This window comes from Castor canadensis, chromosome 8, assembly GCF_047511655.1.
Source record: "Castor canadensis chromosome 8, mCasCan1.hap1v2, whole genome shotgun sequence".
Classification (NCBI taxonomy): Eukaryota; Metazoa; Chordata; class Mammalia; order Rodentia; family Castoridae; genus Castor; species Castor canadensis.
The window spans coordinates 92,239,966-92,312,054 of NC_133393.1; the positions used below are offsets into that span (position 1 = coordinate 92,239,966).

General features: G+C 34.1%; 1 protein-coding gene, 1 non-coding gene and 2 pseudogenes across 2 annotated transcripts; 2 read left to right on the forward strand and 2 right to left on the reverse strand.

Annotated features, from left to right (window-relative positions):
* The first annotated feature begins 9,734 nt into the window (after positions 1–9,734).
* LOC109674369 (olfactory receptor 6C74-like) lies at positions 9,735–10,673 on the forward strand. The gene has a single exon (XM_020151351.2). It carries the CDS (start codon positions 9,735–9,737, stop codon positions 10,671–10,673), a length of 939 nt encoding a protein of 312 aa, XP_020006940.2.
* Positions 10,674–20,354: 9,681 nt separating this feature from the next.
* LOC109674368 (olfactory receptor 6C2-like) lies at positions 20,355–21,313 on the reverse strand (annotated as a pseudogene).
* A 14,235-nt stretch (positions 21,314–35,548) lies between these two features.
* Positions 35,549–35,655, forward strand: LOC141410519 (U6 spliceosomal RNA). Its single transcript, XR_012435379.1, has one exon. It is a non-coding gene; the product is annotated as a U6 spliceosomal RNA (small nuclear RNA).
* A 4,072-nt stretch (positions 35,656–39,727) lies between these two features.
* LOC109679746 (olfactory receptor 6C65-like) lies at positions 39,728–49,082 on the reverse strand (annotated as a pseudogene).
* Positions 49,083–72,089: the final 23,007 nt, after the last annotated feature.

Genomic DNA, 72,089 nt, shown 5'->3' on the forward strand with positions numbered 1-72,089 from the left:
TCACTTCCATGTTAAGTTTATTCTTAGGTATTTTTTTGAGGGTATGGTAAATGTAATTGTTTTCCTAAATTCTTTCTCAGTCTGTTCATTGTTGGTATATAGAGTGCCTACTGATTTTTGTAAATTGATTTGTATATTGCTACTTTGCTGAAGATGTTTACGATGTATAGGAGTTTTTTGATGGAGTTTTCCAACTCTTATAGGTATAAGATCATTTAATCAGCAAATAGGGATAGTTTGACTTCTTCCTTTCCTATTGTAATTCCTTATATTTCTTATTCCTGTCTAATTGCTCTGACTAGGAGCAATTTCTGCACTAGATCTTCCACATCAGGAGCCAAATCATTGGTTGGAGCTTTTAATTACCTATATTCATTCAGTTGAAGTATTCACAAGTTCAGGTGGAATGAGGTTGTGGCAAGGTTGAGGAATAGTTTCTCACCACTGATATTTGGGAATAGCTCAGTAGACATGCTTAAGGCGCTGGACCCATTCTCCAATGTGACTCAGAAAAGGGAACATTAACTGAAGAATCACCCACAACTCATAGAGAAATGGGCAATGAATATACATTAATTACCAATTGAAAACCACTACTACCACAACTCCAATAAATTTGAAGAATAAAGGAGCAATGATAATACTGCATCCACTAAGAATATAGTAGTTAATAAAGAAAGGAATCAAAGAAAACGGGAGGAATAATACTAGTGAATACTCTTAGAAAAATAGAAAAAATACAGACAGAGAAAATAGGAGGAAATGAAGAAGAAGACTGAAAGAGATAGGGAAGATACAACTAAAAGTAAAGTGAGAGGGGAAAACAAGCTAAAAAATGAATGTACAACCAAAAAAGCGATGAAAATAAAAATTGTACAAGGGAGAAAGGTAAGACAAAAGAGAAAAACCTGATTTAATTGAAGATGAATATTAAAAGAGAATTAAAAATGGAGGAAGGGAAAAGAGAGATAGAATAAGAAGAGAGAATTAAAAGTTGGTTATATGACTCATATCTATAATCTCAGCACTCCAGTGGCATAAACAGGGGGACTGCAATCCCCAGGGTAGCTTGTGCCTATCTTTTAAAAAAAATGGCAGTAGAAGAAAAAGAAATTAAATATTAAAAAGGAAGTAATACAAGAGATGATAAAACCAAAAGAAAAAAAGGTGTTGAAAATAGAATTTCAAAATTTACATATAAATAAGCATAACTGATTTAAAAAATCTCTATAGAAAACAAAACAAAAAACTAAATTAAAAAATATGTTTGTTATAAAAACAAACATAATACAGGTTTCTTATATTCTAAGGATGTCAGCCACATAAACAGCAGTGCAAAATCTGGATCTATGTAGACTAACTTTTCTTTCTGTGGACACTTTGGTTGCATACTACCTATAAGAGCTATTTGTCTTCCTCTGTTATCCAATGTGTTGGTCTTCTGAAAACAACAGACCATGTTTTATAGACAGAGCCAGTAGTAATGTTCTGCTTTCCAGGACTGGATAAAGTAGACTGCAAGGTTTCTGAAAGCAGACCCTATTCTCTGGCACCTTCAAGGTCCTGGTCTTGTATCAGGAAAACCCTGTGGGGATGCATTGATCTGGAAGAATGCTGAACAAAGCCTATGCCCACTAGGTATCTGATATTCTGAAACTTCATTCCTGTCCATAATCACTTACCACTATTCCTTCCCCCTCCCAGAGCTATGATAGCTATCTTCCCTACTTGATGGCCCAGGTTGGAAGTGACTTCCACTCCCTTCTGTGACTCCAACCAGTCTCTACAGCATGGGGATTGCCACAGTTCTGGCTCAGTCCTTCCTCTATAGCTAGACCAACACTTCATACCACACTCAATGGATAAGTACCTGAAGTATGCCGTGGGTTCTGAGAGACAGGATAATGTAAGAATAGACTCAGATAGGATCCTTTTGAAATGACTTTCTTTCACTGAACCATGACCAAATGACAGAGAGAAGAAATGTTTTTCATATTCATGTGTTAACATACACAAATGGACTCCAGAACCTCTGTAGCGTTTGACTGAAAAATCTGCTCACTATGAGTCCAGTGTAAATTGTGTTTATGATTCTTTCTTTCTTTCCTCCCTTGATTTTCGTCCTTTCTTTTTTTATCTCTGCCCACTCACTCTGCCACATGGTTTCTTCCCATCCACTCACTCAGGTTCTCTCACTCCCAGTTCTGCTTTCTAATTCTTTAAATAAAATTCTGTCCATTTGTAACTGAAACTATAGTGCTTGTTTTCTGATACTCTCACTCTTCCTTCCTTTTGCCTCACTCTACTCCCTCTGCAGTTATACTCATATTGTACCCCATGCTAAGCAATCCACCCATGGATGCAGCCTTTATCTCACTGTTCCACTTTCCCCATTTTTAATTTTTAATATAGTTCTGTACATTCATACTGAAGCTTTAATACCTTCCTACCATCACTCATTTCAAATGGTAGGTTCTCTCCAGCAGTCCAGTTTATTTCCCAGAGATTGTAGTAATTGGTATGCATACTTTATTTTTTTGTTTTTAAGCATTGCAAAACTACAGTTAAATCTCATTGTAATTATAATTTCACTTCTCCAATAGCTAAAGAAGTTGATCATTTTAATATTTATTTTCCATTTGCATATTTTCCTTGAAAAATTTAGTGTTTAAGTATCAGATCATTTTTCTTCTTACACAATTCTTATATTTTGACATTACTTATATATTCTAGATATAAGTCCTTTTACAGATATGTGATATTTCAAATACTTTTCCCTTTTTGTGAATGGTCTTTTTATTCATAAAACAATGTTTTTTGATGAGAAGAAGCTTGGAGTTTTATTCATTTCAATTTATCAATTTTTTTTTATTGATTAGGTATTTTCCTATCCCCAAATCACATATATTTCTTATTATGTTTTCATCTGGAAGTTTTATACCTTTATATTAATTTTATATGTATGACTTATTTGAGTTAAGTTTAGTATATTGTGTGAGATTAATTATGGTAAGTTAAGCAAATGAATAGCTAGTTTTTTAGTTATCATTTGTTGAAAGAAAACCATAGAACACATATTTTATCAGACCTGAAATCTTAGTATGATTCTAAGATTTTAAAACTAATTCAAATAAACTAGTTTTTGTATCTTACTGAACATGTTTTCCTATAACTTATTTTATTTATACTCTGTCTTACTGGACCAAAAAAATAGTAAAAGGATATAAATATTAATCGAAATAATAAAAAGATGCCTATTTTATTTCACTCTAAGAAAAATTCAGACTAAGGAAAATTATTAGCAATAAAAATGGGCATTCATAATGCTAAAGGAGTTAATACTCCAAAAAGTCCCAACAATATGAAATGTTTATGTACCTAATAGCAGAGCATAAGTATATATTGGGAAAACTGATGGAACCAAAAAAAATGTAAAACCTCTCTATTACATTTGAAGACTTCCACAACCCTTTCCCATAATTGATAGATTACGAAGGGAAAAAAAATCAGTAAACATATATTTGACCTGATTAGTGCTATCAACCAACCTATTCTAATACCCAAGTATTCGTTCATCTCAAACTCATATGGATTAGTTATCAACACATACTGAATTCTGTGCCATAAAACATACTTTAGCAAACCTAAAATAACAGAAAAAACACCAAATATGTTCTGAGACCTTAGTGGAATTAAACCAGAAATGGCAGCTGAGAGAACCAAAAGTATCTCAAAATATTTGGGATTTAAAACTCCTCAAACATTTGATTGATAAGAAGTCTCCAAAAAAAGGAAAACATTTCATATAAGCAAAGGTGAAAAGTAAATCTTACAGAATTATGAGATGTAGCAAAGCACTTGGAGAGAATATTCTATCACTAAGGGAATATATGCCCAAGAAGAATGATCTAAAATCAACATTCTAAGTATGTACCATGGGAAATAATAAAAATAATACTTGAAATCTAAAGCAATTAGAAGGAAATAAAAGCTAAATTTAAAATAGAAATGAATGAAATAAACATAGGAAAATTAAAAAATACAATCAATGAAACTAGAAACCAGATCTTTGAAAAGATAAATTGATAAACCTCTAACCAAGCAATCCAAAATAAGAGAAGACACAAATCCCTAATGCTATTGATTGAATAATAAATGTCCCCCTCAAGGTAATGTGTTGAAGGCTTGGTCCCCAGCTGGTGGCACTGTTTCTGGTGGTGCTGGAAACTTTAGGATGCGTGACTTACCTGGAAAAGGTAGATAATTGTGTGTGTGTGTGTGTGTGTGTGTGTGTGTGTGTGTCGGGGGGTGGGGAGTTGGCATGTGCTTGGCTCCTTCCTGTCTCTCCTTCTGCTTCCTGCTTGTCATGAGGTGAACAAATTTGCTCCATCACATGCTCTCCACAACAATGGAATCAGCTGATCATGAACAAAACCTCTGAAACTATGAGTAAAAATAAATCTTTCCTCCTTTAAGATGATATTTCTCAGGTATTCATCACAACAATGAAATGCTGACTAATACAGGAAATTGATACAAAGGAGTAGGATCCTTGTCGTGACTACCTGAGAATATATTTCTTAAGCCTTTCAAGCTGGTTTGAGGAAGGATTTTGGAAAAGTTTGAAAAGCAGGTTACAAAAAACTTACAGTACTATAAGCAGAACTTAATGCGTGATTCTGATAGAATCTCAGAAGACAAGAATATGGATAGAAGTATGAACAGTGATGAATAGACTCGTGAAGTTTTAGTGTAAATGAGGACTACGTTGGGAATTGGACTATAGGCCATTTTTGTTCTATTCTGGCAGAGAATTTGTCTACAATTTATCCATGCCCTGAGACTTTAAGCAAAGCTAAATGTAAGAGTAATAAATGAATTAATCTGGTGGAGGAAATTTCAAGGCAGTACAGCATTCAGGCTGTAGCATGAATATTACTGGCTGCTTTTAGTTATAGTTTCACTGATAATGATGAAGAAAAAGCAGAGTGGAAAGGGTTTTAAAGACTTGCGTTTTTCTCAGGGAAGGGACATATATAAAGTTGCATCCAAAGAGAAGTGCAGCTACCAAAGACTTGCCAAATGGCATTTTTAGTGCTGTTAACAAAGGAAGGCACAAGTCATTGCAACTGCAAGCCTGGGACCAGGAGTCTGCTTTCAAGCTACATGTTTAAAAAGTAAATATCAGTCTAGACGTCCAACAACTGTTGAATGGGTGAAGAAAATGTGATACATACATACAATGAAGTATTATTCAGCAATAAACAAGAATGAAATTATGTCATTTGCAGGAAAATGGATGAAACTAGAAATAATTATATTGAGCAATATAAACCAAGATCAGAAAGAAAAATGGCTCATGTTTCACTTACATGGAGAATCTAGACTCCCCCCAAATAATAATTATATGACATGATGTAAAAAGGGTAATGATGGGGAGAAAGCCAGCAAGAAAGGGAGGAGGAAAGGAAAGAAATATAAATATAAAATTAAATACATTTTATATATCTCATGAACATAGCATAATGAAACCCACTAAAAACTAGAAAAAGAAAGTCAGGGGAGGTGGATAGGAAGTTAAGATAGAGTAATAGATGGGGCAAAATTCATCAAAGTACATTATATACATTGTATGCATGTATGTAAATATCACAATGAAAACACTTTGTACTACTAATTTACACTACTGAGAAATAAATGAAAAAAGAAAAATTCAGTAACTTTGTAATAGGACAGTATGAAAGATGCCTTGAGGGCATCTGAGAAGTTGGTCAATCTCCACCTAGAACTGATGCAAGAATGTACAGCTTAGAACTCATTTGAGTTTACTTTGCTTTGACATGATATCTCCATGGTACCCTTCTTGCAGAGTGCTACTAATGAGGTGATTCTCCATGTTAAGCCATCCAGGCACCCAGAGGCCACAACAGCTATGGTTCAAGGTGGCTCAGCTACTGCTCAAGCTTGCTGCAGACCTTGGTATCATCTGTGTAATGCTTGTTTGACAGGTGTGCAGAATGTGAGTTATAGACGCTTCCACACAAATCGTAAAGCCTGGAAATGTAGGGCAATGTCAGACTACCCACAGGTAGTCCCTTAGAGAGGAATGCATGACATTGTGAGGGTAAAGTACAGTTGCACGGAAGACTCCAGGATTTTTTAAATGCCAGAAAAAGGGAAGGTCAGCAGAAGAAAGCTGCAAGGCAGTGAGTAGACATATGACTGACATATGACTGGCAAACAGCAAGGCCATGGTTGGGTACTGCCTACCGTCTCTGGGTCTCACATTATACCCACCACAATCTGTCTACACAATGGATATGGTGGCACAAGATTTAATGTTTGCCCTGATGTGTTTTAGTCTTTTTTTGGTCCCGTTGTTCTTCCTAAGACACCACTGATCCATTTTGGAATGGGAAGTTTACTCTGTAGCATTCATTGCATATTGAAAGTATGTAACATACTTTTAAAATTTTGTAGGTACTCACACCTAAGTTTGTCTTGAATCTCATAGTAAACTGGATGTGCACCTTTGAAGATGTTGAAACTATTGAGACTGTGGGGACTCTTTGAGATGGCCTGAATGCATTTTGCATTTTGAAGTGGACATGAGTGTTTGGGGCCCAAGGGCAGAATATCTCGTCTTTCATTTACCTGATTTTCAAGACGAACAGTCCATGTATAAGACATGAATCATGTGGGGAAAAACAGGAAACCTTAGCTATTGGACTGAACCCCCTGGATTAGTGGAAGTGCAGGTAGAAAACACTTTTGATCTCAAATGCATGGGGAAAAGTATCTATGAGATTTTTCTTAAGAAAAACCTCTGGAGGCTTCCTCCACAAGTAAACATCCTCTAAAGATCTCCCACACAAGGCAAACATTTATTAGGGCAATCTGTATACTGTATATTTTAGAGACATAGTTTAAAGTGACTTCTTTTTAGTGTACATCTTTTTTTTCAGTATATTGTGCCTGGGGAGAGCATTTGTAGAACATAACTGGTGTTCCCTTGGGAAATGGTGTTTGAGGATCTCAAATCCTGCTGAGACTTCTTCAGCAGCTTTAAATGTTTTCATTCAGGACACAGAGAGCATGAAAACTCTGGAGATCAGGACTGATTAATTTTATATGTAATACATAGAAAGTGATCAACACATGGATAAGTCAGTTACAGTAGGGGAGACTTAATATACTAGTTTACATGGAATAAATTAACTAATGAAATCCTTTTCAAGAGTTCCGTTTGTAGGTGAGAAAAAACATCCCAGATTGTGGATTAGAGTGAGAGTATTCAGAGAAGAATAGAGTGTTGTGAGCTCAATTCAGCACTATGGTAAAAGAGTTAAATTTTGAGGCTTGGGTGATTTTCTCTGACTAAATCTGTGTCTTTATCTCCTTAAGATACTGTTGGCGATTCAGATAAATATTTGTATTTTAAAATGTATTCCCACACCTCTTTTAGGATTTAGAAAGATTAAAATAATAACATTTACAAATGAAAAGTGAAAATTATTTCCTGTTATATACATCTCATATTTGCTCCTCTATTTTTAGCACTAAAGCCTTAAATTTTTCTCCAACATTTTAAATGATTTTCTTTCAGGGGCAAAAGAGACCATGGAATACCATGATAGTTTAGAATTGAAAAGGTTTTGCAGTTTAAAATTTATCTGATATTCATATTGGTGAACACAGTCAAGGGAAATTGCATTTATTATAGGCCTGACTTGTAACATGAATCTTACATTTTTAACAGTGGATACGGGGGGATAGTTGGTGTGTATGATCATTGAGATTGGAAAAAAGAATGATCTTACATGATAAGACTCTTATTTTGTGATATCTAAATCTATATCATCTGCCTATCTATCTATCTATAATTTATTGCCATCAGTGTAATTTGTGTAAATGAGGAAAATTTTCTAAGAGATTGGTTCATAATTATCTGAATGTGAAAAGAACTTCTAACAAAAACAACAGACAAACATCTGTAGATATGATTGTAAGCAAGTTTTATTTGTTTTTAAAAATACTTTTTTCTTTATGTTTGTGCTTTCTTAATAATGACATATGTTTAGTGGTTGTAAATAACTGTCTTTGTGTCCTTAACATAGAAAGCATTGATATATAATGTCACACTCATTATGAAAATACAGCTATTTTATGTGTTTGATGTTGAAGATATCTAGGAAAGAAATTTTCCCTAGAGATATCGTAATAGCAGCTTTCCAATTTACTAACTGTGCAGACCTAAACCATTTAGTTTCTTAATTTCACCATTTCACTTAATCCACCCTCGTTGTCAAACAATAATTATCTACTTGTGAATATCGCTTGATTTCATGTTAATATTCTTTTGATAGAGAATTGCATACAACCTAAAATTCATGTAAATGTCACTCTGTTATTCAGTATGCTTTTGAAATCTTGAAATACTCTTCTTATTTTGTTGGCCATGCTAGGTTCAAAATTGATAATGTTTCAATATTTATTTTAGACAAAGAATAAAAGTGTAAATATATGAACTAGAAGGAACACCAAGTGTGATGGCATATGTCTATAATCCCAAGACTCTGGAGACTGAGGTAGGAAGCCCCCAGTTCAAGGCCATCCTAGGTTGTCTATATAGCAAGAACTTCAAAAAACAAAGAATAAAAGGAAAAAGAATTAGAAACAGCTGAAGAGAAACTTTATTAGTGAACATTTAAATATTTCTCCCCTTATAAATTTTACTAATTTACATATACTTAATCTTCATTTAATGTTTTATTCAAGATCATTAAAAGGATCTCTAAAAATCCTTTTGTGTGTCTAGGTTTCCACAAACTTTATCTTTACTTCTCCCATGTCAAAAAACTTCTTAAATCCATGTTTGTGTATTCCCTTTGTATTATTCATTATTCACTATTATTTAGTTGACTCTCAGAACTATACCCTGAGAGGAAACCTGCATCAGCTTACTATACACACAAGTATTATCAGACCATTTCTGTAGACGTGGAATTAGAGTAAAGGGTAGGAAAAGAAGAATGGCAACAGACTTTGAAGCAATGGAAATACTAATAATAACAGTAAGTGAAATTATTCCTTATGCTTCAATTTTACTTATTTGAAGTTAGAGCTCAACCCTGAAAGTAAATATGACAAAAATCAGGTGTTTGAACATTGTCAGTTGAATAAAAGGGTAAAGGTGTACTAGCCTGATACATTGATGATGATGATGTGTGTGTGTATAAATGCAAACTGTAGACTGATATGTCTCAAATGACAGGTATCACATTGATGTTTTATGCAAGTTTCTTAGCTTTATTAATTACACTTCTTCATTTGAATAGATAAATGACATGCTATCTCAACTCTTGTGTATTCTGTCCTTAAGCTCCTTAATTTTCCTCTAATTTACTTTTATAAAAAGTGAATAATTATTACTATTGAATAGATTATTCTCTAGCAGAATTGTCAATTCATGTCTGAAAACATAAACTATTATTCTGATATGACCATCTTTAAAACATGAACAAGCATTACATTGCTCTATCTGAGCCATCACCTTTTTATTTCATTTTATTTATTTAACTTTTATGGTAATCTTGAGCCACTCCACTAGCCCAGATATCACTTTTTATTTTGGAGGTTATTTCAACACTAGTTTTCACTGCCACTGTGCTGAACAGATAAATAACTACTCTTTTTTTTTTCTATTTAGACATGGTAAGGGTCAGAAGGCCATAATGAGAAACCATACAAGAGTGACAGTGTTCATCTTGGCGGGTTTGACTGATGACCCACAATTGAAAGTTGTGCTCTTTATCTTCCTGATTCTCACCTACTTGCTAAGCATCACTGGCAATCTGATCATCATCACACTCACCCTGGTGGATTCTCACCTTAAGACCCCCATGTATTTTTTCCTCAGGAATTTTTCCTTCTTAGAAATTTCCTACACTACTACATGCACACCTAAATTGCTAGCTGTTATGGTAACTGGAGACCATACTATTTCCTATAATAATTGTGTCACTCAGGTGTTTTTTGCCTTCCTACTTGGAGCATCAGAATTTTACTTGCTGACAGCAATGTCCTATGACCGTTACGTGGCCATCTGTAAGCCCCTGCATTACACAACCATCATGAGCAACAGAATCTGCACACAGCTCGTTCTCAGCTCTTGGCTTGCTGGATTTTTTGTCATCTTTCCACCACTGGTAATAGGACTAAATATTGATTTCTGTGCCTCCAATGTTGTTGACCATTTCTACTGTGACACTACTCCCCTCCTGCAGATTTCTTGCACAGACACACAACTCCTGGAGATGATGGGATTTGCCTCAGCTTTGGTGACACTCTTGGTTACATTGATATTGGTGATAATATCTTACACTTTTATTGCTATGACAATTTTTAAAATCCCTTCAATTAGTCAGAGGAAAAAGGCTTTTTCCACATGTTCTTCTCACATGATTGTGTTATCCCTTTCTTATGGCAGCTGCTTCTTCATGTATCTTAAACCATCAGTCAAACAGAGAATATCTTTTACCAAGGGAATAGCAGTACTGAACACCTCAGCTGCTCCACTTTTGAATCCTTTTATCTATACTTTACGGAATGAGCAAGTGAAGAAAGCCTTCATTAATACAATACGCAGGATTTTCTCATTCTCAAAAAAATGAATATGCTCCTTGATTGTCTAAAGGATAAATAAAGGAGCCTCAAATAATACTAATAGCTTCTACAGTATAGGTTCTTCCTTTTTTGTCCTTTCAGTGCTTTGATAATCTCCTTAACTACTAAATATTTTTGAACTATTGTTTTCACAAAACTATTTTGTCTAAAGAACTTAATCTTCATCATCTTGGTTCCTTTACTGCGGACATCTGAAAAATTGAGATAAGTTTTTCAGTATGTCTCTTTTTCTTTTAACAATTCCAGTTAGTCGAAACTAAACTATTATTTCTTTTGATATTAAATTTGATGTATTATACAATTCAATGGTTATCTTACCCTATATTTGTGATCAAGCACAGCCAAGTTAAAACTAATATTGATTTTATTTGATCATATTGCCAAATTTTGGGATCTTTTCTATTCAAATATATGAAAAGAAAATTATATGAGTATATATAATGTACTCATCTTTGAAAATATATATATAAAAGTTTTATGTGTATACATATATTAATATAATTGTTGAAAATACATTCCACAGAAACTAGTCATTTAGTTTTTATGTAACAGAAACTCAGTTTACAAATAGTTTTAATATGGGCAAAAGAAGATGTGTTAATATTGCTGATCTATTTAGGAAACTAATAATGAAATGTAATAGTTAACTAATGCATTCAAACTTCTAAAACTCCCTTTAGATAACCTTTGATATTCATGAAGAAGTCTAGAATTAACTTAATGATTATTAAATAATAACAGTGTAATTCAATTATTTATTATTTTAAAGTGTTGACTATATCATATCTATGTGTACATAATGTACATATACAGATTAACATATATATATGTGTATATATATATATCCACTTGAGACACACTTCCAGCCTTCAAATTTTTCCCTTAAATAAATTTTCTAACTGTAGGTCAGAGCCTACAGGGGACTCTGATGTTGCTTTTTCTTTGTAAGGAACAGAATTTTACAAAACTCAAATCTAATAAATTATAATTTCACTGGTATGCATCATGTTATGATTTTTTTCCATGAATATGTGTGTTGGGCCATATTCTTTTTTAATTCATTTTATTTACACTATAAATTTTGATAGAAGAAAATATGTCTTAAGTAGTGCCTAAGCAGACAGAATAATATATACACAGGAAGAAAATTACATGTTATATGTAACTAGATAATTAAAGAGATTTCTTTAAAATTTGTGGAATGAATTGGATCTAACAAGCTGTTTGAGGTATAAATGTGATTTATGGTAAAAGCATTATCTAAACAATTGATAACATTTTCCATGTCATTTAAGTACACATTTCCTTCATTTTGGGAAAGTGAAAAAATAAAAAAGAAAGTCAGTAGGTCATGATATATTGATCAAGGGAATAATAAATCAAGAAGTTAGAACAATTAGAAATATATTTTCTCCAAACATATGAACATGCAGTTTTAAAAAGCAAAATCTAGTAGACACAAAAGAAGAAATATAACCCAATACAATAATAGCAGGCAACATCAACACCTGACTCTCACCAATAGCTAAATCAGACAGACAAAACATCAATAAAGAAACATTACAGTTAAATTACACTATAAATCAAATGGACTTAGACATCTACAGAATATTCCATTCAATATTGGTAGAACATACTTTTTATCACCACATGGAAATTATGCCAATAATATAGTTCATAGATTAGGCCACAAAGCAGCACTTAAAATATTCAAAAATACTGAAATAATTTCTTCCATCTTATTTGATTACAATGAAATGAAAGTAAGAACCAACAGTAAGAGAAGCTGTGGAAATTATACAAACAAAAAGAGATTGAATGACGCACCATCGAATGAACAGTGGGTGATTGAAGATGTCATAGGGGATATTCAGTAATTCCTTTAATGAAGTGAAATGGAAACATAACAAGCCATGAATCTGTGGGATACAGAGACTTACTATCAGGATAAATGTATATAGCAATGAGTACCTACAAAGACAAAGAGAGAGAAAAAACCTCAAATAAACAAGTTAACGCTGCATCTCAAAGTATTAGAATAAACAAGAACAAACCAAACCAAACTGTAAGTAGAAAGAAAGAAATTATTATAAAAACTGTAGCAGAAATGAAATCAACTAAAAGAATAACATAAAGGATAGTGAAATCTTTGAAAATCACAAATGTACATACCATATTGGCAAAACCATAGCTACAGTACCTCAAAGAAATAAAGTACACAAATGAATAATATTAGAGATGAAAAAGGAAGCATTAGAACATATAACACTGAGGTTTAAAGGATATTAACAAATATTTTGAAATACAACACTTGAGGAATCACAATACCTGACTTCAAACAATACTATTGTGATATAACAAAAACAACAACATGATACTGGCACAAAAACAGACATGAAAACCAATGGACCAGAATAGAAAAACCAGATGGCTGAAAAATACACAAAGAAATGTTCAGTATCTTTGGCCACATTAAGATTCCACCTCACTCCTGATAGAATGGCTACCATTAAGAACACAAACACCAAATGTTGGCAAGGATGTGGGGAAAAGGAACCCTCATACACTGTTGGTGGGAATGTAAGCTAGTACAACCACTATGGAAAGCAGTATGGAGGCTTCTCAAAAAAACTAAAAATAGATCTGCCATGTGATCTAGCAATACCACTCCAGGGGTATACCTGAAGTAATGTAAATCAGGTTATAATAAAGACACCTGCACACCTATGGTTACTGCAGCATTATTCTCAATAGCCAAACTGTAGAATCAGCCAAGATGCCCCACTACTGATGAACTGATTATGAAAATAAGGTATTTATATACAATGGAATTTTATTCTGCCACAAAGAATGGAATTTTGTCATTCATAGGTAAATGGATAGAACCAGAGAATATCATCTTAAGTTAGTCAGGTTCAGAAAGACAAAGGTAACATGTTTTCTCTCATATGTTAAAGATAGACACAATACAAATACAAGAATTTGGAGACATAAAACATGTCTCCAAAAGTGGTACTGTTGGGAGGAAGAAGAGAATGATAGAGTGAATAATAATGAAATACATCACATCTGTGTAGGTACAAGACACAACAAAACACACTGAAAATTGTAGAACATCAGTTCAATAAGGATAGGGAAGAGAGAGTATTGGATGGGGGTTTGACTGACTTAAGCACAATAAATTTCAGGTAAAATACCAAGGCAAAAATCTTGAACAACAGATACCCAAACAATGAAGGGGAGCAAGGTAAAATATATCATTGCTAAGGGGGAGTACTAGAGGGAGGGGGAGGGTACATGATGAAAGTAAAGACGGTCAATATGGATGATGTACTTTCTATACAAGTATGAATATGGAACATTGAAAAACTGTTGAAGTCACCAAAAGAAGGAGACTGAGGTAGATAGGTGAATAATGGAGGGAATGAACCAATTTGGGGCATAATACATGTATATGGAAATGTCACACCAAAGCCCCCTATATACCTATCATAAACTAACAAAAATGTATTTTTTAAAAAATAGAGGACAGGAAGGTAAAACAGGTCCTGTGGGGGGGGTACCAGTGGAAGGGGTAAAGACAAGGAAAGGGTGAAGGAAGATGAATGTGGTGGAAGTATTTTATGTTCCTGCATGAAAATATAATGATGAAACCTGTTGAAATTGTTCCAAGAAGTGGGGGAGGTGGGTAATGGAGAAAGATAGAGGGCTATATCTAATTATGATATATTATATACATTTGTGTAAATGTCACAATGTACCCTTGGCACAACTATAATATACTAGTACTATAAATATCAAAAAGAAAAATATTTTGAAATACTCTATCTCACTAAATTAGAACACCAGAAGAAATGAACAAATTTTGGACATATATGACCTACCAAAATAAAATCAAGAAGATCTTTTTAAAAATTCCAAACAGATCAACAGCAAACAATGAAATTGAAGCAGTAATTTTAAAAGTCTCCAGCAAAGAAAAGCTCAGGACTGGGTGGATTCACTGCTGGACTTTATAACACTTTTAAAGTAGAATAAATGCCAGTGATTCTCAAACTATGCCATGAATTAGGAGAGGAAGGAACGCTCCAAGCTCATTCTATAAGACCAGTTTTACCCTGCTTGCAAAATTTGACACAGAAACCACAAGATCAGAAACTGTAGAGCAATTACCTGGTGCAGACAGATACAAAAATCATCAACAAAATAATTCAAATTGAATTCAACACCACATTTAAAATATTATATTTGTTTCATTCTGCAGATTCAAAGGTGCTTCAACATACATAAGTAAACAAACATAATACACCAAATAGAGTCAAGACTAAAAATCACATGCTCATTGCAACAGATACAGAACAAATTCAATAAAATTAACATACCTTCTTGATTAAAGCCCTGAATAAATTAGGAATAGAAGTATACCTCAAAATAATAAAAGTTATGTGTAATAAACCCATAGCCAACATCAAAGTGAATGAGGATAAGCCGAAAGCATTTCATATAAGATCAGAAGCAAGACAAGGGTGTGTACTCTCACCACTTAGTATTATTAGAAATGCTAGTCAGGGAAATCAGGCAATAGGAAGCAAAAAAAAAAAAAAAAAAAGGAAATAAAGAAAGAGGAATTGAATTGAATTATCCTTGTTTGCAGAATGTAATTCTATACATATAAAACCTTAAAGAGTATAGCAAAAGACTTTAGAACTTATAAATGAATTTGCGAAGGATACAAAATTAGCATACAAAAATCAGTAGCTTTTCTACACACCAATAAGCAACTTACTGAGAAAATATAAGGAAGGAAATGCCATTTTTATAATAGCCACACACAAAAATAATAAGAAAAACAGTAATAAACATAACTAAGAAAGATCTCCACAATGAAAATCACAAAATACTGAAAAAAGGAATTGAAGAAAATACTAAAACATGAAAATGCATCCCATGTTCATGGATTGGGAGAATTAATACTGTGATAAGGGCCAAACTACCAAAGCAATCTACGTATCAATGAAATCACCATGACAATATCAATGGCATTCCTTGTGAAACTAGAAAGTATAATCCAAAATCAGAATTGATTTTTTTTTGAAAATCGATTGATTTTCTGAGGAAAATGTCCAATTCTGGAGGCCTCACTATGCCTCATGTCAAAACATTCTACAGAGCCATAATAACAAAAGAGTATATTATTAGCATAAAGCATGAAACTGAATAGAACACCCAGAAATAAAGCTATACAGTTCCAGCCAAGTGATTGTCAACAAAGCACAGAAACATACATTGGGAAAAAGACAACCTCTTTAATAAATTGTATTGGGAAAACTGAATATTTGCATGTAGAAGAGTTAAATGAGACCACTATATCTCTGTATAAAAAATCAATTCAAGTAGATCAAAGAATTTAATATAAAACCTGAATATTTAAACCTACTACAGAAATACATAGATGATATACTTCAAGATATTGGCACAGGTAATAATTTCCTGGATAGGAATCCAGTACCCAGGAACAAAAGTAAGGATTGATATATTGGACTGCATCATATTAAAAAATCTTCTAACAACAAAGGATTGTGTCAACACAGTGAAAAGACAACTGCTAAAATGGGATAAAATTTTGTCAGCTATTCATTAGCTAACTCAAATAATCCAAACAATAGATGGACAAATAATCTAAATAGTTGCTTTACAAAACAGGAAGCACGAATGCCAATATATACATGAAAATATGCTCAAAGTCTTTAGTCATCAGGGAAATGCAAATAAAAACTACAAACAGCAAACCCTGGTGAGGTTGCGGAGAAAAAGAAAAACTTACCCTGTGCACTCTCTTTGGAGTGAGGAGGCATTAACCCAGTCCACAAGCTCACCTGGCAAGGGGCAAGGTAGGTGGCTGTGACAATCCTCCCATTCCTAGGCATGCACAAAGAACCCACTAATGAGAGCAAAGCCCAGCTCGGGGCACTGTCTTAGCACAAGCTGTGGGACAGGGTGGCTCAACCCCACACTGTCTTTCTTGTTACATTTCTTTTGACTTGAACTGAGAAAGAAGACACTGAAGACCTGGAATCCACTACTCCTCTGCCCCCTACTTTCCCAATGGATGCCAAAATAACAAGTCTTAGAGAATAGTATCTCATTGCCTCCATTTCAAACATCTAAGCAAGAAGGAATGTTTGACTTCTTAAAATAGTTTGATTTTACTGTTTTCCCTTGCTATTTTCTTCATACCTTATCTAAATATATCTTTTATTAATTATTTAATTTAGATCTTTTCCTTCTCACTTTATTCCTTTTTCATATTAATTTTATTTTCACTAATGTATACTTTTTTTAAGTCTATTCTGTATTATCTTTTCCCTTCTCTGTGGTTAACAGGGTTATAAATGCTGTTATTTTAATATTTTTATTATCATTTATTATGTCTATATCTAGTTTGCTTTTAGATTGATGTTGCTGTTGGCTGGTTCCTCTGTCAAAACAGTGTCCAGCACTTTGAAATGTAGAGTGGATACTTTGCCACTGAGATACACTCCCAAACCATTTGAAGAAGGCTGTATCTCACTCCTTCCACAGCCTAATTTTTCCTCACACATACATAGATTCCTCAACATAAAGAATAGGCAAGAAGAGCTGGGTGCCATTTGCTCACACATATAATCCTAGCTACTCAGGAGGCAGAGGTCAGGAGGATTGCGGTTTGAAGCCAGTCAGGGAAAATAAGTTTCTGAGACCATATCTTGAAAATATCTAACACAAAAAGGGTCGGTGGAGTGGCTCAGGGTGTAGGCCCTGAGTTCAAGCCCTGGTACTACACAAAACAAAAAAATATACAGGCAAGATGGTAAGAGATCAAGATGGTAGATTAGTGGGACCCACCAATAGCTAGCATCACTAGAGAACAGCACCAGAACCGAAGGTAGGTGATGGCAGAAGGGCATTGAATATTCAGTAGCAAACAGACAGAACCTAATTTTTTACAGACACAGAGAATATGGAGAACAGAGTGGAGGGAGAGAAAGTCTGTGATAGTGTGTACAGTGTACAGTGGCTGTGTGGTAGAAAGTGAGGGTTGACATGAAAGGAAGAATGAGAAACAGAAAACACAATTAATATTGAGTTTGTATAGAGGTCAGGCTTGTTCTTCTTTCTTAGTTTCCTTTTCAATTTTCTTATTCCCACATTATGAAATACACACACTCTACTCACCCATCCTCAGTCTTGCTGTATCACTATAACACATAAACATGAGGTATGAAAACCAACTGGTATCAAAGAAATTATTCAAAATAGTTGTGTCTGTGTAAACTCCTTTATTCATGGTACCCTATCTCAAATCTTTGCAAAAATCTATATTTCCCGTCAATTTTACTTTTAATTTTCAATATTTTTCTTATAAGAAAGAAGTGCAAAGCTATAAACACATAAAACATAATTTGTGAACAAGCAGCATCTGTTCTATACATTATCTTTTACTAGCAGTATAAAGATACTGATAAGGGTGGCATGTAAGTTTGAACCAATAGAATATTAAACATATCAATAAAATATTTCCCATGTTGTGAACACTGTATTACAAACCTTTACCTTGCCCAAGATTAGAAACTATTTCTGGCATATGCATTCTGGCTCTAACTTTGCTGTTCAGTATGAAAATCTCTCTATGTTAAAAATGTAAAACTCAAAATTTATTTTCTTTAAAAGAATGTCATAATAAAATGAATGAGATGTTCCAGTAATCAGTATGGAAGTTCCTCAAAAAAGTTAAAAATAGAACTTACATATGATTCAGCCTTACCACCCAAAAGAATCAAAGTCAGCTTACTAGAGGGATACCTGTACAGCCATGTTTATCACAGCACTATTCACAATAGGCAAATTGTGGAATCAGCCTAGGTGCCCATCAATTAATGGATGAGTGGATAAAGAAAATGTGAGATATCATATATATATATATATATATATATATATATATATGATATATACCATATATATCATATATATATATATATGATATACACCATATATATCATATATATGTGTGTGTTGTGTGTGTATATAAAATACAGTTTTGTCAGCCATAAAGGAGAAGGAAATTATGTTGTTTGCAGGAAAATGAATGGAACTAGGGATCAGTATGTTAAATGAAATAAGCCAATCTCATGAATACAGGCATTGCATGTTTTCTCTCATTTGTTGTAGCTAGAGGGAAAAAATACAAGGTCATAAAAGTAAATGGAAGATTACTTGGGGTGGGGGGAGGGATGAAAGGGAAAGGAAAAAGGGGAGGGGAATAAGAAACAGTTATGGGGGTAAACATGATCAGAGTATATTATTTGCATGTGTGGAAATACATCACTCTACGGTGAATGATTTATGAGGTCATGATGATAATAAATATGCTTCCACATTGGCAGGTTGTTGAAAACCACAATTTTATTTCATCTTATCAAAACATAATGTGCTACATAAACTAGAGTATGAGAAATTATGCTTTATAAAATCTGTGAATTTTTAGACAGCTCATTTTTTATTTTAGGGTCAATGCAGCAACAGAAATGAACTTAGTGTATATTTTTTGGAGCGAGAGAGAAAGAGATCACTCTAAAGCATGTTTGCTCATCCTACCCTTACCAATATTATATGGGAGCCTGCATGGAAGAACAGTGGAGTGAATTGAACACGACTGAAAGTAAGAATCAGGGTTCACCATTTTGAACTGATGATACATTGCCCAATTTACTTAATCTTGTGTCTTCATTTTCCATAGGACTAAGCCATATAATCAGTTGAGGCTTGTTTTCTTCTTCTCCTTTACTGCTCGTTAATAAATATACTATTAATAGCTTCAAACCCTAAGATCTTTAATTCTTGATATTCTCTTGAGTTGTTCTCTTGATTCCAACACTTATTATCATTTGTGTTCCCTTATTTTTTTCCTATGCTACTCATTAGACTTCAAATATCTTTCAAATATCTCTTCGTTAATGTAATTGGTTGTCTTATTTCATCAGCATTTAAAATTTGGTGTTACAATTTTATTTTATTTATTTATTCTTATTTTGCAACCCATGATAAGTGACATTATGCTTACATGTGTTTCAAATTAAGTATATATCTGTTAATTGAAATTCCGCTCTTATATATGAAAAAGAAATAGCTAATACATGTTATTATTAGTACTGGTGAAGATGTCTACATTTGTTCAATTCTGATAAATACTATATTCCTATTGTTATCTCCTTTTCCAATTAGTTTAGTTGAGCTAGAATGCCTTATTTGGTTTAATTTATTTTTAATATGTCTCCACTAGTATCTGTTGTTTTGATTCTTGGTTTTGTGATATTGATTATGATAACTTCGATTTATAAAAGGAAGCTAGATTCTTACCACATACTTTAATTCATAAATAATTTATAAACTTCTAAATTTTATCACTGTTCTTCCTTTCCTAAATCAATGAAGAAAAAAATTGGAAAAAATTCTTGGAAATGCCTGTTCAGTTTCACAATGTGGGAAAACAGTATGAGTTTGGTTTGAAAAAAAAAAGTTTGATACGGTTGAAATCAGGATAAAATATTAGTTATTAAAAAGGTTGATCTGAAGGAATTGCAGAAAGGAAATAAGTTAGAACTTAAAGTAAAATGGTTGGGGAACTTCTTTCATTTTACTCTAATTCTGCAAAACTTCTTCTTTGACAGAAATGCAATCTTCATCATAGAGTTATTGAAAGCATGTTTCACTTGCTTGTTCCTCAGGGTATAAATGAAAGGGTTTAACAAAGGTGCAACAGAAGAAGTGAGAACTGAAACTCCTTTATTTATGGTCACCTCTTCCTTTGCTGATGGCTTGATGTAGATGAAAATACAGCTTCCATAGGTGAGGGAAACCACAATCATGTGGGACGAGCAGGTAGAAAAGGCCTTTTTTCTTTGTTGCACAGAAGGGAATCTCAGAATTGTCCTGATGATGTATGTGTAGGACAGAACCACACAGACCAGAGTAATGATGAGTGCAAACACAGCCATAAGTTGTACTATTTGTTCCATGTGTCTGAGCATGAGATCTTTAAAAGGGGACTTGCATCACAGCTAAAATGGTCAATGGCATTGGAGTCACAGAATTCAAGCTGCAGGCCCAAACTTAAGTGGTGGAACAATGATTATCAAGCCAGCTACCCAACAGGAGAGGACTATTAAGATACACATCTTGTGACTCATGATGGTCATGTAATGCAGGGGTTTACAGATGTCCACATAGCGATCATAAGACATGGCTGCAAAGAGAAAAAATTCTGTTGCTCCAAACAGAATAACAAAGAATATATTTGACTTGCACAAGCATTGTAGGTAATGGAATTGTCTCCACTTGATACACTGTACAGGAATCTAGGAATACAGACAGTGGTAAATAAAACTTCTAAGAGGGAAAAATTTCTGAGGAAAAGGTACATAGGTGTTTTAAGGTGGGGATCCACCAATGTGAGGGTGATAATAGTCAGGTTCCCTGTAACACTCAACATGTAAGTGAGAAATAGAAAGACAAAAACCAAAACTTGCAGTTGTGGGTCATCTGTCAGACCCAGGAGAATGAAGGTTGTTATAGTTGTGTGGTTTCTCATCACTGGCCTTCGAAAATAAAGGTTTTGTGAAGAAGTAGATGTCCAAGTTCAATAGCAAAAGGCTGTACATTTGGAAGCCAAGAAACCCAAGCTACATTTATTTTTTGCCTTTACATCATAATCAATATTGTCACTACCTACATTTTCCATCCATGAGCAGTATAAATTTCCTAAAGGCTTCATGTTACTGTAAAACAACACAAATTTTTGTTGCTTATTTGTTGTCTCTGAGAATTTTCATACGTAGTTAGTTTTAATTAATTACATAGTTAGGATTTGTAAGTGGGTTATAGAAAGGTGATGGCATTTCATGGGCAGTTAACAGTTCTTTGTCCAAGAGAAATTCTGGCTGTAGGGCACATCTAAGTAATTAAGAATGTGAATTCTCTTCAGTAGTACCTATCTGGAGACTTTTTTAAGAGTAAGATGCATTTCTCCTAGGAAAACAAAACAAAAAACAGAAAATGACAGCAACAAGGTTCCTTATATTCAAAACTGTAGTTCATAAGTATGGATAGTTTGACATACAGTTATTTTAAAATGTTATGTTCAAGATATTTACAAAGGAATATTCTTAAATGCTTTCAGTTATTTGATTTTGGTCTCTTTTCTCTCAAAGCAATTGGAGCTAGACTACATTTACTATTACTACATTTAGTCTCCTAGACTGTGTCTTCATTCATTATGTTTTAAATTTACTTCAAAAGACATTATATCTTCTTTTCAGCTCACCCCTGACCCCTCACCCCATCTTCAACTTAGGCTTTAAACATCTATGCTGTGACTTTCACTCTAACTCTGTAGCTGTCTTGTCACCTATAAAACCTTCATTTCTGTTGAAGCCAATGGCGTGTTTTACTTTTTATCCCGCCTTGCATTGCCACAGCCTTAGAAAAATAAAGTTCAATCATGTTTTATATGGACTGCATACGACCATTCTGATTTTCCTCCTAGCTTTAGATACCTATTTTTCTGTTCATCTTTTAAGACTTCTCTTTTCTCTATTCGTATGTGAAGTATTGGTGCTCCCCTGTATTCTATATTCAGACCTCTCACTTAATGGTTTTCTGTCTGTTTCTCTTCTTTCTCTATACTCTCCTGGGTCATTTTAGCTAGTCCAATTTATCATTTATATGATGTATTCCAAAGGCCAGATCTATTCCCCATAAAAAACATTGCTCAACATATGGGTCATTGCTTTCTGTCTGCTGAGGATGGTTTCCAGGACCCATTGCAGATACCAAAATCTGTGGGTGCTCAAAACATGACCAGGTGGATATTCTACAGATACCTCAATTACCACATGCTCTAAATGAAGTCATTCCTCTGCCAACACTTATCTTCTTCTGCTATTAACTATTTCTTGATGAAGATTAATCTCTTTTGTTTAACCTTCAAGACTCTTTATGAAAAGCATCTTCCTTTATTTTCCTATTACATCACTTGCCATTTTCTTACCTTTCTTCCATATGGCTTAAGTTCCATTGACCACTTGGAATTTTTCATGTTTTCTGTATAGTCTCTGCTCTATATAGGCTATTGAGTGACTAATGCCTATTAGTCCTTACACACTCTGAGAATGTGAAATTATGCCTCTGTATTTTTTGAAGCTACTATTTGCTTACACTGTCTTTGAAAATATTATATTATATTATGTTGTACACTGTAATAATCCTTGTGTATATTTCTGTACATTTCTCTAAGATAGAGAAAATATTTTATATGCCTTTAAATTCCCTTATTTCTAACATATATAGGTTGCTTAGTAAATTAGAGGGAAACAAAACAGAATTATCTGTATCCTGAGAGTGAGTCATATTCTTTAATGCCTATTCTAGTCAATTGGTTCAAAGTTCCTTCACCAGGAAGTAGGAGAGTGAGGTCAGATGTTAGTAGAGAAATTAGAAACTAGAATAATTATAGTATGATCAAATTTCATATACATATGAACAGTGAGAATCACCAAGGCAATTAAAGAAGTTTATTGCTCAGCCTCAACATCATCTACACACCCATCAGTGCTGTTTATTATACCATAAGCAGTCATCTAACATATATTTGTATTGTAATTTAGATGCAAATGAAGGATGACTATTAAATGGCATCTTTTACTTGTAATGCAAGTCTTATTTTGTTGATGTCATCTCTGAACATTATGGGTGTTCTTCAGCAAGAAGAAAAGAATGTTCTGTCTGTAAAGTAGTAACTACTTTTAGTCTCAGCCAGCATTGATTATTTATCACAGTAGCAATGAACATGTATATTTTCTGAAAACATAGTCTGTAGGACTCTTGGTATTTCTCTATCATTGAATAAAATGGTATTTCTCCCAGAAGATAACAATTACTTTGTTATATGAATGTTGTTTAACTCAGTTTGCTTTTTAAAAATTCCTGCAAATACCATGAGTCCTCTGGACCCGGGTAATTAAATTTTTTGTTTCTAGAGACATATGCCTTATAAAATTCCATGAAGTACATATAGTATAGCTCAGATTGCTTTCAAGGGGCCACCACAAGGAAAGAGAATTAAAGCAGAAAATTAAGAGAAATTGTGCAGACCTGGCCTGACTTGGATGAAGTAAAAAATAATGTACTAATAATGTACTATACCTTATGCTTTGAACTAATTCTCTCCCAACTACTTTAGAACCACAAAAGTGCAATGAGTTAAACAAGCTATGAAGTAACTTATCATCTTATTTTTCATAAATCCCCCTCTAAAGACATACCAGGCAAAAATACATCTTTTCAGCTTTGATAATTCTGTGTAGTGTATCATGAACAACTTTCTCTCAATAGGGAATGATTTGTCTCACTTAGATATGAAGGGAACAATTTCATTGACCTAATAGGAGAAATTGAATTACTTCTATTTAAAATTTTCATCATAAAGAAGTGTTTATGACATACATAATATTGAACTTTTAAACAATGTAATATTCTTTGGTATATGTTTCAAGGATTTTGAAAGCATACTTCTGTGTCTTTTGAATTGCATTGCATGGGTAACTACAAATTACTATGTATATGAATACACATGGACTCACAAATATTTTCTGGCTATGACTTCAGCATTGTCAAAGAGCTATTGAATAGTTTTAAAACATGTCAACTACAATTTTCCATATTAAATAGTTGAAACAAGTGTAAAAAAATTATGGAAGAAGGCACCAAATAGAAATTTTTCCCCTTATCTCTCAAAAGAGAAAGTGATTCTTCTATCTGTTTACATTACTTACACTTTTGATAATTTTTTGCAGTTTTGGCTGGCAGGTCCTTAGTGGGTTGAACTGTGCTGTGTTGTGAAGATGGAATTTGAACTGTTCTAATGCGATTGTCTAATTTTACCCTTAGGCATTTTTGGAAAGGCCTTGAGTTCTTCTAGTTTCCAAGTTTCACATCAGATGTTTGTATCTTTAGAGTTTTCTTATTTTAAACTTTGAAAACATTTTCTCTGTTCTCCATCATGACTGTAAAAAGTATATGATGTAAAGGAGGAAAACAAAAGTATCTGGGTTGAGAAGATTGGATAAAAGTATCTGGGTTGAGAAGATTGGATATTCTGATCTTACCCAGCAGGCACTTAACATTTCTACTCCAGAAATAATGATATTTATGTTTCCTGCTCTATCAATTGTAGATGCAGTGAGATTACCTGAATGAATAAAATGAAGTATCCTTAGTGACCAGGTTCAAACATCACTAATGGACACTCTGTGTAATTAGCTTTTAAAAAGCAACTGAAATAGATGACAACAGACACACTCTCCTTTGAGACACTAAGGTAGAAAGTAAATCAGCATCCTACAGAGGCCAGGGCCCATTCTAAAGGAAAAAAAGTGACGAAATCTGATCCAGTTCTTTACATACTTTCTGAGGATTTATGTATGTTTGTTTTTAATAAAATATTTTGATTACCTAATTCCCCTTGACATAGTATTTAGCAAAATATCTACCACATATGAAATTCATGTTGACAAAATGACTTATGTATACATGGATATTTTAAAAGCAATTTTGTTAATCACAGAAAACTTTATTTACATTTGAAAAACAGGAAGGGATGCATAAGTCAGACATTATTCTGTCTGCAGACAATGTTTTGTAAGACTGCTACTATTTGGACGATTTTCAAAAACAGTTCACATAATTAGCAACCACTGGTTTAATGGATTCGTGCCTGGAGATGTCTGCCTCTAAGACTTTTTAAATAAGTGTATTTAAAAGGATCATCTCAAAATGACTATGAATGATTAAAAATATACAAAATTAAGGTTTGGAGAACTGGTTAAAATTGTTCTTTTCATAAGTAACAAAGGAAAATTAAAATCATAGGTTCTGTGTCAATTTTTATGGATAATATTATTGTTTCCTATGTGTATATATTATGTTTCCTTCCTTGTATTCATTGTCAAGTATTTGTATAGTTTATGCATTTTTATGTTATATAACATGTACACATACCTGCATGAATGTATTTATATGTATATATAACATACTGATGCATATATTAATATATATCACTATCACAATATGTGTGGGTAAATGTGTACATAACATGTACATAGTACCTTCATGTTAATTCTACATGACATATTTTTATATCACAATATCATTTAAAAAATAAGTTTAAGTATACACATTATGGGGTGCAGTGCAATAATTTGATATATGCATGCAGTACATAATGATAAAATCAAGAGATTTAAAATCTTCATTTCCTTAACCTCTTCAAAAGTTTTGATTAGCCTGTATTTTTATTTTACACACTGTGCTACTTCAATACATGCATACAGCTTATGTTAGCCAATCAAGATAATTAGTGTTTCATCTTCTTGTCATTATTCTGTCTTTGGAACTTCTCTCTCTTCTGGTTATTCACAAATGGATAACAGATTGTTGTGAACTATAGTTCTCCCCACTGTTCTGTCAAACACTAGGACTTAATTTCTATGTGTGTTTGGGAACCAGTTGTCCAGCTACCCCACAATCTTCCCCTGCTTCCCAGCTTCTACTCATAACTATTGTACCATCCAGTGATTCTCTGTTTTTAACTTATATGTATGAAAGGGACACACAATATATGGCTTTCATCATCTGACTTAACAGGTTCTCTAGTTCTATCCATTTTGTGACATATGAAATATTATAAATTTGATGGGACTGAATGACATTCCACTATGTATACATGTCACATTTTCTTTTTCTGTTCATCTCTTGATGGGGTGGGTATCTAGATTGATTCCATATTTTAGTTATTGTGAATAGTGCCTAAGTAAATGTGAGAGTACAGGCATATCTTTGTTATGTTGATTTCATTTCCTCTGCATAGAATATCCGAAGCAATGTATCCTGATCATATGGTAATCTATCTTTAATTTCTTCTTTTTTCTGATTTTCTTTTTATTTTTCTTTCTTTCTTTCTTCTTTCTTTTTTTCCTTGAGACAGATTCTCTCTTTGTGGCCCAGGCAGGCCTGGAACTCTCAGGCTTTCTGTTATAGCCTCCCATGTGCTACAATTATGCCACCACACCCAGTTACCTTAGCTTCACCCCATCCCCTACTCCTAGCAGTTTGAGGATTTGAAGTCAGGGCTTCTCACTTCCTGGCAGGTGCTCTACCACTTGAATTATGCCCACAACCTTTTTCACTTTAGCTGTTTTTCAGTTAGGGTCTTGAGCTTTCTACCTATGGCCATTCTGGACCTCACTCCTCCTAACTGTGTAGCTGGGACCATAGTCATTGCCACCACTCCCAGCTTGTTTGTTAAAATAAGATTTTACTAACTTTTTGTTTAGGCTGACTTTGACCCACAATCCTCCTATCTCCATCTCCCAAGCAGCTGGGATTACAGACATGAGTTACCGCATTCTACCTGCTTTTGACTTCTTGAGGATCCTCCATACTATTGTCCATACCACTTATATTCACTCACATTTCCATCAGTAGAACATAAGGTATGTGCTTTCCTACATCCTTGCAGCATTTGTTATCTGTCTCTTTTGGATAATATCCTTTCTAACTGGGGTGAGGTTTTTATATGCATTTTCATGACAGTTAATGAAGTTGAGTATTTTTTAATAAATTTCTTAGACGTTTGAATTTCATCTTTTGAGAAGCATTTATTCATATCATTTGAGCATTTTCAAGTTGCAATATTATTTATGTAATTAGGTTTTAATTTTTTATACAGTCTTGACATTAATCTTTTGTCAACTGAATAGTTTTAAAAAACAACAGCTTCCCCTTCTATAGATTATCTCTTTACCTTGTCAATTCCTTTGCCATACAGAAGCTTCTTAGTTTGACATAATCTGATATGTCTATTTTGCTATTGTCTCTTGTGCTTTGGGGACTTATTTTAAAATTTTATTGTCTATATTGATGTCTTGGAGTGTTTCCCTTCTGTCTTCTTTGAATAATTTCATATTTTCAACTATTACATATAGGTCTTGATCTATTTGAAGCTTATTTTTGTACAAGGTATGATGTAGGGGACAAGTTTCAATCTTTAGCATGTGAATATTCAGTTTTCCCAGCAATATTGATAGACTGTCCTTTTCTCCAATGTATTTTTTGGCACCTGTATAGAGAACCATTGGCTGTGACTGCACGAGGTTATTCTGAATACTCTATTGTGCTCTGTCGGTCTGCATTTTTCTTTATATGCCAATAGTAGGCTGTTTTGATTATTGTAATTCTGTACTACATTTTAAAGACATATAGTGTTACAACTCCAGCTTTGTTTATTTTACTCAGTATTAATTTGATTTATTGGGATTTTATTGTAGTTCCAATAAATTTTAAGTTTGCTTTTGCTAGTTCTGTGAGGAATAACATTGCTTTTTTTTTTACAGTGATTGAATGAATTTGTAGATAGTTTTGGGTTTTGTAGACATTTTAACAATACTGATTCTTCTGATCCATGAAATGGTATATATTTCCATTTCTTTATATCCACTTCAGTTTTTACCAGTGTTTTATAGTTTTTATAATAGAGACATTTCACTTGTTTAGTTAATTTTATTTCTAAATACTTTATTTTTGTAGTTATTATAATTATTGCTCTTTTCATTACTATTTCACATAATTATCTACTGGCATACAGCAATATTATTGATTTTTGAATGTTGCTTTTGTACATTGCAACTTTGCTAAATTAATTTATTAGTTCCAATAGTTTTTTTGTTGACTTTGGAGGATATATATATATATATATATATATATATATATATATCATCTGCACACAGTGATATGTATGTGACTTCCTCTTTCCATATTTGGGTGCCTTTAGTATTTCTAGTAGTGTGTTGAATAAGAGTAGTGAAAGTGAGAATTCTTACCTGAGAAATCTTTCCACTTTTCTCCATTCACTATGTTAGTTGTTTGCTTATTACCTGTGGATGCTGTTATGCAGCAGTATATTAATTTTATTTCTAAATTTGTTCAGTTTGTATTGTGAAGAGATGGTGAATCTTATCAAATTCCTACTCAGCATCTATTCAGATGACAACCTGACTTTATCCATTATTCTCTTGATGTGGGGTACCATGTTTACTGATTTACATATGTTGAACCATCATTGCATCTCTGGGATGATTCCCATTTGATCATGATGAAGAATGTTTTTAATGTTGTGTTGGATTCAGTTCCCTAGTATTTGGTTGAAGATGTTTACATATATATTCATCAAAGATACTGAGTTGTAGCCTTCTTTTTGTTATGTCTCTGTCTGTTTTGGTGCCAGTATAATGCTGATCTCATAGAATGAGCTTGGAAGAATTTTGTCCTCTTCAGATTTTTTGGAATCACTTCAGAAGAATTGCTATTACTATTTCTAAATATTTGGTAGAACTCAGCAGCAAAGTCATCTGGCTCTGAGCTTTTCTTTGATGTGAGAATTTTAATTACTGATTTAATTCCATTACTCATCATTGGTGTGTTCTGGCTTCCTATTTTGTCATGAGTCAGTCTGGTAGGATGTATGTGTCTTGGTGTTTTCCCTTTCTTCTAGCTTATCAAATTTTTGTCATATAGTTGTTTGTAATAATCTCTAATGATTCTATTTATGTGGTATCAGCTTCATATAACCCTTTTCATCTCTTAATTTTGAATGCCCTCTTTCTTTTTTGTTTGTTTGTCTAGCTAAGGATTTGCAAAATTTTTATCATTTAAAACAAACCAGTTCTTTATTTCATTTATCTTTTGTATTTCATTTATTTCTCTGATTTTGTTTGTTTCTATTCTGATCTTTATTATTTATTTCCTTTTACTAATTTGAGGTTTGATTAATTGTTGTTTTATTAGTTACTTAATATCTTTATTTAAGATCTTTTTTTTTTTTGACATAAGTTTTGATTGCTATCAACACCTGTTTCTATTGTATCATGGGTTTTGGTGTATTGTGTTTCAAATTTCATTTGTTTCAAGAAACTGTTTAAGTTCCTTGTCCATTATTTTCTATAATCATTGATTGTTCAAGAGAAAGTTATTTCATTTCTATTGATTTAAACCAATAGAAATAGAAATAACACAAAGGATTCTGTGTTATTGAGTTCTAATTCCAAAGCATTATGTTTGAAAAGATACTCAATATAATTTCAGTATTTAAAAGAAAATAGCATACTTGCTTTTTCCCTATTATGTGATCTGTCTTGAAGAATGTTCCATGTAATTAGAAGAATGTACTCTTCAGTCATTTGATGGAATGTTGCTCAGATATCTCTTTGGTCTATTTGTTTTTTGAGTGCAATTTCATTCTGCAGTTTCTTTGTTGATTTTCTGCCTGAATGATTGTTGAAAGTGGGATGTTAAAGTCCTCTATTATTGTTGTTTAGAAGTTTATTTCTCTGTTCAGTAGCTTAACATTTATGGTATATTTTTTGTGTGCTCCAATATTTGTGTATATATATTTGTAATTATTATTTCCTTTTTCTGAATTGATCTCTTATCATTATATAAAGATCTTTCTTGACTTTTTCTTGATTTTTAACTTCTTTGTCTTTTCCTTCTTTGTTTCTTTCTTTCTTTTTTTTCTCTCTTTCGTGCTTGCTTCCATAATGTTGCCATTGTTGTAAAACTCAGGACCTCACACATGCTAAACAAGCACCCACCACTGACAGATAGTACCAGCTCTACTGCTTTTGATTTGTGTTTTGTTTTTGTCACATGACTACTTCTGTTTTCTTTTGAGCTCAATAGCATGGAGTACCTTATTCTGTCTTTTCACTTTCAATCTATGTGCCATTAAAGATGAAGAACAATATATCATTAGGATTTTCTTTTTTATCCATTCAATTACACTGTGTCTTTTTAATTGGAGAATTTAATTCATTTATATTTCAAGTAATAATTAATAGATAAGTTTTTACAGTCATTTTGTACTTTGTTTTTATTTCATTATAGCCCCAGTTTTGCTTTTTCCTGTCTTAATCACAGTCTCCTTTGTGATTAAGTTATTTGCTCTAGTAATGTGTTTGATTTCTTATATGTTATATTTGGTTTGTCTATCATAGGGTTTGACTATGTGGTTACCTTGAAGGTTACAAAGATATCTTTTGATTGTACCAAGATAATTTAAAACAGTGACAATATAGCATGATCATAAAAAAAAGAATAATACAAAATATGCTAACAGAAAGTCTACACTTGCACTCTATTCCTCCCATAACAAAGTATTGTTGTCACATTTTAAATCTTTCTGTATTACCTGTTCCTTCACATACCAATGTAGTTATTATAAATTAAATATTTCTTTTTTCTCTTCATACTAAAGATATAAATGATTTAATCATCATGCTTACATTATTAGAACATTATGTATTTGTCTGCATAATTACTCTTGGTAACAAGTTTTATACCTTCCTACACTTTCTTCTTACTCCTCAGTATCTCTTTCTTTCACTTCAAAGAACTCTCTTTAGCATTTCTTAGAATTTAGTTCTGGTGGTGATAAATTGTCTCTCATTTTGTTTGGTTGAAAATATCTTTATATTTTCTTCATGTGTAAAGCTAACTTTGCTTGGTACAGTACTTTTGGTTAATAGTTGTTTTTTTCCTTCAATGATGTGAAAATGCAATTGTGAAAATTGCATAATACTCTCTCCTGGCCTATAAGGTTCATGCTAAGAAGTTTCCTCCTAGTTGAGTCCAGACACCTTTATGTGTTGTTTTTTTTCTCTTGTTGCCTTGAAAATGTTCCCTTTGCTTTTCATCTTTGAAAGCTGGGTTAGAGTATGTCTTGGGATATTTTTGAGTTAAGTCTTTCTTGAAACCTTTGGGTTCTGTGCCTGGATGTTTGCATTCTTCTTTAAGTTTGGGAAAATTGTTATTATCTCATTGAATAAACTTTCTATCAATTTGGCATTCTCAAGTCCTTGAACCCAATAATCTGATTATTTACCCTTTTAATGCTGTCTCAAAGTTCCCATAAGCTTTATTTTTCTTTATCCCTTTCCCCTCCAAATGTGTATCTTTAAATAGTTTGACTTTGTGCTCACTAATTCTTTCTTATGTTTGTTCTCTTCTGTTATTCATGGATTCTCTCATGTTTTTGATTAGTGTACTTTTAAGATCGGAGATTTCTGCTCATTTCATTCTTTTTGAACTGCTTCTATCACTTCTAAGTTTCTCTCCTAGAGAATTGAATCTGTTTTCTTTATCCTCACTATTTCCATAAAACACTTGTCTAAATTCCCCATCCACGGGCTTATTCATACTGGATACTATCTGATTGACTTCTGGCATCATATTTTGACTTTAGTTGAGGTTATGCTCTCCTGAAAGTTCTTGATATGTGTTTGTATGTAACATCATCTGTACATTTAAAGGAATAAACATTTGTTCATAATCTGGCTTTGTTTGTACCTATCTTTCTAGAATTTCTAACTAGCATACTTATTTTCTCTGAGCCTATAGTCAATTCTGCTACTTAAGCACTATATGATGCCCTAAGTCAAGGTTTACTGCACATTTGCTATTAGTGTATTATTGCTGTTTCAGCACTAGAGGTTTATTGACATACAGGTTTGTATGAAACATGCAGTGTGTTGTTAGCACATGCACTGGAGAAGTACCTGAAAAGGGTAGTGTCCACTGATGAAAGAAAATACCTAGATAATCAATTTATACTGAGGAAGTTTTTTTTTTTGGCTCATAGTTTCAGAGATTTTAGTCCATGGTTGTTTGGCCCATTGTTTTGGGCCTATAGTAGCACAGAAGAACATGGTGGGAGAATGTGGTAGAGAAAGACTGTATACCTCATTGCATCTGGGAAGCAAAATGAAGAAAAAGAAAAGGAGAGGAGGAGGAGAGAGAGTGAATCCAGGGTCCTAATATCCTTTTCATGGGCATGTACCCAAAGTTCTAGTTTTCTTCCACTGGTTTCCACCTTCCTAAGTCCCACTACCTCACAATAATGCCACAATGTAGTGACCAAGCCTTTAGCATATGGACCACTGGAGAACATTTAATATCAAAGCATACTAGGTAAACTGTACCTGCAAGCCTCTTCCTGAGGTTGGTGTAAACTCAGATGCTTCATCCATAGTCACTGCTCTAGAGTCAAGGATTTGGAATTCTGCCAAGTTCTGAGCAAAAATATCATGGGGAGCCAATGCCTCCTATGTCATTGCTGTGCCCACCAATACCACAGCAGTGTTTCAAACCCTCAGAATACAATGACCAATACAGTGCTGTGCTGGGATAGACCAAGACCCACATTGCTATGGCCTGCTAACTTGTAAGGTGAATTAATGGCCCAAGACTGCTACAACTGCCACAGATGATTTTTGCTAGAAAACAATTACAATAGACTGGGAGGACCTGTCCTCACATGGTACCAGGGCCATTTCACACTCCTCTGACAAGGAATATGGATCTTAGGACAGGATCCTTTAGGATCTGGCCAGGGTTAGGTTTCACTATGCCAGCAATGAACTCTAAGAAAAGTCCTATGCTAATCACCATGTATGACCTCCAGATTTCTTGCACCATACAGTATTGTTCAAGTTTAAGATCATGTGGTTGAAAATATATATTAATCCACCAAGGTGATGCTAAACTTTGTTGCACATGAGTCTTATAGGCAAAAGCCCCGGCATAGTCTCAGAAGTGCACCCAGACCCTTGCCAAGGTTGGCAGTGATGCCATCAAAAATCTGAACACTGGAACCCAGATCTCTTCCTGGTGCTGGAGAAAGTCTGAAGATTTTACTTGAGTTTACTGGCCAGGAAATAGATGTGCTGCCTGAGTTGGAGGAGGAATTGTGGAGATAGTCACTTGGCCATCAAGGCTGATACTAAAATGGATTGCACCTAAGTCTAACAGTCACAGATATGTGATCAGTTTCAGTGGAGGGCCTGTGTGCATCAAGCTGACTCCAATGCTGGCAATGAGGCAGGTCAAAATGAGCCCAGCCCACTGAGGTGCAGATCTCTGCCCAATACTAGGGTAGGTCTAGAATCTCAAACTCTAATCTCTGGCCTAGAAATAAGGGCCTTTAGTATCTGTTTGGTGCTGGGTCTTTTAGGTACATTATGTCTTTATGATGAAACTCAGAAAGTCACATACTTAGATTAGGACACATTAGAAGTCATTATTGTAGAAAGTAAGGTTACAATCTAAAATGATATTTAAAAATAGGGTAAACAGGACAAAAGCACAGAAATATTGTCAGTTCACTTACAGAGAATAAATATTTAACAGCTAAAAAGATAAAGAACCCCTAAACACGGAGATAGGAAATAAACGTGTATGTGTGTTCTAAAACACAGGTATGAAGAGGGAATGAAAAAAGGTAAGATTATATAATAAAATACCTAACATTTATTGGACTCCAGAAACACATGATTTAATTTTCCTTTTTCTAACATGTAAAAATCTACAATAAAATACCAGAGAAAAAACTATGTACTATTAACCCAATTTAACAGTTAAAACTAAGACACTCAAACTAAGATATTAAGTTTGCTGCAGGTTTCTTAGGAACAATTAGCTCATATTAAAAATTAAAGAAAATATGTAAAATCAAAATTCAGCTGTATTGCTATAGGACAATTTAGTGGAGCATGTAGATTTGTTACAGATGATTTCATGAGAAGGCATGGTTAGTCAAGTATCTTTTTGCCTAATGATGAAATAACAACAACAACAAAAAACAATAATATAAATTCCTATGCCAATCTATTACTGAAAGCTACTCATCTTTCCTGTATAGTGATAAAAAAATGTAGCTTCCTCCACATGAAAATTCCAGCAATTGAAATTTTTTGAGTGCTTAATTTTCATGTTATATATATTTGATTATCTTTCTAATGTGACCGATAGGGATACAAATCTGATAAAATATAGCACTTGGATAAGGCACAGGGCCAATCTTTACTATCACAAGTTTCCCATGTCTTTGTTGCCTTTGAAGAATTTTGCACACTTCATAGGTGGCTTTTACTTTGTGAAGTGCTTTCTGAACCTGCAGGTGTGAAGGAATTGGTTGAAATAAATTTGAAGACTTCCTATAATCAGGAAATGTTTCCCTTTCAATGTCAATCATGATTAGCTGCTGCCCCCTCCCCCCCATCAAAGTGATGGCTAGTGATTGACACCTATTCAAAGGGAGATCAATTAACACCTCCCAACTGATCCTTTCACTAAAGTTGGTGGTAAAGAATCTCTTGTCATTTTATAAAGAACCAATAATAGGAAACTAGATTTTTATCATGAAGGGGTATTGATTTTTACTGAATGCTTTTTGCTATATTTGTTGAGATTATTATGTGATATTTATCCTTCATTCTGTTAATGCAAAGAGTCTAATTAATTATATGTGCATGTTGAACTATTCTTCCATTCCAGGGATAAATCTCACACTAGGTTTAAAAAAAATCTCAGACTAGGTTTAAAAGGAATTTATCTTAACATAATAAGGCAGTGTATAAAAAAACCCACAGCTAACATATTCAGTGACAGAAAACTGAAAGCACTTTCTTCAAACATCAAAATCAAGGCAAATATTTCCAATATCTAGTTTAATTAAGCACAGAACTGGAAGTGATAGCTAAAGAAATTAGACAAGGAAAAAATGCAAAGAATTCAATTGGAAAAGAAGTAAAATTTCTTTGTTTGTCGATCACATGATCTTCTTCTATGTAGAAACACCAAAGAAGGTACACAGCAAAAAACTAACAAACAAAAAACCTGTAAGAACCAGTAAATAAACTCAAACAGTTGTAAGATAGTGCTGACTTCGGCACCATATATACTGAAACTTGGATGATACCGAAAACATTATCATGTACCCTGCACAAGGATGACATACAAATTATTGAAATACTTCATATTTTTGAAAAGTTTTGCTGCCAAAAAATGTAGAGTTGCATGATACAAAATTAACATACAAATGTCACCTGCATTTCTACCCATTAACAACAAACTGCTTGTTAAGAAAACCATCTTATTTTGAGTAGCATGAAAAGAAAAAAATGTTTCAAAATAGACTTAGATGTTGAAAATTGCAAAACAATGATGAATGAAATAAAAGGACACCAAAAGAATCCCATGTTCATGGGTTGAATGACTTATCAGTTAAATTGTCCATTTTTCACAAAGATTTGATACAATCTCCATCAAAATTTCAACAGCATCTTTCACAGAAATAAAAAAGTATTTAAAATAGGCAAAGACTGCCAAAAGATCTTAAATAGCCAAATTAATCTTAAGAAAGAACAAAGCTAGATGTATCACACTTCTTGATTTCAAATATAATATAATGCTGCCATAATTAAATCAGTGTGTGTAAAGTACATGACAACAGTGTGTAAAGCAATTGAACCAAATAAAGAGCACATAAATAAATCATGTATGTGCAGACAACTGATTTTTGACAATGGGAAAGATTTGTTTTTACAATAAGTAAAGTCTGGGAAACTGAATTTCCATATTTAAAAAAATGAAAATGAACCCTTATCTTATACTATATACAAAAATCAACTCAAAATGGATTAAAGACTGAAACATAAGACCTGAAAGAGTAAAACTTCTAGAAGAAAATATATGGGAAAACCTTCATGACATGAACCTTCTTGGGAATGTGTTCTTAGCTATAACACCAAGAACTCAGGCAGCAAACGTAAAAATAGAGAAGTGGGGACACATCAAGCAAAAATGTCTACACTGCAAAGGAAATAATAGAACACAAAGAAAATCCATTGAAGAAATTATTTATGGCATATACCTCCTAAGAGGTTAATATTCAAAATATATGAAGAACTCCATCAACTCCACAGAATAAAAAAATAATACAATTGGGAAAAAATAGGCAAAAGACCTATACATATAGTTAACACACGGAAAAAGGTTCTCAACATTCTATCAGGGAGATGAAAGTCAAAAGCACATTTAGATTCAGGCATGGAGGCATAGGCCAATAATCCCAGTAGTCAGGAAGCTGAGGCAGGAAGATGACATGCTCCCAGCCAGCCTGGCTGTATACCAAGACTACCAAGACACTATCAGAAAGAAGGGAAGGAAGGGAGGGATGGAGGAAGGAAAAAAGGAGGGAAGAGAGTAAGAAAGGAAGGAAGGAAGAGAGAGAAGGAGAGAGGGAGGGAATAAACACAGTGAGATATCACATTATGATGGCTGTTACTTAAATTAAAAAAAGAAAAAAGGAAAGAAAGAAATAAAACACCTCAACCTTCCTCCCAAATCCCAAAATAACAAGTTTTGGCCAAAGAAAGAAAAATTGAGACTCATGTATCCTGTTATTAGGAATGCAAAATGATGTAGCCATACAGAGAACAAGTGTCTCCCCCAAATTAAAAATAGACCTATGATATGATCCATAAACTCCATTTTTGGATAGATATTCAAAAAATTGAAACCAAGACATTGAAGAGATATCTGTATTCTATATGTATGTATAGTATTGTTATTTACAAAAACCAGGACATACAAACAACACAAATGTTACCTAATGGGTTATATGCATACAGTGTAATATTATTCAACCTGAAATGATAAGGAAATCTTGCTACATGTAACAATGATGAACCTGGAGAACTTAATATTATGTCAGTCAGAATGACAAGTAATGCATGACTCCACATGTGGGAGGTAGTGAAAATAGCAGCACTCACATAAATAAAGAGTAAAATGATGGTTGTCAGGTGTGGGGAGTTGGGGAATTGGAGAGTTGGTATACAACGACTAAAGTTTCAATTATGTAAGATGAAAAAGTTCTAGGGTTCTACTGTATAGCATTGTGCTTACTGTTGACAATACAATATTGTGTACTTATAATATTGTGAAAAGAGTAATCTTAATGTTAAGTGTCCTTACAAAATTTAAAAACAAAATAAATAAAGAGGAGGCAGATGAAACTTTTGGAAGTGACAGATATTTTTAATACCTTAATTGTGGTGATGGTTTCATGGATGTGTACATATATGGAAACTTTTCAGATTTTGTCCCTTAAATATGTACAGCTATTAATATCCATTATGCCCAGAGGGGAGGGCTGACACCAGTGAGGGGGGAAGGTGACAAGGAAGGGAGTAGGGAGGTGAGTATGGTGCAAAAAATGTGTATACATGTATGTAAATGGAAAAATGATACCTGTTGAAACTATTCCAGGAATCAGGGTCTAGGGGGAAGGGAGGATAAAGGAGACCAGTAGAGGGGGTGAATTCAAGTATGCTGTATTTGATACATTGTCAGAATTTGTGCAAATGCCACAATGTACTCCCACCCAGCACAACAATAAAAGAAAAAAATATGCCTCAATAGAGCTGCTAAATTTAAAAACAAAAAGTACTGAACTACTTAAAATGAGTGAGTTGGCGTCTACAGGAAAGAGTACAATTTATTAAGTGATATAAGACTATCTGCTCTGTGGAACAAAGAAGCAAAGCAGTAATGAGTGACATTATGATATGTTAAAAACAGGAAGCAAGAGAAGCATGTAAGAGGGATTAATAGCAAAAGTTAGTAATGGGTACATCAATCACTCTCTCTAGCTCCTAAGCTAAATGGAAATTTCCTTGATCTCTCAAGTCTTCATTACATTTTCAATCTATTAAATCATTTTTTCATTTTTTTAAATGCTTATTTGGCAACCAATGTTATCTCAGATCATACTACAAGCAAATCTTATCAAGATTAGACTGGGACTACTGATAAAAGAGATAAAACAATATCTTTAGTGAGAACACTGTATAGATATAAATGTCTACCTCCCTAACTTAGGGAAGGCAATGTTCCTAGAGTGTCATTTCCCAGTCAAATATGTGCTCTTTTTAGGAATGATTTACAAAAATGTGATTATTTGCCATTGCCCCACTTTAAGTAATAATTATGTAATAATTATAAGTAATAATTATAACTAGAAAAGTTCTACACTCATGAAATTGTTCTTTAAAAAGTCAGTTATATGTTTTTCTTATTTAAACCCTTATAACTAAGTATAATAATTACAATAATAATAAATGTAATAACCTGTTTTACAAACAATAGCTAGCTAAAATATTTATATCCTTACTGATCTGTTATAATGTCCACAGACATAAGTTCAATTTCTTAATTTTGTGTAGGTTATAAATAAGCTGTAAATTAACTTTCATGTTTAATATAAAAATTAACATCTTTCTTTCTACCTTGTTTAACTTTTATTTACTGTTTGTCCTTGATTATTCCTATATCCCATTGTCTGGCTTTCTCTATGCATCATTAAAAAATGGTAATACCATTAAAAACAGAGTATACTCAATTTCTGGAACTGCTTTCAGCAGGTGAGCAGATTCTGATCAGATTTCCAAGTTCTTTGTGGCCACATGGGAACATCCACTCGGGACACAAGGGTGTGGTATGAGAGTTAATGGAGTTTCCTGAAGGGTAGGGAAAAAAGTTACAAAAGGCCATAGTGGGATCATGTGGAAGATGGAAGTAGAGAGAGAGTCTTTTCTCTTTCTAGGTGTTTTTAAAAATCTATGTTAATTTATAGGAAAGGAAGAACCTGGTGATTCCTAACCACCAATGATAATGAGTGAGAAGGGGCATGGGTGGTCCCTGGGCTGTGCTGTTATGGTTTGAGTTGTCACCACAACAGTGTGTGAATAATCTGTACACATTTACTATTGAAAAGAAGGCTCAGAGAAAGAGAAGAATGTTTAACCTGAAATACAATATTCATATGTTTTAAGAGTCTCAACCTTTTCCTAAGTCTAGCCTGCCTCATAACCAAGAAGAAGATAAAATGGGGCCTACATATACTACCCAAACACAGGCACATATGCACACAGACACATGAAAGAAAGTATATACATATACATCCATAAATTAATAAAATTAACACAGGGAAATGTTTTGTTTATTGGTCTTCTTATTAAAATTGAGTGCATGTTTCAGTAATAAATCGTATTCAAATCAGTGTTTTTGAGGCAAGTATCCTTCTCACAACATCCTTAAATGCTTGTTTCACCTGCTGATTCCTTAGAGTATAAATAAATGGATTCAGCATAGGAGCGACGAGGTATTGAGCATAGCTGCTCCTTCCTTTGCTGATGTTTTCACATACATGAAGATGCAGCTTCTATAGGAGATGGAGACAACAATCATATGTGAGGAACAGGTTGAGAAGGCCTTTTTTCTTTGTTGAGCTGAGGGGATTGTCATAATTGTTCTGAGTATGTAAGTGTAGGAGAGAATTAATGTCAAAGTGGTCATAAGAGTGAACAAAGCTAAAACAAAGCTCATACGCTCCAGGCCACTAATTTTTTTTATTTTGAACATTTAATAATGGTATAAGTAAGCAGCATCCCATTTCTTTCAGTTCATTGTACATTTTATTTCTACTTATTACAATGAATCCCCACCTTCATTCTTGATTTAAAACAAAGAGTCTTTCTGTTACAATTCAATTAGTGTAGTGTTTTTCTTGATTGATAAAAAATTACTAAACTATTTTTAAAAATCTACTTTGGCATCAAACAGCATGGTCAGAAAATACTTAAATATTATAAACTTATGCTCATATATTACAATCACATCTACAAAACACACTTTACGTGTTACTCAGAACTACCTTGGATATCCATGCCATTAACATGAACCTGGTCTTTCTAATTTATCAGTGCACAATGCACAAATATTAGGGGAACAATGGCACACATATTTCAGCTAATTTCTAGAAATTGTCATAATATATTTTCAAGTTTCCATTTATCAAATTAACCTAAAATATATACAGTAATCCCACCTTATTCATGGATTTAGTACATGCAATTTTGACCAAGCATGGTCAAAAAATAATAGATAAAAGCATCGAAAGAAATTTATAAAGCAAAAACTTTACGTTCACAAGCACACAGCAGACAAAGTAGCTGAGTTGATGCAAAGCTTCAGTCCCTCATTACCATAAGTCATGTTTAAATCATATGTGATCTGTCAAGTGTTTCCTTGCCTTTAATTTGTGAAAATATGCCTCCCAAAAAGTAAATGGTGCCCCCCCCAAAGCAAAGTAAAACATTATTGTAATCCTTCCAAGCAAAAAGGGAGCATAATACACTTAATTTAAATGATAAAGTGAAAAAGCTTAGATTTATTGACAGGCAGCATCTCTTTAGCAAAAGGTGAGTGGCATTATGGGAAAAATGAGTCAAGCATCTGCAGCACAGCACGGAACTCTATGCATCCTGAGAATTCATGGTTTTTCTTCGATGGTTGTCTTCTTAGGACCATATACCCACGGATCCCAAGTCGATTGTGTGTAGTTATTATCTATGTGTATATGAAACAAAAAGAGATATGAAATCCACTGCATCAGAGAAAAGAAGATGAAAGATAATAGGAAAATGACTTGAAAATACTCACCTATTATCAAACTATGGGTGGTAGAAGTGAAACGTTGAACACAGAATAGTGTGCTCAATTCACTTAAATCATGTCAAGCAGTGGGTCAGTGGGAGATGGAGAAATAAATTTTTTTCTCTACTCCCATAAAACTGCAAATTCCCTCACAAACCCCTTGAGGTTTCATCTCAAAACACCCAGTGAAATATCTTCTTCTTGGGAAAGCTCCAACATTGTCCAACATCTAGAATTCTGAGATATTACACCATTTTAGATGGCAGTTTTACTCATATAAAATAAAAAAATTATAATTATTTGAACAGAATAGCCCAACCATCTACATTATCCTTCCCTAGGAAGAAAGTAAAAATATCACTTTTCATGTGTTTTGCTACACATAATTTCAGAAATATTCTTTAAGGCAAATAAATTCTTAATGTCTTTTGGGATAAACAGGAATTGGGCACTAATGAATTGATACAGAAGATCAATTTCAAAATTCATATTTTAATTGGTTGTTATATGACATAGGTCCCAGGAAAATACTGAAGAATTTATCCAGCAAGATGTTAGCTTGGTATCTATTATCCTTTGATCTTCCTTTTCATATGCTACATGCATTACCCTTAAAATCAGGAGGAAATCAGCTTAAAATATGAAAGGCAAAATAAGGCAGAGGTCTGTGAACAAGTACCTGATAAAACAACCTACAAAGCCATGCTGAAATCACAGGACACAACTGTAATAAGGTTTTACAACTGAAGCTTACATAGGGAATAAATTCAGCTAAGCCATTAGTGTTCATTTAAAATTGGAATCAACTCAAATTTCACATTTATGTTTGTTACCATTTCCAAACAGATCAACATAAGCATTGTGTGAATCTCATCTGTAGAACTAAGAAAGAATGAGGCAGAAATGATATCTGAGAGGCTGAAAACCTCCCAATTGTTTTTTTTTTTCTTTTCACAAGGTCAGAATTCATTAAATAACAACAAATTCACAAGGTATGCCAATTTTGTTGGTGTTAATTCTCCAGTACTACTGATGTCACTTGATAGCCTAAGCCATTGGCCACAAAGGTTCTTTTATTCCAGTTTTAGTTACTAATATTAACTCTCAGATCACAATTATGCTTTGTACAATAACAATATATAGGAAGTGCTAAGACAGGGTTAAAGAGGCTGCAGGATTCAGAGGGCTGTGCTGGAAGCCCAAACTCAGAACTGACACAGATGAAGGAAGAAGTTCCAAAAGGAGGGAAAGTCTCTGTAGGGAGCCAGAAAAGAAGTTCTATGAGCCACAAGGGCAGAGCTATTAGAGGCACAGAGCTGTCAAATGCAGGTCTGGGTGCAGGCAGTTTTTGATGTAAGATAAACCCATGAAGCTAAACAAATTCCAAGCAGGATAAACTCAAGGCAAACCACATCAAGACACATTATAATCAAACTGTTGAAAGTCAAAACCAAAGAGAATTTTGAGAGCAACAGACAGAAAAGTGACTCACTAACTACAAGAAATCATCAATGAACCTATCACTAATTTCTCATTAGAAATAAGCAGGTGTTTGCTTTGTTGAGAATCACTGTAACCTTCCTTCTGGCTTAGAAGAAGAAAGTACCAGGATAGTGAGTGATGTCTGCCATGGTCGCAGGAGAGAGTCTGCCACGGGAAGAGCAGTTCTTGGACCAGATCCTTTGAAAATCTCTTCCAATTCTATGGGCCTCTGAGTTTATGAAATCCAAAGCCATTTACCCCTAGACTTCAGCCAGTCTCCTGAGTTTCTATCTTGCTCAGCCCTAATTTAAGGCTATTCAAGCTATTTTACCAACTTCTATTCTGCCTACCCCCCGATGGATACACCAAGCCATGGCCACCCAGAATGTCTTTCCCATGAACATCCTCCAGAATGTCTCAGGGTTTCACAAAAATTTACATATGCAGAAATTTTCTTATGAAGAAATTCTACACATCCTTCTATCATCGCTCCAATGCCTTTTCTGTCTCCCTATTACATTCCTCCTTTCTTTGATCTCAAAGACCCTCTTAAACCTTTCCAGCAACCTTAACTTACCTCTTTTTTCCATGTTATTTTGGTCTCTGTTTTGTTATCTTACCCTGTTAGGTGCAAGAGGCTCAGACAGGCCATTCCTTATCTTTGTACCTAACATACTGGATGCTCAGTAAGTATTCCCTCTCAGAGGAGAACTGCCTGATGAAAGGGAAAGTCTTATTCCTTGATGATGTTTGTCCTTCAGTCTCAAGCAGTAGGGGCTACTAAAATTCTCAGGTATAACTGTAGATGTCTGAGCTGCAACCATTTCTCCCTAAAGTCTCAGGGCAGCTGTTTGAAGTTCAGTCCATACAGAAGTAAATAAAGTATACAGAAGTGCATAAAGTAGGACCAGGTGACACATACCTGGTTTTGGACATGGAGTTAGGTGCAGGGCATTCTTGTGTTGCTGTTGTCCACCAGCAGCAGAGCTGGCCAGGTTAAGCATAGTGGGGCATGTAAAATACATTGAAGTTCTGCTCCCTTTGAAGATGGAAACTGTTTCTATTTAATCAGAGAGAAACAACTTTTCAAAAGATTTTTCTCCTCTTTTTTTATCTTCAACTTGCTGGCTTTTCCTATGGTTAGTAGCATAAATAAAACATGCACATCATAATTTAAAAAAAAAAGAAACCAGGAGGCAATAGGTTCCCTTTTCTCATCACTCCCACCAATACTTGTCACAACTCTTATGTTTCATGATTGCCATTTTCACAAAAACAAAGTGCTATCTCACTATGTTTGTTAATTGCATTTCTTCAATGGGTAATGAGGTTGAGATACATTCCATATGCTTTTTAGCCATTTGTATGTCTTGTTTATAAAAATGTCTATTATGGACATTTTCCATTTAATAAATTGTTCTATTTTTCTATTGAGTTGTAGGAGTTCCTCATATTAACCCCTTATCTGATATATGTTTGTATTTTCTTCCATTCTGTACTTGCCTTTTCATTATGTTGATTATTTTCTTTGCCATGCAGAAAGCTTTTAGTTGAATGTATTCATATTTATTTATTTTTATTTTTATAGCATGTGCTTTTGGTGTCCTATCAAGAACTAATCATTGTTAAGACCAATGTCAAGGACATTTTTTTTCTCTATTTAGATGTGTTAGTGTTTTGGGTCTTATGTTTAAATTGTTTATCCATTTCAAGTTAAGTTTTATAAATGGTATAAAATGAGGACACAATTTCATTCACTCGCATGTGAATATCCCGTGTTCCAAACACTATTTACTGAAGAGATTATGCCTTCTGTATTGTAAGGCCAGCAAAGGTGGTGACCTTATCAAAGATTAGTTGACCATATATACATGGTTTGTTTCCAGGCTCTGTATTCTGTGTCATTGCTCTGTATGTCTTTCTAATTCCAGTGCCATACAGTTTTAATTACTGCAGTGCTATAATATAGTTTCAAATCATGCTTTGTTCTTTTCATAATTGGTTTGGTGTTTTAAGGTCTTTTGTGGTCCAGTACTAATTTAAGGATTTTTTATGTCTTTGAAAAAATGGCATTTGGATTTTGACAGGGGTGCATTGTATACATAGTTTACTTAAGTAATATGAATATTTAATAATATGAATTCTTCCAATCCAAGAGCACATATTTCTTTCCATTTATTTACAACTCCAACTTCTTATAAGTATACCATATCATTTTTGCTGATTTCTAAAGTTAACTGGGGTGGGAGTATAGGTAAAGAGAATGATGGATGGGGAGAATTCAACTCTGATATTTGGAAGAACTTTTGTAAATGTCTCAATGTACCTACAGTGTGACAATAATGTGATAATAGATTTTAAAAAAATGTCCACAAAGAGAGAATGGATAAACAAATTGTGGGATACTTGTACAAGAGTATACTATATGTAATGAAGATGAATAAAGTAACTACTACTCAAAAATAAAATTATCTGGGAGGCATTCATAGAAAATATCAGAGAAAAAAGCATATTTGTCTTCTCATTTTGAATATTTGTAGAGTTTGCTTCTGTTTTGTGTGTTTTAGCATCCACTAAATGACCTAAAGTGAAAGTCTCTGTACTAATGAATACACAGTGGAGAGTGTGGCATTGTTATTTTTTTTCATTTCTATAAATGATATATTTCCTCTCAATAAAATTTCAGTTTTTCATTTAATATTTTTTTTATAGTCCTGGCATGATTACTTTCTTATCCATTTCAACTAAGAGATTTTTTTCCTACTTTTCAGTTATGATTCATGGCAAATATTAATATATACTAAGATATTTTAAGTATTTTTCTTGTCTAACCTATTTTAAAGACAACATGATAATAACTTTTATCTGAAAGTTTCCTAATAATCAAATATGTTTGTGTTTCTCATTCTGACCTAGATAGTATCTTTTTTAAAGTATTGAACCATTATAGTAGGATTGTATACAGGGTAGATACATATATCTGATGGATATTTTAATACATTACTAAGTGAATCATTTTTGCAATCATTTTAGAGTTCACAAAATATGTACTTCAAGTGAATTGTTTGTGCATGTAAATTTTAAAATATTAATAAAATCATGAATATTTTGGAGGCATGGCTTAGAACTGTATTTTTCGTAATTCATTTCAATGTTAAAAATATTCATTCGGTTTATCTGCTGCTCTATGAATACTTGCTAATTATTAAGTTTTCCTAATTTTTTTAATATTTTTGCATATAGCACCTTATTACCTTTGTATCACATAATTACACAATTTTATTGTTTTAGTAGTGTTCTTCTTACTTTCATTGTTTTTCACATATCTTTTGTGGTTTTCCATAACTTTTGTGTTTTCTTAACTTGAGGGTTCTGAATTTCACATCTATTCTTAGTATTTTCAGATCTATTAATTGAATAGTGCACTACTTACAGTAACTATTTTAAAACATCATAGGTATAAGATTTGTCTTTGAACTAACTTTACTTATTTGGACACCAACAACTTTGTTCTCAAATCACTATATGCATGATAGACAGGTTGTATAAATCCTGCATGATTTGCAGCAACTTCATGGGCTGAATTTTTGTGATCTTCATTTCTGCCTATTTGATAGTGAAAATTTATGATAATATGATATGCCAAAATTCAGAGTTAGTACATTTCATATAAAAACAGTCATTTCAAGTAACTTGACTTAAAGCACATCATTGGAGAAGATAATTTTTTCCAACTGCTCCAGGCATCAACAAATCTTTTTTGTTGTTTAGGATAGCTTGAAATACCTCATTTTCACAGAAGGCCATTGTTTCTCCATTATCTTTCTTTGTGGAAATTCTGAATATCTCCTTCAGGAGAATAGAAAAGTAGAAACAGCCCTTTCTTTAAAATTATCAGAAGCACAGATTTGTAAGATTTCAAATTAGATTCCCTCCAAAAATGAGTTGATGTGAAATTTCTTTAGGATCATTTATTTTCAGGTAGAATGTGAATAAGCTATATAGAGCTTACTGTGTATCTTTTAAAAGCAAATACCACCCATTTGTTTTATAGATACACCACACACTATCAAAATGCTTGACATAGACTGATCAAAGTACAGAAAAAGAGAGAAGTGAAAACTATAGGAAAATACATTTGAATGTAGAAAAAAATTTTAAAGGAGCTTTAACATGACTGTGAAATCTTTGACCAATTTGAACTCTACTCACCACCCCTTCTATTGTGTTTCCTTTTAGCAATACCATTTTTCACTTACTAAAGATTAAATTAGCAGGTAATTTGTTTTTCTGATATGTTGGCTGTTTAATGTGAGTATCTTATCACTAGAAGCAAGCTCTGCTATTGTTTGACTCTGTGAGTACTTTATTCCTTTATGAATATCTATTGCCTAGAAAGTTATTTGTGATCTCAGCTATACATTTCAGAATGACTAGTGCTTGTCTACTGATACCATTCTTTTGGTGGAGTCCTTAAGGGCCTGTTTTACCTGCTGGTTCCTTGAGGAGTAAATAAATTGATTCAGCATGGGAGCCACAGAGGTATTGAGTACTGCTACTCCTTTGCTTAGAGCCACACCTTCTTTTGCAGATGTTTTTACATACATAAAAATGCAACTTCCATAGGAAATGGACACCACAATCATATGGGAAGAACAAGTAGAAAAGGCCTTTTTCCTTTGCTGGCTGGAAGGGATCTTTAGAATTGTTCCAAGGATGAGTGTGTAGGAGAGAACCACCAAGGCCAAAGTTAACCTAAGTGTGAATACTGCTAAGAAAAGTGCCATGAGCTCTAGAAACCTTGTGTCTGTGCAAGCAATCATCAGCATAGGAGAAGAATCACAGGTGAAGTAATCAATAATGTTGGAATCACAGAAATTCAGTTGGAGGCCCATAATCACTGGGGGTGGGGGGAATGATCAGCTAGCCAGGAGCTGATTAAAAGATGATAGCAGACTCTGTTGCTCATGATAGTTGTGTAATGCAGAGGTTTGCAGATAGCCACATAGCGATCATAGGACATGACAGCCAGAAGAAAAAACTCTGGGGATCCCAGAAGGATTAAAAAAAATACTTGTGCCATGCAAGCATTTTAGGAAGTGGTTGTGTCCCCTGTAGCAATGCTGATCAAAAATTTAGGAGTGCAGGCTGTTGTAAATGAAATTTCTAAGAAAGAGAAATTCCTGAGAAAGAAGTACAGTACGTAAGAGCTTTCAAATGAACAATGGACTGTGTTAGCATAATGATGATCATGTTTCCACTTACATGCAATAAGTACTTGATCAACAAAAAGAAGAATATCATAACTTGTATCTCTGGGTTATCTGTAAGTCCCAGAAGAATAAATTCTCTAATTGAGCTCTTATTTGGAATGGCTAAGCTCTGAATTCTGACAGGTCTGCAAGTAAAAAAGAAGAATGCCAATGTGCAAAATGACTACAAATGCACTGGTAGTGTTCTTATTTTGCAGAAAAACCTTTCCTAGATGCATTCAGCAACATGTGACAAAACAGTTGTCCATCAGAATTGAGGGCTCATTTTAGAATTTGTTGACAGGGAGAAGATTAATCTGTGTTTTACCACATTAAAAAAAAAAACATGCTATAATCTCAGCTTTGACAGTTCTCTGTCACGTATTTTCAATTAGTGCGTTAACACCCAGAAGAGATATTTTAAGTTATAAAAATGGGTAATGATAATCAGTACTTAGCTTCATTGTACTTAAAAACTTGTCAGAAGACATGCATAGTAATTTTGAAAACTTAACCATAAATAAAGCTATAATTTTTTGATTGGAAAGCTTATTTTTGGGTCATAAGTCAATTTTTTTGAAAATGATTCTTGATATGTTCATAGAAACTATTTTTTTATAGGAAATTCAGCCAACTTCATCTGCACTTTGCCATTATGTAAAATTGGCACTGTTAACATTTTTCTGATTGAAGTTAACACAAGTACAATGTCAGCCTTTATTAATGAACAGGATCATCGTAAAAAATTTAAACTTGACTTCTCAAATATAATATAAAATAAATCAGGTTAATCCCACTGACTAAATATATTATTTCAGAAAGTTATAGCATGACAATTTTATCAAGCAGCTCTGCTTTGAAAAAGAATAATTTGATAACTTCCTTCTTTTTCAAAGATATGACAGGGAAAGGAAAGATGTGAGGAAGATAAAAACAATAATAATAACAATGGTAATAAATCATATATGATAAACTATAATTAATTTTATTCTCCTACTCTTCTACTTTCTCTTCTTTTTGTTATTATAAAAAAGTCTATATAAGCTTTACTCTATCCCCAGCAATCCTCCTAATGGGCTCTATTTTAGAGACTAATTTTGCAGATGAGCATTCAGAGCGGTGTGTCACTTGCCTAAGGTCACAATAAGTAGTACATGACAACAGGATAGCATCCATGTTTGTTTCCTACTATACCATTTCCAGAACTTAACTCAAATTCAACATCAATTTTATTTTATTTATGATTTAGTGAAATGATAATTCAAAAAATGTCTATGTGACCCTGATTAGTACTGGCCTCAGGATTCAGGGCTTTGTTTTATCTGTAAGGCCTGAGCTAATCTTGACTGATATTGACACCTGTAGTAATGTGTGCTAATAAAATGGAGATTTTGGAGTCTTGGTGAGGTAGATACTCAACATGTTCCTGAGTTGTGTAGCATGATCTACCACTGAAGTACTAGTAAGAGAAAATCCACGTTGGTGATTCTTGAGTGAACCAGAATTGTAATCTGTTTTAAGAAACAAAATTAAAGTGCGAGGCATTAGGAACCATGCAGATGACACTGGAAGGAGCAATGTGTCCTGTGTCTCTTATGTCTGCACTGAGCAATACCACTGAGGTTTAGCTAAGAAAGTCCTGCCTAACTTCTTCCTGAGTTGGGTGTTGTACATTTCTGAACTCACTTGTAACAAATTCAGGAAGACCTAAGCAGAAAATGTAATGCAAGAATTGGCAAAATGCCTTCATAGTACATTTCAAAGAGGTTAATAGTTAATAGGTCTATGTTTCAGAAAGATAGGTAATAATGGACCCAGAATAAATAGACTCACTTTTACGTTGGTCAAATCGTTGTTTAAACTTAGTTTTCTTTTATCTGCAATAATAGATAAATGATGTTTTAGATAGATAAAGCTTAGAGCATTTTATACCTTTTATCAAATTAACTCACTTTTGTATAGCCACTAAATTATTTTTAAAAGTTTTTTACATAAACCATCCATTTCTTAATCCAAAATCCAACTGGTATAGAAATAGCCAATCGACATACTTCCAAAAATGTTGAGGGAGGATTTAAATGCCAGGTGTTTCATGATTTTTCTGACATTGTTTAATGACACAGGTTTTCCAGAACTCTTTTCTCCCAAAGAAATCTCTTCACCTACAACACAATTAATTTTGGCAACACACTAATCAGGTTCCCTTGGGAGTCATTAGGTATTGAGGGAATATAGAATGTCACCTCTAATGTTAGGTTTTGCCTGAAGCAGAGAAAGATTGATGAAAGAATGATTACTTGATGGATAATTGTTTCAAATTATCATTCCAATTACTATTTTAAATGGCTCTCTAGCAATTTTCAAGGAGAAAACATGATTTATGAGGTTAGAATGTAATCATGGCCTAAAATAAACTCCAATAAGACATTCTATGGCACAAAAAAAGGTGAAAAATCAGTTTTCTGAGTAGACCTAAAGTTCTTTGGGAATGATCAGCCACTTTAGTTCAGTGAATTAGCAAAATATTACATTTTTCTTAAAATAACTACTTAGCATTTGAGAATTTAGAGAGAACAGATTAAAAATGTGACCCTAGATTTGGGTACTTTACAGTTTAACTTGAGATAGGTCATTAGCATAATGGATCCCAGGGTTCTAATTAACAGAATCATGGGAATGCCAGACCATGTGGCCCATGCTGTACCATGAAATCAAGGCTAAAACAAGACCTCTCACTGTGAAAACAGTGAGCATATGCACCTTCTGGTTAGGAAACTTACATATGCTTTTCAAAATGAGCATATAGTTGTTCAAAACAGACACGGAGGATATAGAAAAGCTGCATTAAACTGTTTCTGGGTAGAGATGGTATTGATGAGCACAATCTAATGATCAAATGCATAATTTTAATTAGGCAGTTTTAAGAAATGATTTAATAGCATTAAATGTCAGAAAAGTGTATAATGCAAAAAACAGTGAGGAAATAAGAGTCTAGTTATTTCATATTTCATATTTCTAATATACTTTAACTTGAACCAAATGTCTCCCAGTGTAATATGTTTTATTTTCATACAAACACAAAAACAGAAAATAAGGAAAGTTCCACCAGGACATGAAATGTGCCATTCAAATGTTTTATTTGATAATAAAAAATTGAGTATTTATTTTAAGCAAAACATACTTATAAAATAGGTACATAATGAAGATTCAATAAAATTGAGAAACTATATGCTATAAACATAAAACTCATAAAATTGGTATCTAGAAAAAATCTCCTTATTTGTTGTTTTGTTCACATTAGAAATAATGCAGGAAAAGTGCTCATGCTATTGTTGCTGTCTGATTTTCTTGATGGGCAACTGGAGTCTGTTACAGTATCTAAAAGCTATTGAATTGTTTCATTACAATATGTTTGGTATGGATGCTGAATTTGAATTAATTTTATCCTTAAAAGTGTTCTTCTATCCATCTGGACTTGCCTCCTCAGGGAAATCTATGGGGATAAGTTGAAAAATGTGGTACCCTAGGTTTACTGTCTTCTTTTAAGAGAATTTTCAATCAAGAACAGTTTATTTTTTCCGTTTTTTGCTGGTACTAGGGCTGAGGTCAGGGGCTCACACTTGCTAGGTAGGCACTCTACCACTACCACTTGAGCCACATTCTCAGAGCTTTTTCTTCTGTGTTTTCAGGAGAGTAGGCCTGAACCGTGATCCTCTTACTTACACTTGCACATAGCGAGGAGGACAGGAGCATGCCACCACACCCAGTTTCTTTTCTTGTTGAGATGGAATCTTGTTAACTTTTTGCCTGGACTGACCAGGATTCTTCCAATCTCTGTCTCCCAAATACCTGGGATTATAGTAATAATCCACCACATCTGATTGACAGTAGATTTAAACCAAAAAAAAAGAGGTACCTTTTCCCTCTTCTTTGTAAATGTTATGTTTAGTATGTTTTGGGCACAAACTCTTAAACCTTACATTTACATCAAGCTTGTAAGAAAATATTTCTTTTTTACAACATGGCAAGTAGAATTTGAGTCTCCATGATCCCTCATCTTTGGTGTTCATGCCCTTACACAATCTCTTCTCCATGAGTTTGCCAGTCTTTACCCTGCTTCTAACCAATATAGAATGGCAAAGATGGTGTGTTCTCACGCTTGTGTTTGTGTTACATACACAGACTCTTGCTAGAGTTAACATGTTCTAGAGTGTCTATATCCATTGCTAACTCTGGAGAAGCTTTCTAAAATTCCACAACCATAGCAAATGTAATTCTGTCAACAACCTGAAAACCTTAGGACAATCTTAGAAGTGGACCCATCACCCCCAGTTGAGCCTCAGAAGGATTCCACCCTCATGAAACCCTAATTGCAGTGTTGCAAAACATCCAGGTTTCTTACATACAGACACTGTGAGACAATACAAAGTGTGCCCTTTTAAGATGTTGTTTGTGGTAATTTGTTATACGGTATAGAAAACTGTTAAACTTCACAGGATTCTTAGATTACTCCTTACTTTCGTATACAATTGGGGATGATTTTTGTGTTTTATTTTTATGCTGAAGGCTTGCATTGTGGGTATTCTTATTTACCCTCCTTTACAATATTATTGTTTTTAGATGTGTGGAAAAATTGAATTAAGTAAATGACCATTTTTATAAAGGAAATTAGATCATGAAAAATTAATTTTCCCCTGCATATCTTCAGCTGGAAAGATGGCAGAAAAGAAATCATTTATCAAATGAATGGTAAACAGTAAAGGCTATTCATTTATCTCTTACACTAGTAAAATACAAAATCTTTTTTTTTTTTTTTTGATGGGACTGGAGTTTGAACTCATGGCTTCACACTTGCAAAGCAGGCTATCTACCATACCTCCAGCCCATTTTACACTGGTTATTTTGGAGATGGGTGTCTCTTGAACTTTGTCCAGGCTGGCCTCCAACAGTGATTGCCCTGATCTCAGCGTCCCAACTAACTAGGATTACAGGCATGAGTCACTCATGCCTAGCTACCCATATAAAATCTCAAATAAAGCAACTCTGAAAAGAACATAGTCTTTCCAAATACAAATCACTATCTCTCAGACAATGAAATACAAGTTCAATTCACTATCTTCAGTAAAGGGAAAAGCAAGTTATGACTTTGTTCTTTGGGAAACATTTATTCCTCTTGTACTTCAATGAAAATTTTACCTTAATATCTTACAAAATGAGGTTTAAACTATAAAGAGCACCGTAAAATAAAGTAACAGGCAAGAGAAACACAATAATAGTTCCTACTAAGCTGTTTTTCTGTAATTGTCTATGAAGGCATCATTGTTATATTATAGAAGATTTTCTTTTTCTTTCTTTCTTTCTTCTTTTTCTTTTTATTTCCTTTTTAAAAATATGTTTTGCAGTCCTGGGTATCAAACCTCTAAGACCTCTTGCCTACAAGGCAAGAGCTGTACAACTTAGCTAAACCCACAGCTGTGATGATTTCCTATGGTGTGCTTGTTCACAAACAGCATCAATATTTCAATAGCTGCAGACAAAATCATTTTTCCTTCTCCAAATATGTCAAATGCATAATGGCTAGACTGTGTTGCACCCAAGACTCAATTTAATACAGTTTAATATAACTTAAATAACAGCAGCAATTGTTGAGAGTTAATTAGGAAAGAGAATGATGTAGAGGCTACTATATTCCTCCATTTGTGATGAAGCAATTTACTATATTTCAGGGCCCAAAATAAGTCAATGTATTTTACATCAGTCCTAATAGAGTTGCTTCCCTTATCAAACCTTATCATTTATTTCATTTTTCTTTACCATTTTAAGTTCCATATAAAGAGAATACATTAACTCACAAAAAGTGAAATATTTTCTTTTTTGTTAAATATTAAATTATAGGCATTTTCTAAAATATAATCAACTCTCCATAAAGAAAATACTTTGCCATACTACATATATATATGCATATATGTATATATATACACATTCTCATATGTGTTTGTGTGTGTATACACATATATATATATATCTTAATCAATCACTGATACTAAAAACAGAGTTTTGGGCCTAAGGATCAAACTCCTGAACTCCTGGAATTTCATATGCCAGGTCTACCCACTTGCTCCTATACACCAAATAAAGAAGCATGATGAAGGGAAGAGAAATAAGTTTTATTATACTGCTTGGAACATGCCATGGGAAGAGGCAAAGTAATAACTCAGCCCATCTTCAGCCATCTTTGGGATACAGACATAAGTTTTAGCTTTAAATAGACAAAGAATTAGGGGCAGGGGGCAAAAGGTCTGTATATTCAAAGAATCCTAGTCACAGGTGTGTTCTGGTTGACCCTTATCTCAATCTGAGGATTCTGGAGAAGTTTCCCAGAGAATTTGTTATCACCTTCATCACTTGCAGGGAGCAATCTGGTATCCATGAGATGATTATTCCTGCTCCATGGTGCTTCTTCATTATTGTAGATAATTGTTCTTATTTGGCAAGGGGTTGTCTGTCCTAAAGGTTCCACTGTTCCTTAGGGGTAGTTTCAGTCCCTTGTCAGGAGAGAATGTCTCAGAGCAAAGGGCAATGGGTATGAAATGGACTCAGAGATGCCAAGCTTTTCTCCTGTTTTTAGTCAGTTCATAGGTTAAAGTAAGGAGTCAGGCCTTTTCAGCAAAAGTACTTTAAGTACCTCTTACAATATCAATCTGTAAAAATCCTCTCTGGTTTCTTCTGTGATCAATTAAAGTTTTTGGTTTTTTTCATTAAATTTTACTCATCTACTATATCTTTCTTAATAATAATAATAATAATAAAGACACAGAAATCATTTACTTTTCTGATTTTCCTCTGATCTTGCATTACATTTAGTGCAAGAGTAAATCATGTCCATGGTTTAGAGAACATGTATCCAGAAGTCTAGCTTTTTATTCTTGTAAAAGATTTTATTTAATTGCATCTATTATAAGATCATCTAAATATCAGGTATACTACTGCTTCCTGGCCATGTTAGTAGTATACAAATATTCATGCTTTGAATAAATAAATAAAACAAATATTATGAGTCAATTTTTGCATATTGAATTAAGGGTTGTAAACCATATTGTCAAGATAGATGTCAAAGTTCCTTTCTTTTTTTTTTTCCTTTTTCTTTTATTATTCATATATGCATACAAGGCTTGGTTCATTTCTCCCCCCTGCCCCCACCCCCACCCTTACCACCCACTCCACCCCTTCCCTCTCCCCCCCAATAACCAGCAGAAACTATTTTGCCCTTATTTCTAATTTTGTTGTAGAGAGAGTATAAGCAATAATAGGAAGGAACAAGGGGTTTTGCTGGTTGAGATAAGGATAGCTATACAGGGCATTGACTCACGTTGATTTCCTGTGCGTGGGTGTTACCTTCTATGTTAATTCTTCTTGAACTAACCTTTTCTCTAGTACCTGTTCCCCTTTTCCTATTGGTCTCAGTTGCTTTTGAGGTATCTGCTTTAGTTTCTCTGCATTGAGGGCAACAAATGCTAGCTAGATTTTTAGGTGTCTTACCTATCCTCACCCTTCCCTTGTGTGCTCTCGCTTTTATCATGTGCTCATAGTCCAATCCCCTTGTTGTGTTTGCCCTTGATCTAATGTCCACATATGAGGGAGAACATACAATTTTTGGTCTTTTGGGCCAGGCTAACCTCACTCAGAATGATGTTCTCCGATTCCATCCACTTACCTGCAAATGATAACATTTCATTCTTCTTCATGGCTGCATAAAATTCTATTGTGTATAGATACCACATTTTCTTAATCCATTCGTCTGTGGTGGGGCATCTTGGCTGTTTCCATAACTTGGCTATTGAGAATAGTGCCGCAATAAACATGGGTGTGCAGGTGCCTCTGGAGTAACAGTCTTTTGGGTATATCCCCAAGAGTGGTATTACTGGATTAAATGGTAGATAGATGTCTAGCTATTTAAGTAGCCTCCAAATTTTTTTCCAGAGTGGTTGTACTAGACATTCCCACCAACAGTGTAAGAGGGTTCCTTTTTCCCCACATCCTCACCAATACCTGTTGTTGGTGGTGTTGCTGATGATGGCTATTCTAACAGGGGTGAGGTGGAAACTTAGCGTGGTTTTAATTTGCATTTCCTTTATTGCTAGAGATGGTGAGCATTTTTTCATGTGTTTTCTGGCCATTTGAATTTCTTCTTTTGAGAAAGTTCTCTTTAGTTCACGTGCCCATTTCTTTATTGGTTCATTAGTTTTGGGAGAATTTAGTTTTTTAAGTTCCCTGTATATTCTGGTTATCAGTCCTTTGTCTGATGTATAGCTGGCAAATATTTTCTCCCACTCTGTGGGTGTTCTCTTCAGTTTAGAGACCATTTCTTTTGATGAACAGAAGCTTTTTAGTTTTATGAGGTCCCATTTATCTATGCTATCTCTTAGTTGCTGTGCTGTTGGGGTTTCATTGAGAAAGTTCTTACCTATACCTACTAACTCCAGAGTATTTCCTACTCTTTCCTCTATCAACTTAAGAGTTTGGGGTCTGATATTAAAATCCTTGATCCATTTTGAGTTAATGTTGGTATAGGGTGATATACATGGATCTAGTTTCAGTTTTTTGCAGACTGCTAACCAGTTTTCCCAGCAGTTTTTGTTGATGAGGCTGCTATATCTCCATCGTATATTTTTAGCTCCTTTGTCAAAGATAAGTTGGTTATAGCTGTGTGGCTTCATATCTGGGTCCTCTATTCTGTTCCACTGGTCTTCATGTCTGTTTATGTGCCAGTACCATGCTGTTTTTATTATTATTGCTTTGTAATATAGTTTGAAGTCAGGTATTGTGATAACTCCTGCATTGTTGTTTTGACTGAGTATTGCCTTGGCTATTCATGGCCTCTTGTGTTTCCATATAAATTTAACAGTAGATTTTTCAATCTCTTTAATGAATGTCATTGGAATTTTGATGGGAATTGCATTAAACATGTAGATTACTTTGGGGAGTATCGACATTTTTACTATGTTGATTCTACCAATCCATGAGCATGGGAGATCTCTCCACTTTCTATAGTCTTCCTCAATCTCTTTCTTCAGAAGTGTATAGTTTTCCTTGTAGAGGTCTTTCATATCTTTTGTTAGGTTTACATCTAGGTATTTGATTTTGTTTGAGGCTATTGTAAATGGAATTGTTTTCATACATTCTTTTTTTTTTCATTTTTCTTTTATTATTCATATGTGCATACAAGGCTTGGTTTATTTCTCCCCCCTGCCCCCACCCCCTCCCTTACCACCCACTCCACCCCCTCCCGCTCCCCCCTCAATACCCAGCAGAAACTATTTTGCCCTTGTCTCTAATTTTGTGGTAGAGAGAGTATAAGCAATAATAGGAAGGAACAAGGGGTTTTGCTGGTTGAGATAAGGATAGCTATACAGGGCATTGACTCACATTGATTTCCTGTGCATGGGTGTTACCTTCTAGGTTAATTCTTTTTAATCTAACCTTTTCTCTAGTTCCTGGTCCCCTTTTCCTATTGGCCTCAGTTGCTTTAAGGTATCTGCTTTAGTTTCTCTGCATTAAGGGCAACAAATGCTAGCTAGTTTTTTAGGTGTCTTACCTATCCTCACCCCTCCCTTGTGTGCTCTCACTTTTATCATGTGCTCATAGTCCAATCCCCTTGTTGTGTTTGCCCTTGATCTAATGTCCACATATGAGGGAGAACATACGATTTTTGGTCTTTTGAGCCAGGCTAACCTCACTCAGAATGATGTTCTCCAATTCCATCCATTTACCAGCAAATGATAACATTTCGTTCTTCTTCATGGCTGCATAAAATTCCATTGTGTATAGATACCACATTTTCTTAATCCATTCGTCAGTGCTGGGGCATCTTGGCTGTTTCCATAACTTGGCTATTGTGAATAGTGCCGCAATAAACATGGATGTGCAGGTGCCTCTGGAGTAACAGTCTTTTGGGTATATCCCCAAGAGTGGTATTGCTGGATCAAATGGTAGATCGATATCCAGCTTTTTAAGTAGCCTCCAAATTTTTTTCCAGAGTGGTTGTACTAGTCTACATTCCCACCAACAGTGTAAGAGGGTCCTTTTTCCCCGCATCCTCGCCAACACCTGTTGTTGGTGGTGTTGCTGATGATGGCTATTCTAACAGGGGTGAGGTGGAATCTTAGTGTGGTTTTAATTTGCATTTCCTTTATTGCTAGAGATGGTGAGCATTTTTTCATGTGTTTTCTGGCCATTTGAATTTCTTCTTTTGAGAAAGTTCTGTTTAGTTCACATGCCCATTTCTTTATTGGTTCATTAGTTTTGGGAGAATTTAGTTTTTTAAGTTCCCTGTATATTCTGGTTATCAGTCCTTTGTCTGATGTATAGCTGGCAAATATTTTCTCCCACTCTGTGGGTGTTCTCTTCAGTTTAGAGACCATTTCTTTTGATGAACAGAAGCTTTTTAGTTTTATGAGGTCCCATTTATCTATGCTATCTCTTAGTTGCTGTGCTGCTGGGGTTTCATTGAGAAAGTTCTTACCTATACCTACTAACTCCAGAGTAGTTCCTACTCTTTCTTGTATCAACTTAAGAGTTTGGGGTCTGATATTAAGATCCTTGATCCATTTTGAGTTAATGTTGGTATAGGGTGATATACATGGATCTAGTTTCAGTTTTTTGCAGACTGCTAACCAGTTTTCCCAGCAGTTTTTGTTGAAGAGGCTGCTATTTCTCCATCGTATATTTTTAGCTCCTTTGTCAAAGATAAGTTGCTTATAGTTGTGTAGCTTCATATCTGGATCCTCTATTCTGTTCCACTGGTCTTCATGTCTGTTTTTGTGCCAGTACCATGCTGTTTTTATTATTATTGCTTTGTAATATAGTTTGAAGTCAGGTATTGTGATACCTCCTGCATTGTTCTTTTGACTGAGTATTGCCTTGGCTATTCGTGGCCTCTTGTGTTTCCATATAAATTTAACAGTAGATTTTTCAATCTCTTTGATGAATGTCATTGGAATTTTGATGGGAATTGCATTAAACATGTAGATTACTTTTGGGAGTATAGACATTTTTACTATGTTGATTCTACCAATCCATGAGCATGGGAGATCTCTCCACTTTCTATAGTCTTCCTCAATCTCTTTCTTCAGAAGTGTGTAGTTTTCCTTGTAGAGGTCTTTCACATCTTTTGTTAGGTTTACACCTAGGTATTTGATTTTTTTTGAGGCTATTGTAAATGGAATTGTTTTCATACATTCTTTTTCCGTTTGCTCATTGTTAGTGTATAGAAATGCTAATGATTTTTCTATGTTGATTTTATATCCTGCTACCTTGCTATTGCTATTGATGATGACTAGAAGCTTCTGAGTAGAGTTTTTTGGGTCTTTAAGGTATAGGATCATGTCGTCTGCAAATAGGGATATTTTGACAGTTTCTTTACCTATTTGTATTCCTTTTATTCCTTCTTCTTGCCTAATTGCTCTGGCTAGGAATTCCAGTACTATGTTGAATAGGAGTGGAGATAGTGGGCATCCTTGTCTGGTTCCTGATTTTAGAGGGAATGGTTTCAGTTTTTCTCCATTAAGTATAATGCTGGCTGTATGTTTGTCATATATAGCTTTTATAATGTTGAGGAACTTTCCTTCTATTACTGGTTTTCTTAGAGCTTCAAAGTTCCTTTCTTAATTCTTCCTCTGGAATGGAGAATGAAAGAGCTCCCTTAGTTCAGACACTTTTGAAAGCCTAAAATTTTCTTATATAACATCTGAATCCTATTATAGGAATTAGACAGACTCCATTCTGACATCAACATTTCAGACTTCCTAATAAACACCATAATTAGAGTCTTAATTAGCCTTGTTATTTTGTTTTAAGAGGTAACGATGAAAATAGTCAATTAGTGCCTTTTCCCACAAGAATCCTCAATATTTCATATCAGCTGTGAGTAAAAACACTCCTTATTGTTAAAGAATAAAGCTAACCTATGGTTATTGGAAACAACAATTTTTAGTGAAGAAAGAATGAAAAATTAGTGACTAAAATACTTTTAAAAGAAATAAGAAACAAAAATAATAAAACAACATTTTGATACTAAGAAATAACTTTGATTTCCAGATTTTAAGTTAGGCTGAACCCAGACAAAATCATTTTATTTTTAGGGAAATTTATAAATGTCACATGTATGCTGGTTGGAGAGGGAGAAAGAGAGAGAGGGAAAGAGAGGAAATAGGAGAAACCACAAATGTTTATTATTTAAATATCTATGGACTTCAGTGTGAACAAGAAAGGTCTCTGTTAAAGTGATGAGACAAAGACAAATATGGGTTAAACAATTATACAAATTTTTTTAAAAATCATTTTGTGTTTTTGGTTAATACTCAAGAAAAAAAGTTTCACAATGCAATCAGCTAGAAAACCTTTGTGGAATTCCTGGAAAGTAAGTATTTTTGGTGTTTTGATGTTTGATATATAAAGAAATTGTTATGTAATCTATTCTGTTAAGAATAGATGACCATAAGATTAAGTTAATTAAATTCAGAATCAGAGAAACAAAGAAAACATTTGTGTCCATCATGATTAAAGATTCAAACAAGAGTGGCTGTATTTGTAAAATAGCACAGAACTATAAACAATGATTTTCAATAGTTCTTATTAAAAATTGACTAGTGCATACTCCTTTTTACTTAGTATGAAATTGGGTACTTTAATTTGAGTATAATACTGAATGTAAATTATTCTTACATTGATAAAGCTACTCATGAATTATAACTGGCAGAAAAATTGAGTAAACAAATTCTGAATCCCACATAAAATTTCAGCTTGATATTTGTATCTTAATTTTGAGGTTAATTTAGTATTGGGTGTAAGATTCACAAATGTATTTTTTCTTTTGGAAATTTCTAAATGACAGCATCAAAGAACCCCAAAACTAAACAGATGTACATCATCAGAAAGTAACAATTTAAAAAAGATTAATTGTGAAAATTCATTGCTAATTAACTAATCTTCTAAAACTGTAGAGGTCTGTAAACAACATACATGTTCCTGGAAGAAACTAAGTATAAAACTGCTTTAGCAATAAAGTGATGGACCAAGCTCAACTAGAAACGTTTTCCTGTGGTGTCAGTAAGATTGAAGGAGTTGTGTCTCCCAATCTTGGACAAAGTGTAGAGAAATGTAGAGGTAACTTATAACTGAAAATGATAAAGTCATTCTTTTCCAAGTCATTGAATCTCCTCCTGGGTTTTTATCCTTTTAATGATATTGCTTACCTCTATGATATTCTCTTATGCAGGGCAGGTATAACTTCCTTCTTTTAACTTAATTCACTGATTTTTTCATCCTCAAAATAGTCCACTGTGAATTTACTTTGAAAACCCCATACCTCCAGATTTGTCCTGAACTCTTCAAATATTAGCATTGTATTTGAGAATTTCTAGGAAAAATTTCTTTCTTATGGCCTATAATGTTAATAATTTATTAAAATATTGTATTTCTACAAACTGTTTTTCCTTTCTGCCTACTTTCCTTTCTTCTTTTTTTCTGATTATTTTTAATGTAATTATAAATAATGGCAATTATTTTCCATGTTTTCTTTCTTCTTTTCTCATACGTATTGTATTAGATTTTAAAATATTTCTTCCTTGCTATTCTTTGATCTCAACCAACTATGTAAAGTTATATACTTGTATGGCAGAATGATATAAAGAATATTTATGCAACATATGTGTGTGTGTGTGTGTGTGCGTGTGACACATTCCACTATCCCCTCTGTTCATTTGAATTTCTGAACTAAAGAAATCAATGAAGAAACAGGACCATCCACACAGTGTATTATCAATATCTATCCTCTCAATCTTGTACGTACATGTATTCTACCAAACTCCCATGGATCACCTCCACTGCTCTCCACACAACATGTACTTTTAGGCTCTTTTAAAAGACCATGGCCACATTTATTGGAGATACATGATCATGAGCAAAAACATCACTCTTTCACATACAAGAATGATAGCTGGCTATCAGTCTCCTTTGTTACAAACAAAACAAGCAACCTATCCTCAGATTTTGGTAATAAGGAAGGAAGAAGTTTTTATCTACTATTATTTTCAAATGGGCTCATTTTCTGGAGGTGATTTTTTCAGATACCCAGAATAAAATCTGAGGATTATCGTATTTATTTCTTTTTTCTTTCTTATAATCTCATTAATTTCTATTTAATTTTTCGGTATTTTTCTTCTTTCGAAATCCATATGTTAAATTCTTTGCTAACTGTGTGCACATATTCCATGACTGTCAGTTATCATTATTTGTTGACTGCTATCCATCATTATTATATTCCTATAGACAGAAAATTCAAAGACAATTTAAGAGGTTCTTTTCTTAAATCTAAAAAGTTTTGCCCTTTTTTACCTTCCTATATCAATGACTACTTCTCATTTTTTCCATCTTCCAAAATGACTGAAATTTCATCTAATATTAGCTGCACTAATGCTCTTTTATTAAAATTTGTACACTTTCCATCATTAATAATACTTTACTATGGAGTCTTACAAAAAGAGGAAAAAATATGTGATTTAAACTTTGTGCCTTTAACTAAAATTTCCTGAGTTACTTTTTCTGTAAACTAGGAATCTACAAAGCAAGCTGTACATTTCAAAGCTTGAGATATAATTTCTAGGCATTTTTTTCATTGCTAGGACCTCTGTAACAGCCCAAGTATACATTACTTCTGCATGAGTTACATTGCAGAGGCTCTGTTTAAGTGGGAAAATTATACAAGTGGAAATAATGCATTACCTCATTTACAAGGACAATGGTTATTATTTGCTTCTGGTGAATTTAAAGACAAGCAATAATGGAAGAGTTAAAATCTGATTTTGAGGGTTGAATTTAGGTTTCAATATGTATACACTATCTTTGTCAATAAAGAATCAATCAAAGTAATCTCTGGAGCCCCAAAATGTAATTTGCATACTTCCTTTGAGTTTTACCATTTACACTATTTAAAAGTGTCATAAAACCCTCCAATTTCCAGGATTGTGTGCCACTATTTAAAGTAATTGATTTCTTTTTGGTACATAATGAAAATACAAATCTTTGAAAGCTTTTTTGATGTAAGTAACATACAATAGACAGAATTTAGCAAATAGATTCTGAATATATATAAAATTATCAATCCTAGATGAATCTTAATAAAAACCAGAACTAATTAGTCCTGAATTTACATGCACACTAAGTATGCTCCATTAACACAATATTTATCCATGAAAAATGACTAACATTGTGTCATCATATAATTCAATTACACATTCATTTAATAAATGTTTACATATTTATTCAGTCAATAAGCATTTATAATTCATTTTAGAATCTGTAAATACAGTATGGAACATGTACACACAGAATAACTATGTAGAAAAAGTATAACCTAATGGACTATGCCTTCAATGTTTTTCTTATAAGAAAACTGATCAGATGATTGAAATACCTCATCCTGTCTTTATTATTATAATTATTTTAAGTGAGATTTAAATTATATTAGATACACATTTTTAACTGCACAGCATAAAGAATTTTGTCAAGTGTGCATACTGTGTAACCACAAAAGGGAGACAGTCAGATAATTAATAAGAAAGAAAATATGTAAATATATAACAAAATTATTGGATCAGATATATTGTAGAATTTAATAAACAATTAGTAGTTTAATTTTTCCACCGTCACTGGAATGGAGAAAAGATTATCTGAAGACTATTATCTCTCATTATTTTTGCTATTTCCTTAGGAGTAAGCTTGATGAAACAGTAAATCACGTTTTAATCTTGAATAAGTTTCGATAAATATGGTGATTGTATTTTCTTATGAAAATCAAAGGGGGAAATTCCCCAGAGATAGAAACATTGGGGAATGTACAACACACTTAAACAGAAACATTTTTAATTATGTAGCCTTGAGAAGTGCTACTTAGGATGACTAAGAATGATTGAACCATAATGAAGATCTCTGTCTTAACTCACTAATGTAGAAAGATGAAAGGAGCTATTTTTCACCCTGTGTCAAAATAAACAGCTAATGAATGACAAATGTATGACTTTTATTAACCTCATGAAAGAACTGTGATTTTGTTACCAGAAAGTTTAGCACTGGTATCCACATTTGTTCTTGAGTCCAGTGAGAGAAGAATTCAGGCAAGATGAGAAACATAGTGAAAATGATAGTTAAGCTTATTGGGGAAGAAATTTAGTATAATGAGATAAAAGTAGGGAGAAATGAGAAAAAAAACCAGAGAAACATTTCCTTCTCACCATGCAGAAAATGTTAGTAAAGACTAAATTGTGGTCTTCATCTCTAGTTTTGTCCTTTCTGAGGTGGAAGAATATAGGTGGTCATGTCTAGCAGCCTCCAATCATTAAGATAATGGATCTGGGTAACTAAGATGGGTGCTAAAACAGGAAGATATCATCTAAATCTGCCCAAAACACTGGAACAATATTTGTACTTTGGGACTTTCTTTTGCTAGCTATGCCTTTGTTTGTGTTCCTTCACCTATCCAAGGATCCTACAGCATGTTAACATCTCAGAGAAAGGCAGATGTAGATAGCCCCTTTAAGTCTCCCTGTTCTTGTAACTTAACATATAAAAGTAGATGGGAAAGAGTGGTTATTAGCCCTGGCTATTTAGATTTTTCTTTCTCATCTCAATGTCTGAGGCTGGCTCTTTTAATATTTATTAAAATAATTAAATTTCCTACTTCATCCATCACTAATTGCTACCTAACATTTTCAGTGCAAACAAATAAGTCTTAAAGAGGTCAAGGCCAGCAGGGAGAAATTGGACCCAAATATTTCCTTTTTTTGACAGAAATTTCCCACCATGAAATACTCCTACAAAAAAACCTCAACATTCAGGTAGAAAATTTTCACAACTTGTTAAAAGGCACCTTGCAGACATATAGAGACATTTGACATGGCAAACAAATCTGGGTTGATATTCTCTAACATATGTTTGCCCCATCAAATTGAGTAATGGATATTCACTGTATACTTTTGGCTATGATAAAATATTATTTATCTTTGCCCACAGTTAGAGCTCTACACATTGGCACTGTGTATCATGCCAACCATTTTTTGAGCAATTTGTTCTATCACTATAATATACTCTTGAGTCACCTTTTTATTTACTTATTCCAGACCTAGAATAATTTTTCCTAGGATCCTTAGTTATGTTTACTGAAGAGTCATATATAGAAAGCAGTTATAGCTATAAGTGACACTTTTTGGCTGCATCTGAGTGTCTCTGGAAAAACCTAATTCAGGTTTTATTTGTTTGAGTTTTCCTTATTTCTCCAGTAAAAACAGGTTCTCTACTAATCTTATATTAGCATTATCCATCAGTCAATTTGATGTAAATAAATTATTGTATAACTAAATGTGTAAGGATAAACAAATCTTCCCCAGAAAGGGCATCAAGTACACATGTAAGTATCACTCCCTCCAGATAATAGAGATAGATTTCCTTCCCTGAAAAACAGACTGGACAAATCTTCCCTCCACAAAAGGATACCACTTCTATATTTAGGTATCACTCACTCCGGATAATTGAGTTAGATTTCGCTCTCTGAAGAACAAATTGGATTTAATAACTCTTTCCCAAACAACAGCATATAGAAAGGGAAAAAGTGTAACTTTGAATAGAGAAACACTGGAAGCACGATCTTATACATATGATCAAAGCAAACATCACTGGTGGTAAATCAGATTGATACCACATTCCCAAGAAATGACTGGAGAAGAGCACTACCTCATCTCTGCAATATTCTTCACAAAAATTTTAAAGCGCCATCTGATTATGAGAAAATATGAGACAAATCCAAATTGAAAGTTATGTTACAAAATACCTGAATGGTAGTGTACCAGCTTCTTAAGGCTAAATTAATAAAAAGCTGCAAACTTGATAGCTCAAAATACTAAAAGTTTATTCTTTCACAATTCTAAAAACAGGCTTACCGTCTGAAACCAAAGTGTCAATAGGACCATGCTTTGAAACCTCCAGAGAAGAATCTTCCTTTCTCTTTCCTTGTTTTTGGTAGTTGTCAGCAATCCTTGGCATTCCTAAGCTAATATGCCCATCACCCTAATTTCTGTCTCCATCTACCCATGATTCACTTCCTTCAGTGTGTGTCTGTGTTTTCTCCTTCATGGACACCAATCTTACTAGATTTAGGCACCAGAAATCTATTCCAGGAATGGGGGGTGAGGGGAAAAGAGAGGGTTGAATTCAACTATGATATTTTGTAAGAACTTTTGTAAATGTCACAATGTGCCCTCAGTACAACATTAATATGACACTAAAAAAAGGGAGAAGATGAAGAAATGTTCCTGGATCATTTTGTATTTCACTTCTATAGCCATCTAATTAACCATTTCTCCAGTGACTCCTGGTTGCTTCTATAATAATAGTCTAAGTCAACAATATCTGGGCTTTATATGTCAGTGCATCTAGGCTTTCTAAGGACAGTGCAAACATACAAATATGTGCATATTATTCTATGTGTAGATACATATTTGTCAATATAACTGTATGTAGTCTTCTGAATCTATATTAAGCTAAGAATGAGTTCATACTGGTGTCTTCGTTACTATACAAATCATTATACTCTCCTTCTCTTGTTTCTCAAACCTCCCACTGCAACAATAATGATCCTGACTCTACTACCCCCATTCATTCAATTGTTGAATTCTTGTATGTGCATATAGCATTGCCAGAATTGTTGACCTATACAAGGATAAAAAGCCATTTTACTAATAATATTTAGCTGGTTTTCTTTGCATTTAGTTTTCCAGATTCTAGATATTTCCAAAATATTTAGGACAGCAACTTTCAACCTCTTAATCTCTCCTTGAACTCTCTATAATGAGATAATTTTTTATACATTTGAAATACAGTTAGATTTTTTTATCATATTGTGTATTTCATTTTGTTGTCTTCTGACATCTTAAATGATATTTTGAGATTTTTCATAAATTAATATTCACTGTATATTGTAATACTCAATGAGTCTGGACAAATACATAGTACAATAAATTCACAATTACAATACTATACAAAATTGTATATTTATTGTCTCCATTTTATTGCCTTAAAGCCTCTTTGCTTTATCCATATATGTTTATATTTTTTCCCACCAGACCCTGGTAGCCACTGATTTTTTTCACATTTTCTATGGTTTCTCTTTTCCAGAATATTATGTAACTACAGTCATACAGTATGCTGCATTTTCAGATAGACTTCTTTCCCTTAGCCATATGCATTCAAAGCTCATCTATAGGTTTTTGTGGTGTGACAGTATATTATTTCTCTCACTGAAAAAAATAATTATTGTGTGGATGCACCACAGCTTCTTTTTTCATTCATATATTGAGGAATATTGTGAATGCTTCCAGTTTGGGGTAATTGTAAATAAGGTTGTTGAAGATACTTGAATGACATAAAGCTTTAAATCAGTTGAACAAACAACTAAGACTGAAATTTCCTTTTTACAAAAAAAAACTATAATTAGATTTTATAGAAAGTGTGGAAGTGTTTCCAAATTTACTAGTTTTTCATTAGCAAGGAATGAGAGTAAGAGAATTCTTCTTTTATTGTTTATACATTTATTCATATGCACACACATTGTTTGAACCATCTCTCCCCCTGACCCTGTCCCCTTCCCCATATTCTTCACCCCCTTTGCTTCCATACAGATCCTATTCCTCTCTCTTCTCCTATTTTGTTGTAGATAAAACCTAAGAAGTAATAAGAAAGACATAGCATTTTTGCTAGTTCGAGATAAGGATAGCTATACAGAGAGATTCCTAGCATTGCTTCCATGCACTTGTGTATTACAACCCACATCTATTCATCTCTGCCAGGCTGAGAGAAGAGAGTTCTTATTACTCTACATTCTTACTAGCTATTCATAATGTTATTGTTTTATACATTAACCATTCTTGTATGTGTGCAGTGGTATCCCATAATTGTTTGAATTTGCATTGGAGTAATGCAAATGGTATTGAACATCTTCTGTATTCATTTGTGACTGTGAAGCCAATGTTGTAGAAGAGACTGAAAGGATACTACACACAGAAGAGGAAGAAAAATATAGACAACATGAGAGGTTGAAAAGAATAAATCTAGAAGAGTGGATAAGTACATTAGAATTAGGAGAGAAAAAAATAACAAAAACAAGAAAATGATGGAAATTTGTACATCCACTTCAAAAATAACATTGACTGCTATGGTCTTAATACTCCAATTAAAGGAAACAGACTGGTAGATTGAGTTAAAAAAGCAGATTCAACTGTTTCCAGCCTGTAAGAAACTTACCACACTGCCCAAGACACACAGAGACTGAACCTGAAATGATAGAAAAAATATTCCAAGCAAACATAACCTGAAAGCAAGGAAGAATAACTATGCTTATCAGACAAATCAGATGTCAAGTCAAGTTTAGTCAGAAGAGATAAGGAAAGTCTCTTCATACTTATAAAAGGAACAATTCATCAAAATGTTCTGAGATTTATAACTAAATATACACCAAATGTGAGTTTGCCCAATTTCATTAAAGAACCACCGCTGGACATAAAGGCTCATATAAACCACAATGTAGTAATACTGGGTGGTTTCAATATCTCAGACTCATAAATAGGTAATCCAGACACACGCAAAAAGAAGCACCAGCAAAGAAAGGTAACAGTTATCCACACTGTAGAACAAATGTATATAAAATAAAGGAGAAGGGGGAGTTATTATTTAATGTGTCTGGAGTTTAAGTTTGGGATTATGAAAAGGTGGATGGTGGTGATGGTTACACAATAATAAGGATGTACTTACTTGGGACCAAAGTGTCAGATAGCTGATAAACCGGAACAGAGCTCTCATGAGTCTGAAAGAAAACTTCAGATTCATGGTAGAAAGGATCTGGTAGTCTGGCTTTTCACCAAATAAGATGCTGCTAATTCACATTGGTGATACATACTCTGTAACAACCGACCTTTTAATTAGCTCTTTATAGCATAAAGCAGCCCTAGAAGCCAGGGTGCTACAGCTGCCAGCTGCCAGAAAAGTCCACCTTGAGAATGGCTTCTCTCTCTCTCTCTTTTTTCCTTTCTTTTTTCCTCTATCCAAGGAGCGAAAACTCAATGCAGAGAACTTCAGAACAAGTTCTGCATGTGCCTGGGTTGTCTTGGACCCACCAAAATCATGGACATGGAACATCTGACTGCCACCTGCCTGTAATCCAGGACTGCTGACCCCCCAATACCACCAGACAAACTACAACCCTTCCAGGTGAGTGTGCCACACTATCTGCTCTGGAGAAAACCACATAATATAGCACAGTTGGTGGGCAGATTTTACCCTCTTAAAATATAAATCTGTGGCTTAATAAACAGAGAACATATTTTAGTTCCACCTGATGGGGGTGGGGCATCCAAAACACTATTTTCTTTATAAGATGGAAGACTGATCCAGCCTATGGGAGAGGATGTCCCAGCCACAGCTTGGAAAAATAGCACATTCATCCACCTTGGAGAAACTGGTAGTGAGCAGAACTTACCAGCCTTCCCAGAGAAGAGTGTTGGATTACAAGCCCTTAGGCTTGTCCTATAGGCAGAAGGAGTTGGCCATTGCTCACATATCAGCTTCTTGTGAAACCACTTCAGAGAATCCTGTTACTCAAACAAGTCTACCCACTCCCAAGAATAGCCTAGGCTTAAACACCCTGAGTAGAACCCCCCAAAACCTGACAGGTAGAGATGGGAACCATCAATTGTCACATAGCCTAGCATATTAACACTAAGAAGGGATAGCACCAGGATTACAAATCAGAGGGAAGTGCCCAGAGCACTCATTGAACTCAGAGGAAACCAAGAAAACTACTTCTCTCCATACCAACGAAGACATTCAGATAATATATATTTCTCTTTTGCTTTTATTTGTTACTTATACCCTTTTTCCATTCAATTGAAATTTTTAATTTGCTTAGCCCATTCTTGTTCCACTTCTGTTTTTCTCCTTGATTTTTTTTCTCCTTTCTTCTTCTCTTTCTTCTTACCCTTTTCTTATCTTCCTCTTCTCCATCTCTTTTCTCCCCTACTGGTCCTTTCTCCTCCACACTAACCATTCACTGTGTAGTCTATTATACCCTTTACACATTATCCCCATCCTTCCTATCCCTCTGCAGTTTCTGATAATAGCACCCTCTCCCACAATGACTGAACTATACCTTTGGAGATATTAGTGCATTATGACCCCATTGCCCCCACACCTCAGACCTCTTCTCCCCCCGATCCTAACATCCCTCATTGTCTTCTCTTCAATCACCATCATTGTAATTCCCTAAGTATGAATCTGTATACAAACAAATGTCATCTCACTGTTTATAGGTAATATTGTCAAGGGTTTTATATATCATGTAGATAACTGGTTCAGCATTGAATCTGCGAATTTGTTATTGCCAAGTTATACCCCATGACAGTGAAGAGAAATGTTACAGCAACATAGTTGCCAACTAAGCTAGCCAGAGCATAGAAATTAATTTGAAGGAAAGATAACAGATGACTAAAACCTCCACCCTCCCAAAATTATCAAGAACACATGAATATATCTCAAAATAGAAACATGGGGAATAAAAGAAGTCAATGGAATATGACTCTTCAAAAGACTAACAATTACACAATGAGGACTTGATGGACAGTGAAAGAGATGAACCACCAGTAGCTGAGGTCAGAAGAATGATAAGAATGTTTAACAAACTTACAGAGGAGCTTAAAGAGGACATACAAAAACAACTCAATGAATCCCAAGAAGACACAGAAACAACTAAATGACCTCAAAAGGGATTTCAACAATCTCCAAAATGAAACCAAGGAAATTATAAAGAGAGAGAGAGAGAGAGATTAATAAAATAAAGAAGGCAGCACAGAATGTGAAAGATAAGCTTAAAAAATATATAGACAGAGGCAAATCCAAGGTAGCAGTTAGGGCAGGGAATAAGAATTAATGTGCTCTGTGACTCCAGAAACCATCTCGAGACATGGGAGATACACTTAGGTAGTTATGATTGCTTATAGTCAAAATAATAACCCCCAACTGGTTAGGAGCACATAAAATTAAGGACTGATCTTTAAATCAGCCTTTAATTGAACCTAACAGCTGGGAAAAACCCAGTGCAGTACATCTAACAGAGCATGTCTTCCCCAGGGGAAAAAAGCTCCAGTCTGTTTCTCCCTTTTTTTTTTTCCTTTCAATAAGCAGAAGATAGGGCATCAACAATAATCAAACTCTGTGACATCCTGGACCCCTAACCCATGGAAAGCCTTCTTATGCACTGCCACACTAAACACAGTCCCAGGAAGTGTCTGCCTTGAGAAAAGCTACACACCATTTCTCTCACCAGTCAGCTTCAAAGCTTCCTGCAGAAACCTGCAGACCCAACAGATGGGCAACATATACCACATGCAACTCCCCTGCCCAACCCCCAAGAATATAATCCAGTGCAGCCCCTGGGCAGACAGAACCACTACTCCCAACAAAACTGAAAAGCATAAACATAAAATTGTGATCTAATACTGACAGCTGGATGGGGTGGAATGCTGAACCTTCCCCAGAGAACGGAAATGGGGCAAGGAGCCAAACTCTCAGTGAATGAAGGCAGGGAAAAGTAACAATGGCTGAGAGTGGGGTTGGGGTGACAAGCCAACTTCCCAAAGCAGGGCTGTGGTGGATCACTGACCTAGTCTCACAGGACTGAGGGCTGTATTAAGAAATGAATTGCCCCACCTTCCTGAGGGAGGATGTGACAAGTCAGAATTGCAGCTGTAAGACAATGCAGCTGCTGCCTGGTGAAAACAACAACAGATATGCACACCTTACATGAACTGACAATGAGTTACCTCAGGCCCAAATTGCAGCCTGCCCTGTGGATAGAAGGAACCAAATACTGCTCACAAGCCAGTTACCTGGTGAGACCACTTCAGGGATCCTGCTTGCAACAGATGGCCCAAAAGACCAAGGAAAGAGGAAAAAAAGAAAAAAAAACCTCCAGCTGTCTCTACCTCAAGTTATTTGACAAGACGGGCAGCACCCTTCCCCACAAAGCCCAGAATACCAAGCACCAATACCAGGACTGGATGTCAAAGGAATAAGTCCAGAGCATTT

Coding starts and splice junctions, on each gene's coding strand:
- LOC109674369 (XM_020151351.2), top strand. CDS start 9,735: ATGAGAAACCATACAAGAGTGACAGTGTTCATCTTGGCGGGTTTGACT.